Genomic DNA, 72089 nt, shown 5'->3' with positions numbered 1-72089 from the left:
TTTTTTATGAAATATAAGAGGATTTGAGAAGTCAAAATGTGCCCTAATTTTTCTTTCTGCAGCACTAATCATAATTTCTATGGCAAAATGAACCCCCTCATTTTGTTCCTTTGCAAATTAAATGTTTTAGGTGTTACTACTTTATTCCAATCAAGATGGCTTCAGGTGTGCCATACTTTTGTCATAAGTAAGACTGTTAGCGCTCTAGTTGTTCTTTAGAACACTCTGGGACATTCTGTCATTGGGCTATACTTGGGCTACATCTGACTGATATTTGTGCTACATTTGGGCTCTTTTGTCTCTGGTGGCCATCTTGGGAGACTTATTTGTTATTAAGTTTCCTAATTTCCTCATTTACTACAGTCTCCTCCGTAGGAAATACTTTCAGGTTTTTTACTTTGGTTCCATCTAGAAGGCATTCAGATGTGTCACACATTTGCCATAAATTCGGAATGTTAGCACCCTAGTTGCTTAAGAGATCAATGTAGTAAAACTACTGCTCACCAGGGAAGTCTGCTGCTGGTATTGAAAGTGCATTTTTCAATCTGCATGTCAGAATTTTTTAATGAAATAGAAGAGGATTTGAGAAGTCACTCAAAATGTGCCCTCATTTTTTTTCAGCACCACTCATAATTTCTATGGCAAAATTAACCCCCTCATTGTGTTCCTTTTAAAGTAAACTACACACTCTCTACTACTCACTGGCTACTACTCTCTACTACTCACTCTCTACTACTCTCTACTACTGCGCTCTACTACTACTCTCTACTACTCACTCTCTACCACTCTCTACCACTCTCTACTACTCACTCTACTACTCTCTACAACTCTCTACCACTCACTCTCTACTAATCTCTCTCTCTACTACTCCTCTCTACTACTCACTCTACTACTCTCTACTACTCACTCTTTACTACTCTCTCTCTACTACTCTCTCTCTACTACTCACTCTCTACTTCATGCTCTCTACTACTCGCTCTCTACTACTCTGTACTACTCACTCTCCACTACTCACTCTCTACTACTCGCTATATACTACTCTCTACTAATCACTCTCTACTACTCACTCTCTACTACTCTACTACTCTCTCCTACTCTCTCTACTACTCACTCTCTACTACCCTACTACTCTGTACTACTCTCTCTTCTACTCACCCTCTAACTCTCTCTACTACTCACTCTACTACCCTCTACTACTCTCTACCACTCCCTCTCTACTACTCTACTACTCACTCTCTACTACTCTCTCTCTACTACTCACTCTCTACTACTCACTCTACTACTCTCTAGTACTCACTCTCTACTACTCACTCTCTACTACTCTCTACTACTAATTCTCTACTACTCACTCTCTAGTACTCACTCTCTACTACTCTCTACTTCTCACTCTCCACTAATCACAATCTACTACTAGCTCTCTACTACTCTCTTCTACTCACTCTAAAACTCACTCTCTACTACTCTACTACTCTCTACTACTCTCTCTGCTACTCACGTTCTACTACTCTCTCTACTACTCACTCTCTACTACTCTCTACTACTCACTCTCTACTACACACTCTCTACTACTTGCTCTCTACTACTTGCTCTCTACTACTCTCTACTATTCACTCTCTACTACTCTACTACTCCCTACTACTCTCTCTCTACTACTCACTCTCTACTACACACTCTCTACTACTCTCTACTACTCACTCCCTACTACTCTCTCTCTACTACTCACTCTCTACTACTTACTCTCTACTACTATCTACTACTCACTCTCTACTACTGACTCTCTACTACTCTCTACTACTCTCTCTCTACTACTTTCTACTACTCACTCTCTACTACTCACTCTCTACTACTCAATTTCTACTGTACTCTCTCTACTACTCTCTACTACTCACTCTACTACTCACTCTCTACTACTCTCTAGTACTCACTCTCTACTACTCACTCTCTACTACTCACTCTCTAGTACTCACTCTCTACTACTCTTTACTACTCACTCTCTACTACTCTCTACTACTCACTCTCTACTACTCTCTACTACTCACTCTCTACTACTCACTCTCTACTGCCCACTCTCTACTACTCTCAACTACTCACTCTCTACTACTCACTCTACTACTCTCTACTACTCACTCTCTGCTACTCTCTCTACTACTCTCTACTACTCACTCTCTACTCTCTATTACTCATCATCTACTCTCTACCTCTCTACCTCTCTCTACCTATCTCTATACTACTCTCTAGCTCTCTACCCCTACCTCTCTACTTCTACCTCTCTACCTCTACACCTCTACCTCTCTACCTCTCTCTACACACACACATATATATGCATATATATGCATATGCATTTATATATATGTATGTGTATATATATATATACATACATTTATAAACATATACATTATCTGCATATCTATATAAATACAAATATAAATGCATGCATACATATACATATACATATATACATGCATATGCATGTCATGTACATGAAAGTTTGAAAAACACTAATAAAAGCAAAGCTAAAAAGCCACCTAATCACAAACAGAATTGCTTTAACTTAAACGAGGGAAAGACCTATTGCATTTTCAATGATTGTTTACTTTGGTTCCATCAAGAAGGCATTCAGATGTGTCACACATTTGCCATACATGCTGAATGGTAGCACTCTAGTTGCTCATTAGATCACTGTAGTAAAGCTACTGCTCACCAGGGAAGTCTGTTGCTGGACTGGTATTCAAAGTGCATGTTTTAGTCTGCATGTCAGAATTTTTTTATGAAATAGAAGAGGATTTGAGAAGTCAAAATGTGCCCTAATTTTTCTTTCTGCAGCACTAATCATAATTTTCATGGCAAAATGAACCCCCTCATTGTGTTCCTTTGCAAATTAAATGTTTTAAGTGTTACCACTTTATTCCAATAAGATGGCTTTAGGTGTGCCATACTTTTGTCATAAGTAAGACTGTTAGCGCTCTAGTTGTTCTTTAGAACACTCTGGGACATTCTGTCATTGGGCTATACTTGGGCTATTTCTGGGTGATATTTGTGCTACATTTGGGCTCTTTTGTCTCTGGTGGCCATCTTGGGAGACTTATCTGTTATGTAGTTTCCCAATTTCCTCATTTACTACAGTCTCCTCAGTAGGAATACTTTCAGTTTTTTAATTTGATTCCATCAAGAAGGCATTCAGATGTGTCAAACATTTGCCATAAATTCAGAATGTTAGCACTCTATTTGCTCATTAGATCACTGTAGTAAAGGTACTGCTCACCAGGGAAGTCTGCTGCTGGTATTGAAAGTGCATGTTCAGTCTGCATGTCAGAATTTTTTAATGAAATAGAAGAGGATTTGAGAAGTCACTCAAAATGTGCCCTCATTTTTCTTTCTGCAGCACTAATCATACTTTCTATGGCAAAATGAACCCCCTCATTTTGTTCTTTTTTAAATTAAATGTTTTAAGAGTTACCACTTTATTCCAATCAAGATGGCTTCAGGTGTGCCATACGTTTATCATAAGTAGGACTGTTAGCGCTCTAGTTGTTCTTTGGAACACGCTGGGAAGCTGCAGTAGAACGCAAAGGAATCAACTGACAGTCTCTGTCCTTGTTGGATGTACATGTTTCACTGAGAATGTCAGACTTCATTCTCACATGACCGAGAAAGATAATGTGAATTTACAGAAAATATGCTCTCAGTTTAGCTTATAGATCACCTTCCAAACCTCTGTGGCAAAAGCATGACAAAATAGTTTTCTCTCAAACATGATTCATGATATCCCAGCAGAAGGCTTTTTCACATGGTAAAATCACCTTAGAACATACCACAATTCCTAAAATGAGTATGGTACCATCAACAAATGATTTATAATGTAACTACAGTCTTAAAGCCTTCTATTAACTGCAATGCTTTTTAATGAGGTGGTATCATGTATATTGGTCCCAAGATGGCTGCCAACACTTCTTGGATGAAGTGCTAACAGCCAATCAGAGATGTGTGGTTAGGATCCGCCCAGATATATATGTGATTTTACTTTTGATTTTCTCAGGAACTACTGAACAGATTTACACCGTTTAAGCAAAAGGCACGAGTCTGAACTGAGGACTACCTTTCTGCCAAATTTGGTGTAATTCCGTTCAGCAGTTCGGGCTGTAGCTGCGGCTAAAAGTCCTATGGGAAATTGCATGGGGAAAACGATTTTTGGAACCCCCCTTTTTGCTCGGCCCCTGCTACACGAATCATTCAAAGACTTCCAGGATAGGAGCGGACCAGAGCAGGCCAAAAGTTTTGAAAAACTTTGCGAAGATTCGTCAATCGGCGCCAAAGTTATTGGGAATAGAAGGTTGCGGATTTCCTATGGAAAATAGGTCCTAACTATAACTACCTACTGGCGACCGCCAGTAGGTAAGATATATATATATATATATTCACTGAATAAACCATAGGTTTCAGGCCTGGTATAGTTAGGAATTAGCATTTAAAAAACCTTTGAAATTCACTGAAAAAACCATAGGTTTCAGGCCTGATTTAGTTAAAAAACCTTAGAAATTCACTGAAAAAACAAAAGGTTTTAGGGGTGTTATAGTTAGCTGGACATTTCACTCGAACAAAACCATTGAAATTCCTCCGATATAGTTAGTTGTGCTAATTACATCTTGCGCGCCCGCAATCCACTGCTGATGATGTCAAATATTACATCATTCATGGCATGGTTAGTGACATAACTGATGACATCTCAAATGACATCACTGATGACATTACTGATTACATCATCCAGTGAATGTGGTTTGGTTCGTTATTTAAATATGTATTATATATATCAATTTGCATTGAAGAATGAGTAGATATATAAATATAAATATCTGGATGGAGGATTTAGTAGCAGTGTGATTGACTGTTTACTTGACTAATTTATAATGTCTCACTAAATAAATTGGATAGTGACTAAACTGTGTGAATATCTGTATCACTTTGTCAGTTGTTGTGTAAACTGCTGCGCTAGTTGGTTACTAGCTACTTGAAAGTCTATATTATTTATTGATTAGTTAACTGAGTATTTGTATGGGAGAGTGAGTGTGTTTGTGGTTTGGTGGGGGGGGTGTGACTGCCCAAAGATGTGTGAATAGTTGATTCAGTAGGTATATGAAGTTAAAACTACATGTTATAACAGTTGTTATGGGTGTAGTGATGAGCAAATATATGTCTCAATGGTACATGTCCAACAAACTAGAAAAATAAAAGCCAGTGTATATGTCAGTTGTTGTATATAAATAAGTATACATAAGACTCAGTGATTGTATGAGTGACTGTATGGATAACTGTATTGTTGTATAAATGATTTTATAACACACTAAGTATGAGCTATTATCTATATGAATAGATGAAGTGGTGTTTTTATAAGTGTATAGCTAAGTAAAAGTAAGTATGATCCATTGTTTGCATAAGTGTGTAGGATGACTTCATAAATGATTAGGATGTGTGCTGGTGTGTAATGTCGATATAGGTGTATAAGTATATTTGATAGTGTTCTATTGATCATTGACAGCATGTATGAGTGAATCTATAGGTAAGTGATTAGATGTGTGTATAGATCTAGCAATCACTGAGTGGGTGTTTAGAAACTTGTATTGGTGTGTCAATGGTTTTAACTCTGGCACGCTGTATTTTACAGTGAGTGATGAAAGGTTATACTAGTGTATGAGGAGGTGTATCTGATTGTCACATGGATGATGTCATCAGTGATGTCACTGACCATGTCATGAATGATGTAATATGTGACATCATCAGCAGTGGATGGCAGGCGCGCAGGATGTAGTTAGTACAACTAACTATATTGGAAGAATTTCAATGGTTTCGTTCGAGTGAAATGTCCAGCTAACTATAACACCCCTAAAACCTATTGTTTTTTTCAGTGAATTTCTAAGGTTTTTTAAATGCTAATTCCTAACTAAATCAGGCCTGAAACCTATGGTTTTTTCAGTGAATTTCAAAGGTTTTTTAAATGCTAATTCCTAACTATATCAGGCCTGAAACCTATGGATTTTTCAGTGAATTTCAAAGGTTTTTTTAAATGCTAATGCCTAACTATATCAGGCCTGACACCTATGGTTTTTTCAGTGAATTTCAAAGGTTTTGTAAATGACAATTTTTAATGTATTAATTGTTATACTGATTTTTTTATACTGATTTACTACATTGTTTAAACTGTTTATTTTTAGATATTTTATTTTTTTAATTACATTATACACTACAATACAAAATACACTTTCTCAGAATGAATTACTTTAGTTTAAATACTTTGCAAATAGGCAATAGACTTTTAAGTACAGTAGTCACAGTTGTTGCAATGGGCAACACAATTTCAAACACAAAGCAACATTGAGCTCAATGTGAATTTCTAGTCAAATGCAATTAGTTACTTTATGGATTACTTTTCTAACGACAGGACTGGATCCTAGATTCAGTCCTTGGACATCTCCTGTAAACAGTTGAGTAAAAGCGTTTTGGTTACAGTAGTGATTTTTAAGGATTATTATTGTATTTTAAAAGTTGACACTTCAAACATTTTTCACATAGAATCACCAATGTTATCCTATGGCAGAAAATTCACATAGCAGGTAAGTAGTGTTATTGTTACTTTATCTTACTCAGTGGTGGATCCTGGATCCAGCACTGGCCCATCTCCTGTAAACAGTTGAAAGAATGTGTTTAAGTCATACAGACGATTTTTAAGGAATATTTTTAGTTTGTGAAAATAGACAGAAGCTTTTCAGCTCAAAACCACACAATGGATTCCTATGGAAGGAAATACAAGTTACTGATAAGTACGCTTAGAATTAAATTTCAGGGTCAGTGCTGGGCTAACAGATGCAGCCCTCGGTTCTCTCCTGATAACAGGTGAGTAAATCGGAATTAGTAGTTTGGCTGATTTTAGAGGAATATTTGTACGTTTCAAAAATTGACACTTAGAAACTTTTCTGGTGAAAACCACACAATGGATTCCTATGGAAGGAAATACAAGTTACTGGTAAGTACGCTTAGAACTACTTTTCAGGGTCAGTGCTGCTCTAAAAGATGCAGCACTGGGTTCTCTCCTGATAACAGGTGAGTAAATCGGAATTTGTAGTTTGGCTGATTTTAGAGGAATATTTGTACAATGGTGAAGGAAGGGGGCGGGGCCTGAGGTGACGTGTGCAAACACGCCGTGTTGCACTTTTTAAGTTGGGGAATTAATTCCCCTTGAATCCTGAGGTCCCCTGGCAGCCAACGAGCCCACCAGGTACCTCCAGTATGCGCCAGGGAGCTGCATTGCAGAGAGGTGTACAGAGGCCATGCCCCTTTTTACAACACTCTGCAACACAGCTCCGTTGCGCTTACTGGAGGTACCTGGTGGGCTAGTTGGCCCCTAGGGGACCACTGGATTGAAGAGGGATGAATTCCCCAACTTAAAACGTGCCACAGGGCGTGTTTGCACAGTATCATCTCAGGCCCCGCCCCCTACCTTCACCACTGTGCAAACGTGCCCCGTGGTGCGTTTTAAGTTGGGGGATTAAGTCCCCTTGAATCCTGAGGTCCCCTGGCGGCCAACTAGGCCACCAAGTACCTCCAGTAAGCGCCACGGAGCTGCGTTGCAGAGAGGTGTAAGAAGGGGCATGGCCTCATTACACCTCTCTGCAACACAGCCCCCTGGCACATACAGGAGGTTCCTGGTGGGTTACTTGGCCCCCAGGGACCCCCAGTATTCAAGGGGAATAAGTTCCCCCTTTGCAAACTCGCCAGGGGGAGCGTTTGCAGAGGGGTGTAAGGAGGGGGCGTGGCCTCCGGCCCGATCCCGTTTTTTTTCTTCTCTTTTTTAGAAGGGGAGCTGTGTAGCCCCCCTTCTTTTTCTATATTTTTGGCCCTGGGGACCCCATCCCCCAGGACCTGCCCCCAATTTTTATTTATAAAAAAAAAAATTGGGAAGGTGGCTGCGTGGCCCCTCTCCCGAGGCCATAATTTGCCCCGGGGCATGGGCCTTTTTAAATAAAAATGTACATTTTTTATGGAGTGGGGATGCGTAGCCCCCCTCCTCTGGCCACTTTAAGGCCCCGGGGACCCCATCCCCCGGGGCCGGCCATTGTTTATTTTTTTATTTTTTAATGATGGAGTGGGGCCATGTGGCCCCCCTCCCAGGCTACTTATGGCGCCAGGGACCCCATCCCCCGGGGCCTGGCCTCTGTTGGAGGCCGTGGGGGGGTCCCCAATCCCCCCACGGTCCCAGCCGGCTCCCCGCGTACTGCGGGGGCCGGCATTGCTTTTCCACATGGGGAGCAGCTAACATGCTGCTCCCCATGTGGAAAAGCAATCAGCTTTGCTTCATTGAAGCGAGAGCAGGTTTCCCTGCTCTCGCTTCAATGAAGCATAGCAGTTTGCAATGACAGGGCGGGAGCCACGAGGCTCCCGCCCTGTCATTGCAAACTACAGTGTCCCGGGGGTGGGCACCCCGGGACACTGCAGGAGCCGGCCCTGGGGGGTGGCTGTCCCCAGGGCCTATACAAGGCTCCAGGAGGGAGGGTGTGGCCCCCCTCCCACATTGACAAGTTGGCCCGGGGGGTGGCGGTCCCCGGGGCTGGGGGGCCTGAAAGCCCCCCACCCCAAATTATTTCAAGCCCCGGGGGTGGCGGTCCCCAGGGCTGGGGGGGCTGAGAGCCCCCGCCCCAAATTATTTCAAGCCCCGGGGAGTGGCAGTTCCCCCCCCACCCATGTTGACGAAGCCCTGGGGGGTGGCGGTCCCCGGGCTGCGGGGGGGCCGTGAGCCCCCGCATATAATATATTGAGCCCCGGGGGGTGGCGGTACCCGGGGCAGTGTGGGGGGGGATTGCGTTTTTCGCGTTTGTTTTTTAGGTTTCTTGTGCCTCGGTTCTACCGAAGCAATTAACAACAACAATACCAATACTTCTATTTCTCTTTAGACTCGCATTTAATTGAGAGGGAACATATTGAAGTTAAACAACATAAACCTTAGACCTCTTTTTCGTCGAGTTAATCAATACATTCTTTTATTCATTTTTTACACCTTCAATTTAGTGATTTGTTGAAACTTCAGAAATACAACACAAAATTATGATTACAAAATTTTTTCAATTCCACCTACATTTTCTACACACTCCATTCATTCTTTTCATACACTTCAATCTCACCTTTTTCAACACCCACGTTCAACTTACACACTCAAAACATACATCCTCTCATCTCTCATTACCAACATTTGGCAAATTCAAAACTTCTTCCGTATAAGCCATAGAATAATACTAGACAAAGTCGTGACTATATTCCACAGTTTCTAATTAATTTGTGATTCCTATGGCAAGAATAAAGGTCTACGCGTTTCATGCCCCCTCCAATCACGGGACTCTCATCAGGACCTGTAAACTAAAAACCAAAAGAACTTTTTCAATAATGCTCGGTGCCCGATTCCTCTTAATGCATATCAAGCCCTTATTTACAAGTTGGTTTACCTCAATCAACCGGTGGATATATCAGCCGATCTATAACACGGGGAAAATCTAAATTTGAAAGACAAAACGACAACAGAGGGGGATCAGAGTCAGGTGGTGATTTCAAGTCAACATATACCCTCACATTCACTCCAATTTAATCATTGTTGGCTTACATTGTAAGTTTCTTTTCTTTCTCTATCTGAGAACGTGTCTTTAATTATTTCAATGCCTGAAACAGAAAGAGAAAGGAATATTCAGTTTTTTAGTTTTAGCCAAAAGCTTAGTTGAAACGAGTCATTTAAAGTTGTTATTATGACTTACTTGAGAAAGCATTGGTGCGAGCTCAATCGTTTCACTTTATTTATTCAAAGAACCTTGTTCTAGATGGAAGGTGCGGTCTTTTCGCCAGCTGTAACAATATAGACACGGATGCGAAGGCTTAAATCTATTTCTTTATCCTAAAGGAATGATGATATCGAATATAACATGTATCTAATTTCTCGTACCTTAATTCTTTTGCCGGCGGATATATACGGCGGTCACACTTTTCTTCTGCTGTGTTCGCGTTTTCTTATCGCCAACTGTAATAGTATAGATACGGGTAACGCTTGTGCTAGTTGTTGTGTTTTAAAACACATGGCTGTCACTGGTGTAAGTTATATTTGATTCTCATACCTGAATTCTGACAGCATCGAATACTGATCTTTCTCGCTGTATGTGGCAGTATAACTCACGCCAGCTGCGGTCACGCCTCTCGATGTCAGGTTCTGATGTTACGTATTTTCTAATTAAACCTCCTCACGGAAGTTGTATTTTTTTGAAAACTAGAAGAAAGGTAAGAAAGAGGAGCTCCTTCATGTGTTTTCCATCCATGTTCGAGAAATTAATTTGGTTCCATATAATATGTTCGAAATATTTAAAATGATGAAAATTAATTTTGATGGCTAAAACAAGTTGGCAAAATCATAGTTTGAATGTAAGAAACTTTATTGACAAATCTTCGTGGATGGATTGTATTTTATCCTAAGTTGTAGAGCTCTGAAAGCTCATTCAATCCATTGATGGCTGTATTGAATTTTACTATCAGCATCGCTTCTCTTCTTGACAATTTTGACTCTATATCTCCTCCTCTCGCATCTTGTTCTACTTTAGAGATCACTGTCCATTTTAGATCTTTAATCTGATGGTTATTAGCTCTCCAATGATTGACCAATAGCGCTGTGTTGATTCGCGATTTATGTTGTGAAACTCTTATTCTGATCTCTTGATTCGTTTTTCCTATGTTCAATAGGTTACAGGGACAACGAATCCCATAAATGACATATTTACTTTTGAAATTAGTGAAGGAGTCGTGTTTCCAATAGATGGAATTATGTGTAAACAAAGCACCTTCTTCCGTGGACTCACAACAAATGCAAGTACCACATTTGTGATGGCCAAGTACTAGCGGGAGGCCTACGTATTCTCGTAGGGTGTTTTGTTTTTTTGTTGGCATTGCTGCTCGCACTATTTGATTTGCAATACTACGATCTTTTTTTAATGCAAAAAGGGGTTTGAGATTTAAAGAATGGTCTAAATTCTTTATCAAATGCCAATTTTGATCGATAACTTTTTTCAAAACATTTGAGTTGGGACAAAATGTAGAGACACAAACTAGCCTTTCCAGTGGTGGTTTTCTATTTTTTTCAAGTAGAAATTCTCGTGGGGTCCACCATGCTCTTTTCATGGCCCTTTTTAGCAATTTTATGGGATAACCTCTTATTTTCAAATTTTCAAGCAGTTTTGTTGCATGTAGCATGTATTCATCTTTAAAAAAACAATTGCGTCTCACTCGTAGGAATTGCCCGTAGGGCAAGTTATCCTTTAAATTCCTAGGGTGCTTACTTGTAAAGTGTAACGCTTTATTGCGGTCAGTTGGCTTTTTGAATAAAGTAGTGACTAGTCCATTTTCAGCTGGATATATCTCGACATCTAGGAAAGGAATCTTTATTTTTGAATGATTCAGACTGAATTTTATATCTTCAGTGAATATATCGTCTATATAACGAGTCCATTTTCCAATGAATTATTAAAAAGGATTCTCGTTATAGATACATTTCTCCTCATATTTGGCCATAAAGAGTACTGCTAGCTCTGGGGCGAAGGGGCATCCCATTGCTACTGCTTTAACGTGATAATAAAAATCAACATTGAAGTTAAAATAATTTTTCTTTAAAGCAAAACTTGCTAATTCCATGATAAACTCTGTTGGAACTCTTGTAGGTCTTGGTCTGTTTTCCAGATATGAACAGATCACTGCCAAACCGTCATCTTGGGGTATCTGTGTATATAACGATACTATATCCAGTGTTACCAAATGATGTGTATCTTGTTCAAAACTTACTGAGACTAGTTTGTTGATAAAATCTGTCGTGTCACGTAAGAAAGATGGAACTTCATAAATGAATGGTTTTAAGAAGTAGTCAACAAATTTGGAAATTGGTTCCATCAAAGACTCACAACCTGATATGATAGGTCTACCAGGCGGTACTGTTTCATTTTTATGTGTCTTTGGCAGAACATAGAACAAAGGTGTTCTCGGATTTTTATTTTGCAAAAACTCATACTCTTTTTTAGTAAGAAATCCTTGTTGAAATCCTTTTTCAAGTATTGGAAACAATAGATTTTGCAGCTCAAATGTAGGATCCTTATTGACCTTTCTGTAGCATTCTCTGTCTCCTAACTGTCTCATTACTTCAGATGTATAATCAGATATATCCCATACAACAATCGAACCGCCTTTATCGGCTTGCTTGATTATAATAGAATTATCTTTTTGAAGATTTGATAATGCTTTCATTTGGGATCTATATGTATTAAATTTGACCCATCTTTTTTTATTTTCCATTTCTGCAATCGCTGATAGAATAGTTTTTTCAAAGATTATCACTTCCTTTGGAATTTTGTTAGTCGGTGGAAAAAACAATATTTTTTCTTTAGGCCAGTATTCTCCACAACTTCAGTATATGGGTTTGCAGCAAAAAACGTTTTTAACCTAATTTTTCTGCAAAATTCTATGGTTTTTGAAGGAACAAATGATAAACCTTTTTCAAGTATACTTTGTTCGTCTTTGGTAAGGGATTTTTTTGATAAATTATGAACTAGCGATACCTTTAGTTTTTGTAGTTCTGCCGGCGGGTGGACATCTCCCATGGTTGGGTGTTGAAACTTACTATCCCCCGTGATTTTTGTTGACCTCTCCCTAAAAAAGGAATTTGTTGTTGATGTTGTTGAAAATTTCCTCTTCTGTTGTTATTTTTATAACCTTCATTTGTTTCTCCTTCACTGCCACTTGAGGAGGATGATGTTTCTGAGAAAGTAATAAAATTCTTTGAAGATCTTCCTTGGTATTCAGGGAGGTATCTACGCGAATCTGCTCATCAATAAAAATCCGACTGTAGATAAGGATACACTTTTTCTAAAGAGAAGTTTCTTTTATCCTTTTCAAATTTGTTACTTTTTTGATTTACGGTGTAATCCTTAAACTCAGAAATGTCTTTTTCCATTTTCTCCAATAATGCTTTTGAGTCCGTGATGATCTGATTTCTTTTTATCTCTGATTCCAATATCTCTAGTTCCTCAAGTTGTTGTTTGGAAATTCGTTGTGCAGTTTCCACTGTTAGAATCATTAGGTCCCTACTACATTTTGTCTCAACTAAGCTATATCCTTTTTCATATAGCGGATCTTCTGTGAAGATTACTGGGATGTTTTCTACCGAGGCACAAGATGGCTGCCAACACTTTCTGATCTGGAGTGTTGAGAGCCAATTAGAATACAGCTCGTGCACGGCAGGGTGCACGCTGGGTGCGCATAGGCTGTGCGGATCCTCCGAGGCCATAGACCCATGTGACCATAGACCCTCGGGTAGGTCGCTTCCCCACTGCTGCAGCTCCGCCTAGCCTGTCTTCTCTGCCGCCTGATTGATGCCTTCTCCCCCCTCCAATCGGCGCTCTCTTGCCCTGCACGAGCGCCGCCTGGATTGCCTGTGACCTGCTTTGTGCCCCGTGTGCCTGCCCGCCCCCCCTTCTCTTTTCTGTATCCCTGGTGTGAGAGGATTGAGTAGGTGTTTTCTCCTGTTTTTAGTTTGGTTTCTTGGTTCTTCGCCGACTTTCCCGCCGCTGCCTCCCGTGCGGCCCCGACCCCCCTGCACCCATTGGACCCTCCCTCCCGCCTCCCAGCTGACCCCTCCTCCCCTCCCTCCCTCTTATGGCGAGCGCTGTGCGGCCACGCAGCGGACGCGCACAGCGGGCGTGCCGCTGGCGCGCCAAAGGCAAGCCCTTCTGCGCCCGTCCACGCCTGGACAGCGCCCAGCGCCAGGACCCCTGGTCCTCGCCAGAGCCAGCCTAGCCGACAGAGATACGATGCCACCACCCTCCACACACTCAAAACAGGCCAACAGCCAGCCTGCTACCAAGCCACCCCGAAACGCAGCCACGGAGCATTCACCTGCCACGCCTGCAACTTCACATGCACCCACTCCTGCACCCCACCCGCCAAGCCAGACTCCAGCACCGATCACCTCATATATATATATAATATATATATATATATATATATATATATATATATATCCACAAACAGAAAAGCTCCTTCCGGATCTGCTGGGACCCTAGAGAGGTGGCGCACACGCCAGCGGAGCACGCCGGCAAAGTTAATGTCCACACACAACGAAATGAATGTTCGTGCGCTCTCAGTAATAAACAGGTAAATCAACGAGGTAAATAATCCAAGAGTTTAATTCACACTACGCGTTTCGGCGACAAGCCTTGATCACGTGTGAAAATGTGTTACCCAACAGTCCTAATAAAGCATAGAAATTGCACTGTCATCACATTGGAAAGAATTAGAGCCAAGGCAGCGGCCATCTTAGAGTGGTACAAACCGTATTGGTACAAATGGAAACATTGCATACTCTGAATAAATCCGAAATACAAAGTTAAAAAGGTTAATCAATGATGCAATATGGCGTGTCTACACAAGTGCGGAACGTCCTTGTGGCTGCACTGCTGGACCAAAGAAATATTACGGGTAGTTTTAAACGAAAAAGGGTGGTTGCCATGGCAATGATACCCCCAATTACTAACACGAAAAATGCGTGAGCTAAAAACGGGGGTCATGTGAATAACAATCTCCGGGCAAATGCCCAGGCAACTACCTAGTAATGTTTATGTCAAGCGCTAATAAACGAGAACCGAAACATAATACTGCAATAGTATAGCTCTACAAACATAAAATGTGTACGTGATGACTAGATCAATAGGACTTATCTTTAGCCAATGAGCGTGCACATGTGCTTTAACGAGGAACCGTCAGTGGAAAGGATTGAGGTGATGAGCAAGTGAAGAGTGAAGTCATGGAGTAAAAGGGTAGGATGCCCGTGCCGGTGAGTCAAAGTGAAGGGCTCCTTCCTTCTCTCCTGTAAATAATACAAAAAATGAACATGTCAGTGCAACGAATAACATAGCTCATAAGATTAACACAATAAAGAAGTATTGCATAGCATAGCATACACATCGAAAAAGAGACTATTAAAAGACAAAACAACTAAAATTAGCTGTACAAGGGTGAGCATAAGAACACGGTATGCTGGAAGGGTAAAGGAGCAGTTAAGACATATCAATGTTAGCTAGATGTGATTACAGAGATAAGGTTCCTCATTGTTTTAGGTGGATTGACATTTCCTCATCCATGTTCAATCCACCTGGGCTCTTTGTTTGAAAATCAATAATATACCTAGATTCACGTTGTCTGAGGTGAAGAGTTCTGTCCCCACCTCTGGGATTCCTAGGTATATGCTCCAAAATACAGTAACTCATGTCGTTAATGTTGGAACCATGTTTGGAGAAAAAGTGACGAGCAACGGGGTATTTGGGGTCATTATTGGTAATGGCCCTCAGATGCTCCATCACCCTCTTTTTGGCAGGACATGTGGTACTCCCTATGTACCAGAGTCCGCACGTACACTCAATTGCATAAATCACGAAACAGGTACTACATGTGAGAAATTGCGTGATTTTCTTGGACACCCCACCATATGTCAGTTTGTCTTTGAATGTGCTGTTTCTGCAGGCTTTACAGTGGCCACATGGGAAAAATCCCATGAGGCCATGGCCAGTATTAGTGGTGCGGTCAGTGATATCATTTCTGACTACTATGTCCCTGATGTTCTTATCCCTCCTGTAGGTGATACTGGGCCTGTCAGGAACCAGATTGCCAACCACCCCATCTGACTTTAGGATATCCCAATGTTTTGCGAAGATGCGTTTGATTTTATGTGCATCACAATTGTATGTGAGGATCACCCGGACCACATCTGAAGTATCGTCGGTGGTACTCTCTACTCTATCTTTGAGGGTGTCTACCCTATCAATCCCTTCAGCGCGTTCTTTTGCTTTTTTGAGAACCCAATTGGGATAGCCTCAAGCTTGGAACCGGCTGACAATGTTATCCCTCTCTGCTAAGTATGCATCGGGATTGTTGCAATTTCTCTTTGCCCTCAGCAGTGCAGCCACAAGGACGTTCCGCACTCGTGTAGACACGCCATATTGCATCATTGATTAACCTTTTTAACTTTGTATTTCGGATTTATTCAGAGTATGCAATGTTTCCATTTGTACCAATACGGTTTGTACCACTCTAAGATGGCCGCTGCCTTGGCTCTAATTCTTTCCAATGTGATGACAGTGCAATTTCTATGCTTTATTAGGACTGTTGGGTAACACATTTTCACACGTGATCAAGGCTTGTCGCCGAAACGCGTAGTGTGAATTAAACTCTTGGATTATTTACCTCGTTGATTTACCTGTTTATTACTGAGAGCGCACGAACATTCATTTCGTTGTGTGTGGACATTAACTTTGCCGGCGTGCTCCGCTGGCGTGTGCGCCACCTCTCTAGGGTCCCAGCAGATCCGGAAGGAGCTTTTCTGTTTGTGGATTTTACGTGAGGACTGCAACCTTGGACCGGCTGTGTTGCGACAACTGGAGAAAGAGACAGTGACTCTGTGGATGGAACCTGGCATTTGCTGCATCACTCATACGATGGTAAGCCTGCCTGCTGGGTTTGTTCGTCCCTAGGGGGGGGGTTATTTTCTCGCATCGGAGGGTGCGGGCAACATTTCGCCTCTCGGGGCATGGGATTTTTCCCATGTGGCCACTGTAAAGCCTGCAGAAACAGCACATTCAAAGACAAACTGACATATGGTGGGGTGTCCAAGAAAATCACGCAATTTCTCACATGTAGTACCTGTTTCGTGATTTATGCAATTGAGTGTACGTGCGGACTCTGGTACATAGGGAGTACCACATGTCCTGCCAAAAAGAGGGTGATGGAGCATCTGAGGGCCATTACCAATAATGACCCCAAATACCCCGTTGCTCGTCACTTTTTCTCCAAACATGGTTCCAACATTAACGACATGAGTTACTGTATTTTGGAGCATATACCTAGGAATCCCAGAGGTGGGGACAGAACTCTTCACCTCAGACAACGTGAATCTAGGTATATTATTGATTTTCAAACAAAGAGCCCAGGTGGATTGAACATGGATGAGGAAATGTCAATCCACCTAAAACAATGAGGAACCTTATCTCTGTAATCACATCTAGCTAACATTGATATGTCTTAACTGCTCCTTTACCCTTCCAGCATACCGTGTTCTTATGCTCACCCTTGTACAGCTAATTTTAGTTGTTTTGTCTTTTAAAAGTCTCTTTTTCGATGTGTATGCTATGCTATGCAATACTTCTTTATTGTGTTAATCTTATGAGCTATGTTATTCGTTGCACTGACATGTTCATTTTTTGTATTATTTACAGGAGAGAAGGAAGGAGCCCTTCACTTTGACTCACCGGCACGGGCATCCTACCCTTTTACTCCATGACTTCACTCTTCACTTGCTCATCACCTCAATCCTTTCCACTGACGGTTCCTCGTTAAAGCACATGTGCACGCTCATTGGCTAAAGATAAGTCCTATTGATCTAGTCATCACGTACACATTTTATGTTTGTAGAGCTATACTATTGCAGTATTATGTTTCGGTTCTCGTTTATTAGCGCTTGACATAAACATTACTAGGTAGTTGCCTGGGCATTTGCCCGGAGATTGTTATTCACATGACCCCCGTTTTTAGGTCACGCATTTTTCGTGTTAGTAATTGGGGGTATCATTGCCATGGCAACCACCCTTTTTCGTTTAAAACTACCCGTAATATTTCTTTGGTCCAGCAGTGCAGCCACAAGGACGTTCCGCACTTGTGTAGACACGCCATATTGCATCATTGATTAACCTTTTTAACTTTGTATTTCGGATTTATTCAGAGTATGCAATGTTTCCATTTGTACCAATACGGTTTGTACCACTCTAAGATGGCCGCTGCCTTGGCTCTAATTCTTTCCAATGTGATGACAGTGCAATTTCTATGCTTTATTAGGACTGTTGGGTAACACATTTTCACACGTGATCAAGGCTTGTCGCCGAAACGCGTAGTGTGAATTAAACTCTTGGATTATTTACCTCGTTGATTTACCTGTTTATTACTGAGAGCGCACGAACATTCATTTCGTTGTGTGTGGACATATATATATATTTATATATATATATATATTATCTACTGGCAGTCGCCAGTAGGTAGTTATAGTTAGGACTGAGTTTCCATAGGAAATCTCAAAATTCTATTTTGAATAACTTTGGCGCCGGTTGACTAATCCTCGCGAAATTTTCAAAACAAATGGGGCGCTCCGTTCAGCTCCTACCCTGAAAGTCTCGGGGTGATTCGTCAAGCGGGGGCCGAGAAAGAGGGGGGGTCCCAAAACGCGTTTTCCCCATGTATTTTTCCATAGGACCTTTAGTCGCAGCTACAGCCCGAACGGCTGAACAGAATTACTTGAAATTTGGCAGAGAGGTAGCCATAAGGTCAAGGAAGTGCCTTTTGCAGGTCTGGTGTAAATCTGTTCAGTATTTCCTGAGAAAATAGCATTTAAAACCATATAAATATCTATACGCGCGCACCGTGTGCGCAATGTGCGCGCACCCTGCCGTGCGCGAGCGCAATTCTGATTGGTTGTTAGATGTCGGTAAACATTCGAATCGGTCGAAACCAGGAAGTGTCGCCCGCCATTTTGTCTCTCGCAGTCTGAGGGGGTGAAAAACAAAGGTGGAGAACGTGAAAAGGGGGCAGGGTGGACAGTTCATGACCCCCTAGCCTTTGTCAGGGTGTCACTGAAGGACCCCCCAGGGTGAAAAAACTTTTTTTAATTTTTTCGAAAAAGCCCGAGGTGTGCGCAACGTATGTGCACGGCACGCACAACGCTTCGTAGGCGTTCGGTGAGCGAACGCACAGAACGCCCACAGCGTGCGCACGGTGCGCGCACGGTAAAAAGCCTGAAAAAAAAAAATATTAATAAATACATAACTTAGCATTTAAAAAAACGTACAAATTCACTTAAAAAACCATAGGTTTCACACACGTTATAGTTAGGAATTAGCATTTAAAAAACCTTGCAAATTTCCTTAAAAAACCATAGGTTTCACACATGTTATAGTTAGCTGGACATTTCACTCGTAAAAAACCAATGAAATTCCCCCGTTATAGTTAGTGCAGACAATGCACTGCTGATGATGTCACATATTGCATCATTCATGACATGGTCAGTGACATCACTGATGACATCACTGATGACATCTCAAATGACATCACTGATGACATCATCCACTGAATGTGGTTTAGTTTGAAATTTAAATATCTATTATATATATACCAATCTGTATTGAAGATTGAGTGGATATATAACTGTCTGGATGAAGGATTTAGTAGCTGTCTGACTGTCTTTTTAAGTGAGTAATTAAAAGTGTCTCACTTAATACATGGATTAGTAACTAAACTATGTGAATGTGTGCAGCACGTTCTCTGTTGTTGTATAACATGCTGCATCAGTTGGTCACTAACTACATGAGTGTGTATATTAGTTATTGATTAGTTGGGTGAGTATTTGTATGGGACACTGAGTTTGTGTGTGGTTGGATGGGGTGTGTGTAACTCTATGCATAGATGTGTGAATGGTTGATTGACTAGGTGTATGGGTTTAAGAGTGCATGTGGAAACAGTTGTTTGGGTGACTGAGTGTATTTATTTGTGTGTTGGTGACCGAATATATGTTTTAGTTGTATATCTTCAACAAAGTAAAAAAATAAAAGGCATTGTATGTGAGAGTTGGTGTACATAAATAAGTATGTGTAAGAGTCAGTGATTGTGAGAGTAACTATATGAATGAGTGTATAATTGTGCTTTTTAACATATTAACAATGAGTTACTATGTGTTTGAATAAATGAGGTGTTGTTGGATAATTGTGTAAGTGAGTAAATTTAAGTGCAATACATTTTTTTCATGAGTGAGTAGGATGACTGCATAACCGACTAAGATGACTTCTGATGTGTCAATGTCTATATATGTGTATAAGTGCATTTGATAGTGTTCTATTAATTAATGACTGCATGAATAGATGATTCTGTTGTTGAATGGGTAGTTGTGTGTGTAGACTTAGGAATCAGTGAGTGGGTATGTAGTAACTGGTATTGGTGTGTCAATGGTTTCAAATATGGCACTCTGTATTTTACAGTGAGTGATGAAAGGTTATACTAGTGTATGATGAGGTGTATCAGATTGTCAAGTGGATGATGTCATCAGTGATGTCATTTGAGATGTCATAAGTGATGTCATCAGTGATGTCACTGACCATGTCATGAATTATGCAATATGTAACATCATCAGCAGTGCATTGCGGGCGCGTGAGTTATAGTTAGCAGAACTAACTATAACAGAGGCATTTCTATGATTTTGTATGAGTGAAATGGGCAGCTAACTATAAAACCCCTGAAACCGGTGTTTTTTTCTGTGAATTTCTAAGGTTTTTTAAATGCTAATTTCTAACTATAACGTCTCTGAAACCTATGTTTTTTTTCAGTGAATTTCAAAGGTTTTTTTAAATGCTAACTTTTAAGTGTGATAGTCGTTATATCTATTTTTTTGTACTGATTTTCTACAGTTTTTTAACTGTTTATTTATAAATATTTAATTCATTAAATAACATATATTTTTGTGAAAATTGCAAAAAATCATTTTTTTAATTAAAACTGAAATATTGATTAATTTTCTTGTTTTCATTTTTTATTTTAATATATTTAGATTATAAATTCCAATTTTTTTCGGAGTCGCGCACTCAAAGTGTACAAGTCACGGTGGGTGCACTCATTCTAGCCGCCATTTTAGAAAAGTCATGAAGGATCCGCGTATGGTGTGCGACGGTTGCGTGTTTTTCAGTTACATCATATACATTTAATATCACATGATATGCGCGATTGGTATGCGACCAGTCTGCGACTCCTGCTCCCGCGCATTCGCGACACATACGCATTACGGTATGAGATGTTTGCGCGGTTGCGGGTCCCGCGTGACATCATATACGTGCTGGGGCGCGCTGGGTGCGCGACTGCCGCAAAAAGAAATTATGTTCCAAAATGATATGTATGTGTCTTTAATATACATATTAAGGCAAGAGATTATGTAAGATATTCATCAAAATAATATATTTGTACTTATAATAAAATTATATTATTTTTAGATATATTTTAGCGAAGTCGAGTGCGTGCATCGTGAGTGCAGAAAACCAGGTCAGCAAAGCTGCTGTAGAGCCAGAGAACCAGGTCAGCAGAGCTGCTCTAGAGCCTAAGAACTAGGTCAGCAGAGCTGCTCTAGAGCCAGAGAACCAGGTCAGCAGATCTGCTGTAGAGCCAGAGAAACCAGGTAAGCAGAGCTGCTTTAGAGGGAGAGAACCAGGTCAGCAGAGCTGCTTTAGAGCCAGAGAACCAGGTCAGCAGAGCCACTCTAGAGCCAGAGAACCAAATCAGCAGAACTGCTTCAGAGCCATAGAACTGGGTCAGCGGAGCTGCTTTAGAGCCAGAGAACCAGGTCAGCAGAGCTGTTGTAGAGCCAGAGAACTAGATCAGCAGAGCTGCTCTGTAGCATAAGAACTAGGTCAGCAGAGCTGCTCTAGAGCCAGAGAACCAGGTCAGCAGACCTGCTGTAGAGCCAGAGAAACCAGGTCAGCAGAGCTGCTTTAGAGAGAGAGAACCAGGTCAGCAGAGCTGCTTTAGAGCCAGAGAACCAGGTCAGCAGAGCTGTTCTAGCTGACACTGACTGACTGACACTGACTGACTGACACTGACTGATTGACACTGACTGACACAGATTGACTGACACTGACTGACACTGATTGACTGACACTGACTGACTGACACTGACTGACTGATTGACACTGACTGACACTGATTGACTGACACTGACTGACTGACACTGACTGACTGACACTGACTGACTACTCTCTACTACTCTACTACTGACTCTCTACTACTCTCTACTACTCTCTCTCTACTACTCACTCTCTACTACTCACTCTCTACTTCTCTACTACTCTCTACTACTCACTCTCTACAACTCACTCTCTACTACTCACTCTCTACTACTCACGCTCTACTACTCTCTACTACTCACTGTCTACTACTACTCTCTCTACTACTCACTCTCTACTAATCTTCTACTCTCTACTACTCACTCTCTACTACTCGCTCTCAACTACTCTACTACTCTCTACTACTCACTCTCTACTACTCACTCTCAACTACTCACTCTCTACTACTCACTCTCTACTACTCTACTACTCACTCTCTACTACTCACTCGCTACTACTCTCTACTACTCACTCTCTACTACTGTCTCTCTACTACTCACACTCTACTACTCTCTACTACTCACTCTCAACTACTCTACTACTCTCTACTACTCACTCTCTACTACTCACTCTCAACTACTCACTCTCTACTACTCACTCTCTACTACTCTACTACTCACTCTCTACTACTCACTCACTACTACTCTCTACTACTCACTCTCTACTACTCACTCTCTACTACTCACTCTCTACTACTCACGCTCTACTTCTCTCTACTACTCACTGTCTACTACTCTACTACTCACTCTCTACTACTCACTCGCTACTACTCTCTACTACTCACTCTCTACTACTCACTCTCTACTACTCACTCTACTACTTTCTACTACTTTCTACCACTCACTCTCAACTACTCTACTACTCTCTACTACTCACTCTCTACTACTCACTCTCAACTACTCACTCTCTACTACTCACTCTCTACTACTCTACTACTCACTCTCTACTACTCACTCACTACTACTCTCTACTACTCACTCTCTACTACTCACTCTCTACTACTCACGCTCTACTTCTCTCTACTACTCACTGTCTACTACTACTCTCTCTACTACTCACTCTCTACTACTCTACTACTCTCTACTACTCACTCTCTACTACTCACTCTCAACTACTCTACTACAATCTACTACTCAATATCTACTACTCACTCTCAACTACTCACTCTCTACTACTCACTCTCTACTACTCTACTACTCACTCTCTACTACTCACTCGCTACTACTCTCTACTACTCACTCTCTACTACTCTCTCTCTACTACTCACGCTCTACTACTCTCTACTACTCACTGTCTACTACTACTCTCTCTACTACTCACTCTCTACTACTCTCTACTATTCACTCTCTACTACTCACTCTCTACTACTCACTCTACTACTTTCTACTTCTTACTACCACTCACTCTTTACTACTCTACTACTCACTCTCTTCTACTATCTACTACTCGCTCGCTACTACTCTCTACTACTACTCTCTACTATTCACTCTCTATTACTCACACTCTACTACTCTCTACTACTCACTCTCTACTGCTCACTCTACTACTCTCTACTACTCACTGTCTACTACTCTCTCTCTACTACTCACTCTCTACTATTCACTCTCTACTACTCACTCTCTACTACTCGCTCTCTACTACTCATTCTCCACTACTCACTCTCTACTACTCGCTCTCTACTACTCTCTACTACTCACTCTCTACTACTCTCTACTACTCTCTCTGCTACTCACTCTCTACTACTCACTCTCTACTACTCTACTACTCTCTACTACTCACTACTATTCTCTACTACTCACTCTACTACTCTCTCCTACTCTCTACCACTCACTCTCTACTACTCTACTACTCACTCTTTACTACTCTCTCTCTACTACTCACTCTCTACCACTCACTCTACTACTCTCTACTACTCACTCTCTACTACTCACTCTGTACTACTCACTCTCTACTACTCACTCTCTACTACTCTCTACTGCTCACTCTCCACTATTCATTCTCCACTACTCGCTCTCAACTACTCTCTACTACTCACTCTACTACTCACTCTCTACTACTCTCTCTACTTCTCACTCTCTACTACTCTCTCTCTACTACTCTCTACTACTCACTCTCTACTACACACTCTCTAGTACTTGCTCTCTGCTATGCGCTCTCTACTACTCTCTAGTACTCACTCTACTACTCGCTCTCTACTACTCTCTCTACTTCTCACTCTCTACTACTCTCTCTCTACTACTCTCTACTACTCACTCTCTACTACACACTCTCTAGTACTTGCTCTCTGCTACGCGCTCTCTACTACTCTCTAGTACTCACTCTACTACTCACTCTCTACTACTCTGTACTACTCACTCTCTACTACTCCACTACTCTCTACTACTCACTCTCTACTACTCTACTACTCTCTACTACTCTCTCTCTACTACTCTCTACTACTCACTCTCTACTACACTCTCTCTACTACTCTCTACTACTCACTCTCTACTACTCTCTACTACTCTCTCTCTACTACTCTCTACTACTCACTCTGCTACTCACTCTCTACTACTCTCTAATACTCTCTCTCTGCGACTCACTCTCTACTACTCTCTACTACTCACTCTCTACTACTCACTACTACTCACTCTCTACTACTCTCTACTACTCACTCTCTAATACTCACTCTCTACTACTCACTCTCTACTACTCACTCTACTACTCTCTACTACTCCCTCTCTGATACGTTCTCTACTACTCTCTACTACTCTCTACTACTTACTCTCTACTCTCTATTACTCGCTCTCTACCTCTCTCTACCTCTCTATACTACTCTCTACCTCTACCTCTCAACCTCTACACCTCTACCTATACACCTCTACCTCTCTGTACATGCACACATATGCACATATATATATGCATATGCATTTATATATATGTATGTGTATATATATATACATATATAAACATATCAATATAATCTGCATATCTATATAAATATAAAGGCATGCAAACATATACATATACATATATGCATACATATGCATGGTATGTACATGAAAGTTTGAAAAACTCTAATACAAGCAAAGCTAAAAAGCCACCTAATTACAAACAGAATTGCTTTAACTTAAACGAGTGCGAGACCTATTGCATTTTCAATGCTTGTTTACTTTGATTCCATCAAGAAGGCATTCAGATGTGTCACACATAAATTCTGAATGGTAGCACTCTAGTTGCTCATTAGATCACTGTAGTAAAGCTACTGCTCACCAGGGAAGTCTGCTGCTGGTATTCAAAGTGCATGTTTCAGTCTGCATGTCAGAATTTTTTTAAGAAATGGAAGAGGATTTGAGAAGTCAAAATGTGCCCTAATCTTTCTTTCTGCAGCACTAATCATAATTTCTATGGCAAAATGAACCCCCTCATTTTGTTCCTTTTTAAATTAAATGTTTTAAGAGTTACCACTTTATTCCAATCAAGATGGCTTCTGGTGTGCCATACGTTTATCATAAGTAGGAGTATTAGCTCTCTAGTTGTTCTATGGAACACTCTGGGAAGCTGCAGTAGAACACAAAGGAATCAACTGACAGTCTCTGCCCTTGTTGGATGTACATGTTTTACTGAGAATGTCAGACTTCATTCTCACATGACTAAGAAAGATAATGTGAATTTACAGAAAATATGCTCTCAGTTTAGCTTATAGATCACCTTCCAAACCTCTGTGGGAAAAGCATGTGAAAATATTTTTCTCTCAAACATGATTCCTGATATCCCAGCAGAAGGCTTTTTCACGTGGTAAAATCACCTTAGAACATACCACAATTCCTAAAATGAGTATGGTACCATCAACAAATGATTTATAATGTAACTAAAGTCTTAAAACCTTCTATTAACTGCAATGCTTTTTAATGAGGTGCTATCATGTATATTGGTCCCAAGATGGCTGCCAACACTTCTTGGATGAAGTGCTGACAGACAATCAGATCTCACGATGAGATGTGTGTTTAGGCTCCGGCCAGATATATATGTGATTTTACTTTTGATTTTCTCAGGAACTACTGAACGGATTTACACCATTCAGGCAAAAGGCATGACTCTGAAACAAGGTCTACCTTTCTGCCAAATTTGGTGTAATTCCATTCAGCAGTTCGAGCTGTAGCTGCGTCAACAGGTCCTATGGGAAATTGCATAGGGAAAACAAGTTTTGGGACCCCCCTTTTTTCTCAGCCCCCGCTTGACGAATCACCACGAAACTTTCACGATAGGCGCGGACCGGAGCTGGCCAAAAGTTTGGAAAATTTTGCGAAGATTCGTCAACCGGCGCCAGACTTATTGGGAATAGAATGTTGTGGATTTCCTATGGAAAATAGGTCCTAACTATAACTACCTACTGGCGACCGCCAGTAGGTAATATATATATATATATATATATATATATATATAATCTACTGGCAGTCACCAGTAGATAGTTATAGTTAGGACCGTGTTTCCATAGGAAATCTCAAAATTTTGTTTTGAATAACTTTGGCGCCGGTTGACGAATCCTCGTGAAATTTTCAAAACTATTGGGGCGCTCCGTTCAGCACCTACCCTGAAAGTCTCTGGGTGATTCGTCAAGCGGGGGCCGAGAAAAAAGGGGGGTCCCAAAACGCGTTTTCCCCATGCATTTTTCCATAGGACCTTTAGACATAGCTACAGCCCGAACGGCTTAACAGAATTACTTGAAATTTGGCAGAGAGGTAGCCATAAGGTCAAGGAAGTGCCTTTTGCAGGTCTGGTGTAAATCTGTTCAGTATTTCCTGAGAAAATAGCATTTAAAAGCATATCAATATCTATGCGCGCACCGTGCGAGCACCCTAGTGTGCGCGAGCGTAATTCTGATTGGTGGTTACATGTTAGTCAACTTCCGAATCCGTCGAAATCAGGAAGTGTCGGCCGCCATTTTGTTTATTTTCAGTGCGAGAGTGAAAAAGGAAGGTGGCGAACGTGAAAAGGGGGCAGGGTAGAGAGTTCCTGACCCCCTAGCCTTTGTCAGGGGGTCCCTGAAGGACCCCGAAGGCAGAATTTTTTTTTTTTTTTTTAAATCGCGGGGGTGCGCGCACGGTGAAACCCCCCCCCCCCCAAAAAAAATTATGTTTTTTTTTTTTTTAAATCGCGGGGTTGTGCGCACCGTGCGCACACGGTGAAAAAAAAAAAAACATTTTATACGTAGTTTATGGTCAAATAAATATATTAAAAAATAATAATACATAAATAAATTAGCATTTAAAAAACCGTACAAATTCACTGAAAAAACCATAGGTTTCACACACGTTATAGTTAGGAATTAGCATTTAAAAAACCTTGCAAATTCACTTAAAAAACCATAGGTTTCACACATGTTATAGTTAGGTGGATATTTCACCCGTAAAAAACCAATGAAATTCCCCCGTTATAGTTAGTTCAGATAACTATAACTCGCGCGACCGCCACTCTATCACAAGGATGATGTCATGAGTGATGTCATGAGTGATGCCACTGACCATGTCATGAGTGATGTAATATGTGAAGTCATGAGCAGTGGATTGCGGGCGCGCCAGTTATAGTTATCTGAACTAACTATAACGGGGGAATTTCATTGGTTTTTTACGGGTGAAATATCCACCTAACTATAACATGTGTGAAACTTATGGTTTTTTAAGTGAATATATATATATATATATATATATATCACAAACCGCAATGGTAGCAAACCGCTACCGTTAGCCCTCCCCCTACTCACTTGTGATGGTGGTCCGCAGCGAGGTGGCAAACCTCTACGTATTCCGACAACGCTGTAATTCCTCCTTTCCTGAATCCCCAGCAACCACGGACACCAATTGAGCTTCAATCCGGTCTTTTTAATGAGAGCAAATAGGCAAACAATACTCTACGCGTTTCGGGATCACACTCCCTTGATCACGAGTAAGGCAAAGTAAACCAGGAAGTGCAATAAATAGTCATGTGATTCTTTTGATAAACAAAGAAAACAGACTCTTAGGCTACTTGTTACTTCACGAGGCCATTTTTTTCTTGAAAGCAACTTTAACAAAATTCCGACAAAATTGCATTTCGTGGGACTGAGTAAAACGTTTGATGTGATCTGAACATTCATTGCATTATATACTAATAAGTGACTATTCCCGTTCATTTAAATCATGAATATATGCATTTCATCAAATTCCGATTCACTCGTAATTATTTCAAAACCATTGTCCACTCCAGCCCAAGTGGGCATTGTATACAGTGTCCAAATTAATTATTTGAACGAAAATTATTTTTACTTGACATTTAAATCGCATATATGCATCTTCAGTCAACACTTCTTGCCCCAGTGGGCTTATCAGAGATACTCAATCTTCCATATGTCACCAGAATAGATCAAATTTTGCATCTACAAGAAAAAACAAATAAATCAATCAACAATTAATCAAAACAAATGAAGTAAGACTATACTTCCTGAAACTTTGCAATTTAAAATTCATAAAAACATTTTTTGCAATAGCATTTATACACGAGTTGCTGACTCTCGTTTCAAGAATGCTGGCCTGTGAAGATTCAACATAACCATGTTCAAATTCATCCTAAGTGCACCGCTAACTCTTCGTCACAGTTATGACCTATCGGGGCCAAAGTACCATACTGGATTATTAGTTTTGACTCCAATCGTCTGAGGTCCTGTACTCTATTTCCTCCTCTCTCATTCATCTTTATTGTGTCAAGGACACAAAAACTCAGTAAATCACTGTTTTGATTATGATGACTCAGGAAGTGTCGTGCAACAGGGTATTGTTTATCGCCATGCTTGATGGCGCGAAGGTGTTCTAAAATTCTAATTTTAGCCTTATGTATGGTGCTGCCGATATAGGCTTTTTTACAAGGACAAAACAGGGCATAGACGGCATAATCTGTGTTGCATGATGTATGTTTTAAAATCTTGTGGGGCTTGTTGTTTGGAGAAAGGATGCATTCCTTGCAGTTTTTGCTATGTTTGCACGCCTTACACTTTCTGCATGTGTAAAAGCCTTGTACTCCTAGGATGTTGGTCTGTGTAGGTTCAATAGTTCTGCACAGTGTGTCCTTTAATGATTTCGCCTTTCTATATGTGACTTGTGGAAACAATTCCACACTTTTTGAAAGGTCACTGTCAGTGTGTAACACTGGCCAAAAAGTGTTGAGGCTCTTGCGCAAATCACTGGCTTGATCATTTTCTCTGTCTCATCATCTTTTATTTCTTTTTCAGTTAGTAATGATTCCCTTGATCTTTTAGCTACTTCTATCTTTGCTCTGTTCACAACAGTCTTTGAGTAACCTCTTTCCAGAAATCTCAGAGTCATCACTCCTTCTTCCTTTTCGTAATCCTCCGGGGAGCTACAATTGCGCTTGGCTCGCAAGAGTTCTCCCAAAGGGATACTGTCTAGCAGAGGTTTTGGGTGACAGCTGCGTGCGTGCAAAAGGCTGTTTCCAGCAGTTTTCTTCCTGAAAAGGCAGCTTTTTAATTTGTCATTTTGGATAGTAAGGGAAAGATCAAGAAACTCAATGGTACTCTGTGACCATTGGCTTGTGAACTGAAGATTGTAGATGTTGTCATTAAGGCTTTCTACAAACAGATTTGCTTCGGTCTCACTGCCGTTCCAGATACACAGGATGTCATCGATGTACCTCACCCACTTAACTATCTTATTTTTGGAAACATCATGTTCTTTAACAACCTTTTCCTCCCAGTACCCCAAATAGAGACAAGCAAAGCAAGGTGCAAAGCAAGTCCCCATTGAAGTACCGAGAGATTGTTTGTAAATTTTGCCATCAAAAGTGAAGAAGTTTTGTGTTAGACAGGAAGTCATCATTTCAATGAGCATCTGAGTGTGCCTGAGGTATGAGATGGATCTCTCACTAAGATAATGTTTACATGCTGCAAGTCCCAACTCATGTGGTATACAAGTGTAGAGACTTGCAACATCCAAAGATAGGAGCGAAAATTCTCTCTTCCACTCCAAATTCTCTATTACTTTCACTATAAATCACGCGACCGCAATCCTCTGCTGATGACGTCAGATATTACATCACTGTATTTAGACACTTATTTACCCATGTCTTCTTCCATTAATTTTTAGCTATACATATATTACAAATATTTTTTTTTCAGAAAGACACATATGTCATCAGTGATGTAATATCTGACGTCATCAGCAGAGGATTGCGGTCGCGTGAGTTATAGTTGCCTGCACTAACTATAACGGGGGAATTTCAATGGTTTTTCACGAGTGAAATGTCCAGCTAACTATAACATGTGTGAAACCTATGGTTTTTTAAGTGAATTTGCAAGGTTTTTTAAATGCTAATTCCTAACTATAACGTGTGTGAAACCTATTGTTTTTTCAGTGAATTTGTACGGTTTTTTAAATGCTAAGTTATGTATTTTTAAAAAAATTTTTGTAAGGTTTTTCACTGTGCGCGTACCGTACGCGCACGGTGCGCTTCGCGCACCGCGTGCCCACATTACGCAGTTCGCGGAATTTTTCCGTTTCTACCGTACGCGCACGCAACGCGTACTCCACGATTTTTCGCAAAAAAATTCAAGGAAATTTTGGCCCTTGGGGGTCCTTCTGGGACCCCCTGACAAAGGTTAGGGGGTCAGGAACTGTCCACCATGCCCCCTTTTCACGTTCTCCACCTTTGTTTTTCACCCCCTCAGACTGCGAGAGACAAAATGGCGGCCAACACTTCCTGGTTTCGACCGATTCGAATGTTTACTAAGATCTAACAACCAATCAGAATCGCGCTCGTGCACGGCAGCGTGCGCGTACGGTAAGTTTTACCGTACGCGCACGGAGCGCGCCTATAGATATATATATTGATTTAAATGCAATTTTCTCAGCAACTACTGAACAGATTTACACCAGACCTCCAAAAGGCACATCCCTGACCTGAGGACTACCTCTCTGCCAAATTTCAAGTAATTCTGTCCAGCCGTTCGGGCTGTAGCTTGGACTAAAGGTCCTATGGAAAAATGCATGGGGAAAACGCGTTTTGGGACCCCCCCTTTTTCTCGGCCCCTGCTTGACGAATCCCCCCGAGACTTTCAGGGAAGGAGCGGAGCGGAGCGCCCCACCTATTTTGATAATTTGGCGAGGATTCGTCAATCGGCGCCAAAGTTATTCAAAATAGAATGTTGCGGATTTCCTATGGAAACATCAATAACCCAAATAGACAGAGTCATGTAGCTACTCACCAAACCATGCAGCCTCTTATACACCAACTGACAGACTGATACAGACATTTACACATTTTACTCAATAACCCATGCATTCACTAAGATACGCTTAATTAGTCACTTATACAATCAGTCACGCATCTACTAAATCATCCATTCAGACACTTATACACCCAATCATTCTTCAAAACACCTTGGTGTATATATATATATATATTACCTACTGGCGGTCGCCAGTAGGTAGTTATAGTTAGGACCCCTTTTCCATAGGAAATCCGCAACATTCTATTTTGAATCACTTTGGCGCCGGTTGACGAATCCTCGCAAATTTTTCAAAATAGGTGGGGCGCTACGCTCCGCTCCTACTCTGAAAGTCTCGGGGGGATTCGTCAAGCGGGGGCTGAGATAAAAGGGGGGTCCCAAAACACGTTTTTCCCATGCATTTTTCCATAGGAGCTTTAGACACAGCTACAGCCCGAACGGTTGAACAGAATTACTTGAAATTTGACAGAGAGGTAGTCCTCAGGTCAAGGAAGTGCCTTTTGTAGGTTTGGTGTAAATCTGTTCAGTAGATTCTGAGAAAATAGCCTTTAAATCAATATATATATCTGAGCCAGCTTACGGTGCGCTTACGGTGCGCTTACCGTACGCGTACGGTGGCGTGCGCGAGCGCGATTCTGATTGGCCCTTAGATCTTAGTAAACATTCGAATCGGTCGAAACCAGGAAGCGGCGGCCACCATTTTCTCTCTCGCACTCTGACAGGGGGTTGAAAAACAAAGTGCAAAAACATGTAAAGGGGCTGTTTACACAGCTCCCAAGCACCTAGCCATGTCGAGGGAGTCCCCAACGATCCCCCAAGTGAAAAAAGGCAATTTTAATTTTTTCGAAAATTTCGCCGATTACGCTTACCGTACGCGTACGGTAAGAAATAATAATAAAAAAAAAAATATCCACATTCTCCCCACCCCGTGTGCAAAAGGTGCCAGAAGGGCACCTTTTGTGCATGGCTGATCAGAGCTAAACAAAACATATATTTTACCTGTCACAACGATGCTCATCATATGTCCTCCATGTGCGCACGGTGCGCGAAGCGCACCGCGTGCTCACTGTGCGCGCACGGTGCGCACAGTGTTATAGTTATAGTTAGCGGAAATTTTACTGATAAAAAACCAGTGAAATTGCCCCGTTATAGTTAGTGCTGGCAACTATAACTCACGCGACCGCAATCCTCTGCTGATGCTAATACTGTATTTAGACACTTATTTGCCCATGTCTTCTTCCATACATTTTTAGCTATACATATATTACAAATATTTTTTTTTCATAAAGACACATATGTCATCAGCAGAAGATTGCGGTCGCGTGAGTTATAGTTGCCAGCACTAACTATAACGGGGCAATTTCACTGGTTTTTTATCAGTAAAATTTCCGCTAACTATAACATGTGTGAAACCTATGGTTTTTTCAGTGAATTTGCAAGGTTTTTTAAATGCTAATTCCTAACTATAACGTGTGTGAAACCTATGGTTTTTTCAGTGAATTTGTACGTTTTTTTAAATGCTAAGTTACTTTACGCCATTCGAGGCGTGCGCGCCCACTTAACGCAGTTCGTTCCGTGCACGGTTTTTATCAACTTTAATAAGCCCTGTACATTTGGTGGCCTTCGCCCACCAAAAGCACAGTGGGTGGGGTCAATGTGGATAGTGTTTTTTTTATTTCGATTTTATAATTTCATGTTGCCAAAATTTAGTTTTTTTTACCTATTAATAAGCCCTGTACATTTGGTGGCCTACGGCCACCAAAAGCACAGGGGGTGGGGTAAGTGTGGATAGTGTTTTTTTAATTTTATTTTTTTTACCGTACGCTTACGGTAAGCGTACGGTAAGCGTACTCGGCGAAATTGCCGAAAAAAAAATAAAACCGTTTTTGCTCTTGGGGGATGTTTGGGGACTCCCTCAACATGACTATGTGGGAGGGAGTTGTCAAAACAGCCCCGTAACATGTTTTTGGCCATCTTGTTTGATAAACAACACTCAGTGCGAGAGACAAAATGGCGGCCGCCGCTTCCTGGTTTCGGCCGATTCTAATGTTTACTAAGATCTAAGAGCCAATCAGAATCGCGCTCGCGCACGCCACCGTACGCTTACGGTAAGCGTACGGTAAGCGTACCGTAAGCGGGCTCAGATATATATATTGATTTAAAGGCTATTTTCTCAGAATCTACTGAACAGATTTACACCAAACCTACAAAAGGCACTTCCTTGACCTAGGGACTACCTCTCTGCCAAATTTCTAGTAATTCTGTTCAGCCGTTCGGGCTGTAGCTCGTTCTAAAGGTCCTATGGAAAAATGCATGGGAAAAACGCGTTTTGGGACCCCCCTTTTATCTCAGCCCCCGCTTGACGAATCCCCCCGAGACTTTCAGGGTAGGAGCGGAGCGTAGCGCCCCACCTATTTTGAGAAATTCGCGAGGATTCATCGACCGGCGCCAAAGTTATTCAAAATAGAATGTTGAGGTTTTCCTATGGAAAAGGGGTCCTAACTATAACTACCTACTGGCGACCGCCAGTAGGTAATATATATATATATATACACCAAGGTGTTTTGAAGAATGATTGGGTGTATAAGTGTCTGAATGGATGATTTAGTAGATGCGTGACTGATTGTATAAGTGACTAATTAAGCGTATCTTAGTGAATGCATGGGTTATTGAGTAAAATGTGTAAATGTCTGTATCAGTCTGTCAGTTGGTGTATAAGAGGCTGCATGGTTTGGTGAGTAGCTACATGACTCTGTCTATTTGGGTTATTGATTGGTTGTCTGAGTATCTGTATGGGTGCCTGAGTGTCTATGTGAGTGGGTGGGGGGTGGGTGACTCTGTGCATTGATGTGTGCGTGAATGATTGGGAGAGGTGGTGTACAGTGAGGACACCAGGAAGTGGGGGAGACACTGGGGGGAGAGATTAATTCGATGTCTGTGATGTCCCCAGCTTTTCCTGGGTAAATTGACATCTCCATTTTCAAAACGGGTAACATCCTCTTACAAGTTTCCGAATCCTACCTCACCATATTTGAGCACCACTTCAGCACCTTGTCTCTCCACCTAGGCAAAACTATTCCTAACCCTCCGTCCACCACACAGCTCAATGCCCACTCGTTCTCTCCCCTACTGCCAACCCCATTCTCCCCCTCCTCTGTCATCCCGTCAACCAATACCATCCTCCAATCACCTTCATCCCTCTCCCCCTCCCCGGTCTTCTCTACAGTGAATGCTGTCACCCAATCACCGACATCCAATTATTCTCTCCCCCCAGCATCACCCCCACTTCCTGGAGTTCCCACTGCACACCAACTCTCCCAATCATTCACCCACTCTAATGACATGTCCCCCCCAACCCCTAACAATATTCTTAACCCCTTTCCTCCCTCCCTGCCCCCACAACCCGCATCCTTACCCCTCCTCCCTGGCTCCCCCTCCGTGCCCCTCCCAGCCCCACCATCTCCCTCTCCTATTCCCTCATCTCACCCGCCGAATTACACATCACCGTTAATCTTCGATGCAATCCTTCTCCATACGCTTCATGCCCTTATTACAGCTCTATCCTCATCCCCTGAGGTCCTAAATCTCCTGTCCCCCATCACGCCACCCCTCTTGCCAAAGAGCCTTAATACTCCTTCTCCCTCCCCTATTGACCTCTCACACCCTACACACAACATACCTCCCTCTGCAGCAAACTCAGAGCATTCCCTATCACCCTCCCACTCACCAACAGAGTTCCTCCTCACTCCTATAACCCAGACCCTACGCAACATCAAACTCGAGCTCCCTAAGTTGACAATCAAACGTTCTCGATTTAGAGAAGATTTTAAATCCCTCAGCTCCAAATCCCTACTCAACCATGTTAATTCCCCCCACTCAAACCAAAAAAACCCTCCTAACTACAATCATTATCGGAGTACCACCCCTTTACGCTACCGTATGCACAGCCCTCACCGCTCCTCTAACCATCTCTCCCAGTCCAACCTTGCCAAGCTCTGCAACTCTTACCATCCCAGTACTTCAATTAACAATCCTCTTCCCCACTACTCCAACATCCCAGTTATTCTAGGGACCAGCAGAATCCTTTCCTCACCCGTCTCCCCCAGACCCCCTCCTCAACTCAGCACTATCCTCTCATGCCCTCCCGCCAAAAGCAACCCCAAACCTCTCGACTGCATGCTGGTGAACTATCGTTCTGTCGTTCGACACGCCATTGATATTTCTGAATCCATCCTAAGTGAATCCATTGACATTATGTTCATCACTCAAACCTGGCTCACTGCCCACTCAATGAGCATGCTTGACCTACTCTCCCCCCGGATACTCTATCCTCAGGAAAGACAGACCCGACGGAATAGGAGGTGGCTTAGCCATAATCTTTAAAAATGAACTTCAGCTGTCCCTTGTGGATAATTCTGGACACTCCACCTTTGAATACCTTGAAGCTGAACTAGAAGTTCAAGGTTCCCACCCAATTCGTCTGCACAATATCTACCACCCTCCTGGTGATCCTCATCCTTTCATTGATGAACTATCCTATCTTACACAATCCTCTATATCCAACTCCAAAAATCTCTTCCTTGGAAACCTCAACCTCCACTTGAACGACTCCAAGGATCCCTCAACCACCCTCCTCACCAATCTTCTGGATGTCTATGACCTCAAACAACTATGCCAGTCCCCAACCCATACCAAAGGAGCCATCCTAGATGCCATTATTACCACCAAGGACTTGGCCTGCCTGACTAATATCATCCCCATTAACTGGTCAGACCACGACCTCATACTGTTCTCCATTGCTACCACATCTCCTACTCCCGCTGCTAAAACCATTAAACATAGGAAATGGACCAGAAATCTTAAACTTATCCCCCCTGGTTATCTTGAGTCCAAACTCCAAGCTCAATTGCTCCTCACTCCTCTCTCACAAAATGCTAATGAGCTTACCAAATACTTTAATAAAGCTGTCACTGATGTCCTAGACCAAATTGCCCCTCCTAAACTTAAAAAACAAAGGAAAATCCCTTCCAAATCTTGGTATAACTTAGAGCTCAACATCGAAAGACGTTCACTAAGACTGATGGCAAGAACATGGAGACAACATCCCTCCCCCTCAAATCTGACACTCCTCAGAGTAGCTAGATCCACATACAAGAAACACATTTTTAAAGAAAAGGCATTCTTCTTCCGTACACAACTCGATCGGGCCAAAAATAGACCAAGAGAACTGTTCAACATTATTCATAACCAAACATCCTCCGCACCTCCTAACCTGATGGCCTTGTCCGCTAGATGTGAAGAAATTGCCCACTTATTTGAGGATAACATCGCCAAAATAGATCAATCCTTCCTTTCAACTCTGATCCCAACCAGCCCCCTGCTCACACCTGACATCAACTCACCATAGTCCCCACACCCCCTGATTCCCTAGCACACTTGCCTGCATCTTCTCCTCTCCTTAACCTGCCCTCACACACTTCTACTACTACACCCCCTAAACTACTCCCCACTCCTTCCCACAACTACTCCTCTTGTACCCAACAACCCAAACTCACAACTTTAAAATAATGCCTCCTGGCATAATTTTCTCCCTGTAACAGAGCACGAAGTTCTCAACATCATTGCTAAACTTAAACCGTCCTCCCAAACCAATGCCCCCTTCCCCTCAAACCTTTTCCAAGACCTAAAACACATCATTGCCCCATCTTGGACCGCTATCATCAACACCTCCCTTGCAACAGGATGTGTCCCTATCTCCCTTCAACTTGGTAAAACCTCCCCCATTATCAAAAACCCTAATACCCCCCCAATTACCTAAATAATCTCCGCCCCATATGTAACCTCCCCCTTCTTTCTAAAGCCCTCGAAAAATGTGTCTTGCTCCAATTACACAAACACATCCAAAATTTCAACTTACCGTACCCCCTACAATCAGGCTTCAGGAAAGGTTGCAGCACTGAAACTGCCATGCTAAACATTGTTGATGACATCCACCACTCCCTCGATAATGGCGAGACGTGTCTATTTATCCTCCTGGATCTCTCCGCAGCGTTTGATACTGTTAACCACTCTGCCCTACTTAATGTGCTCAGAGATCGCTTCGGCCTCAATGGTGCTACCCACAAATAGTTTGTCTCCTACCTACAACACCGAACTCAGCAAATCAGAATTCAGGATTGTCTTTCTAACCCCATTCCGGTCTCCCTTGCAGTCCCCCAGGGATCTATCCTCTCTCCATCTCTCTTTAACCTCTTTATGGAACCCCTCACCCTTATTCAAAAACAAGCTGGAATCAACGACCACCTCTATCCTGATGATACCCAACTTTACTATAAGATCAACTTTACTATAAGATCAAATCCCACACTGACATCCTACACCTTAACAACACCCTCACTAAGATCCAGTCTTAGTTCCACTTAAATCATCTCAAACTCAACCCTAAAAAAACTGAAATCATTCTCTTCTCCCCTAAAACTAACCCCATCCCCATTCAACCCTGGATCCCCGACCTTAATACCCTCAACTGCTCACTCTCCTTGTCCAACTCAGTCAAATCTCTTGGTATCTCCATTGACAACAACCTCAATCTCAATGATCACTCGGCTAAAGAAGTCCTCTTCACTCATCGTCATCTCAAGAAAATCAAGCCCTTTATTCCTTCCGAAGACTTTAAATTAGTAGTTCAATCTTGCGAGTGACCTTGTGTGAGTGCTGGAGAGCAGCGGCAGTCAGCAAGCAGCAGCGGAATAGAACCGTGCTCCGCGAACTAGGAGCCGAACCGGAGCCGCATCAAGAGCCGCAGGAGGCTGCAGGAAGCCCTGGTGAGCCTCGGTGAGCCGCGCAGCGCCGCGGGGGGGCCAGGCCACCGCGAGTCACGAGCTTCAGGTGCCGCGGGAGAACGCTGAGAGCTGAGAGCTTTGGAGCTTTGGAGAGAGCTTAGACCTGACAGACCCGATATGCCTGGAAACTGCCAGAGCAACATCAGCCCTGCATAACAGCTCAGCGTTTGAGGTACTGTCCCTTTATTGCTCGACAGGCAGTTGGACACCCCCCACCACCCGGTTTCCTGAGTGTTCGTGCCGCATCCAGCTGTACTCACGACCGCTGCTGCCGAGTACAAGCCGAGTACATGCGGCGAGAGCAAGACTGCTAAAAACCAAAATCGAAGTTAAAATTACAAGCCCGCGTCGGCCCTGTTGGTGGGCCATCGGTGTCCCGTCGGACTGCTGCTACCGCCCTCCCGGATTCGGAGTACGCAGGAATCGAGCCCCGGCGCCACTCACTGGCTGGCTCCCCACTCCCTCCCCCTACACACCTAGCGGCCGGTGGCGGGTCGCAGGTCACCTCGTTCACCGCTACTACCATCCTTTGGAAACGGAGGCCGTCTCAAAATGCCCGAGGTAAGCCCCCCGACGTGTGGATCTGTGCCTTGACTTCCAGTCATGTAAGGGAGTTCGGGGGCTAGGGAGGAAGTTAAGTTAAGAATAAAGAATCCTCTGGAGCCACAGACCTCACTACACTATACTCCCTCCCGACCATTGAACATTTAACATTCAATATTTAATATGAGGACTAGAAACTCGACCCTGGTCCAGCGTACTGAGAAGCCTCGCCCCCATAAATCAGCAAGGAGGCAAAAAAGAAAGCTACTCTACCCCACTAGCAGAATGAACTCCGACCATGGCTCGAGCCATGGGGAAGCTGCTCAAGACGGCGCCTTCACATTTGGTTTGGCGACACCAATTAAGCTATGTCAAGCAAGGGCTTCCATCCTAGACAATCACTTGGCCAGCGAGCTCAGCCCAAAGCTCCAAAAGACTACATTTGAGCCCTCAGGATACAGAGATACAAGAGTCAATTACCTGGCCAGTGGGCTCAGCCCAAAGCCCCAAAAGACCACGTTTGAGCCCACAGGATACAGAGACATAAGAGACTTTATCTACCTTACGGCTCCAACAGTGCTCTCAGCCAATCACCCTAGAGCGGACCCGACCTTGACGGAAGCATCTAGCAATACCGCTAAAGCTACAGTTTCAGAAACATCTCTGTGCTTAGCTCCATCCAGTTGGCCGATCACCCCACTGTCCCCCACAATAACCATTCTCCAAGGGCCAACTTCAACGGAGCCCACCGCAATGAGTTTCCAAACAGGCATCGATACACGCCCAAGCAGTTCTTTCACGCAACAGTTGGCCGATTTAACCCCGAGTCAGGTTACAGACGGGGGTAACGGGCTCAATGCTGCCATGAGAGTTACAACCAGTCCATCTTCTGATTTTACACATCCTCAGGATACTACTTTTTCAGCATCCGGAAGCCCGGCCCAAGCCATCGACTCCCAGCCTCCTTGTTTTGGGAGTAGAGACACATGCAAGGAGGAGCAGCCTCCGACAATCACTAATCACTTAACACTAATCAACGAGGCCCTAATTTCTATGTCAAATGTAGCCATAATGCACGCCGACAAACTTGATACTCAAATAACCATACTACAGGCAGTGGCTGGCCTGATCTCTGGGATAGACACTAAACTGGACAACTTGAACTCTTTAATACACAGAGCACAGACAAACACTTCCTATTCGATCAAACCAGTGAGCTGCGGCTGCAGCCCCATACTGCTCAAGTTAGAAAAACTCCCAGACATAATGAGCACGCTAATTGTCGACCTCAAAGATGAAGCCCGAAGATCACGGAATAACGATCTCGCCCTCCAAAAAACAGATGGGCCATTTTACATCACAGACGCTCACCCCGGCAAACCTGACTCAGCTAATCTAGCTGAAGCAGTCAACAGACTCGGCTTGGAGCCTAGCGCCAAATCTGATGAGACCACCCGCCTCCCAAATCTCTCACGAGACAAAAACAACGACGAACACAATATTGAAAAATTGGCAAGTCCAGCCACTCGACATCTCTCCCGAAAAAATAAAAAAAGATAAAAAAAACTCAATAAACAGTGCAAACATAAGTCTGTCTCGAACAGTTCAATCAGACAATGGCTACTGCCCGCCCGCACAGAGCCGCATGAATACTCTATCGAGCACCAGGGGGCTACGCCGCAAATCCCAACCAATATAACTGTAACAAACTCAGCATGCTATGACGCTTTCGGCAAGACTACCTTTGACCCCATTCCGGGCCCAGCGACCCCTGTTGCCACCTGCTGGGCAACCCCCTCGGGTCCGGGTGTTCAACAGACTTCGACAGTGTCACACACTATCCAGGCGTCACAGGACTCCTTTAGAGATCATATAGCAGAGCCGAAAAACCCTTCGCTCAGAAATCAATTAATCACAGGTAAGAACAGACAAACACATGAGTTGCAAATTAATACCAACTTGGCTACTTCGATGGACATAAACTCAGTGTCATCTAGGACAATGCCAGGGCTTGCCGCAGTGACAACAACAGCCACGCCCCATTGGGGACGAGCCTCCGAGGATAGGGTAGTCCGCCTAACTACCACTTCTACACAGGCCACTGTCCATACCCCGGTAACTGGGACCCAGACCCAGACTCATATAAAACTCCAGGAACGGAAAATCTTGCTATACCCAGAGTACGTCTCACAAGGCAAATGGGACACCCTTAACCGCAGCAACCTGCTGAAACTGTGCAAATATCCCCGGCCTGGAAAAGATTAAAACAACAGACATTAAGAGCGTCTCCTTTCTATCTCGAGGCCCTAACGAGACCAACGAAACCACCGAGCTAACCTTTACCAGCCCAATTTCGGCAGAGATTATGAAAAAACACCATACGCTACTGGACAACTGGGGCATAAAAATAAAGACTCAACCTGTAGAAAAATACCCACTGATATTGAAAACCGGCAGTTTGGAGACTCGTCTGGCTTCCCCAGAGGGGAACTCAGGGCGGCAGGAGGGCATGAGTGCTGCGCGGGAACCAGCATCGCATGTAGTCTCTGTCCTTCTTGGATCCAAAGGGGGGCGACCTCCAATCCCGCCAATGAAACCCCAATTAAAATTACAACTAACTTGGGACAGGGCAAACGTTCCTGCTGCGTCATGGGAAACATTAGCACAGATTGGTCCTGGTTGCCGCATGCTCTAAACCCCAGTACCTAATGGCCGCCCACACAAAAAGCACTCCACACGACCACCGACCATTAGTACCTTAAACATCATGTCTTGGAACGTTGCAGGGATCACTAAATTAGTTCAAGATCAAGCGGCAGTGGACTTCCTAGAAGGTGCCGACATAATCTGTACTCAAGAAACTTGGACAGTTAAACCCATATCCTTAAGGGAGTATGCCGAATTTTGTAAACCAGCCATAAAAGCTAACATATTCGGAAGACCCTCAGGAGGGATTATGATTTATATCAAGCACTCGCTGTGTATTGAATTCACCGAAATACCTTTTACTTCACACTTGTTCCTGGCGGGCATCCTGAAAAGGCTTCATTCGATCAGTGGCCCACTTCCCATCCTGTTAATCAGTGTTTACCACAACCCCAATAGACAGGGGGTCACAGACTCTAGGTCATTGCTGACAAGCCAGCTAGAAGCCTTACTTTTGCAATACCCCCTACTGGACTCCATCATCCTTGGGGACTTTAACACTCATAACATAGGGGCCTCTCAAAGCCACGCTTCTGGAGCAACAAACGCTTTCAATGCTTTAATTAAATCATATAACTTGGCTACTGCCCACGTGGTCTACTTAAAAACTCATCCAATGGCCGTCGTAGCGCCCACTTTCAATAATCAAACAACGATTGATTACATCATACTAAGTGAAAACCTACAACCCTTACTGTCAAACTATATAGTCCACCCACGCAATAAAAGCGACCATGCTGCCCTAATAATCACCTTAAACCTTACAATGGAAATCTGCCCTAGGACGAATTGCCTCGGGACTTCTACTGGCGAAGAACTGTTCAACCTCCCGAGACGAATTAAATGGGGGCCAGTGCCGGCCACTAAGTTCGAGGTCTGGAAACAAGCCTGGAAAGGTTGGCCATTAAGTCTCAATCCTGGGGGTGCCATAAAAGAATGGGACATACTAGCTCCGGATTTAGCGCTTGCGCTCCGCGACGACTCAGCAGGTTGTGCCCGAATCTATGCACCCCACAAACCAGGAACCAACACAATAATTAAAGAAAGCGCTCGAAAATTAAACGCCCTACGTAGAACATTCAGAAAAACTGGCTCTTCTCAAGACAAAATGCGATTAAAAACAGCCGCAAAAAGTCACACAAAAACGGTGTGGGCTGCAAAGCGCGATCATTTAGATGCCCAATGGCTGCGGATTTTTTAACTGTTAAGACCTTGCAAAACCCAAGAGTTCTGGAGCTATTTAAACACCCTCGCTCTAGGTCATAACCACAGAGAAAACTCACTTGATGCACGGTCCTGGGTTAGTCACGTAGAGACATTATATCAAGAAGATCAACATAGTCTCCATCCAAATAACGACCCCGCTGGAATTGGCGAACTAGACTCTTCCGCCAAATTTAACGCGGACCTCGAGACAGCCTTAGTCGCCCTAATTTTTTTAAAAATCAGGCATAATGGAGCCCCAGCCCCTAATGGCCTGCCCGGCTCTCTGTTCAGGGCAAACATAGAATTCTGGTCGGAGACTCTGTCGCCCCTCTACGCAGAATGTCGGCTTCTGGGGGACGTGCCAGACTCCTGGAGAGGGTCGCTTCTACACCCGATTCACAAGAAAGGTCCAAAATCCAACCCGAACAATTACCGTATGATTGCTCTCCTGGACATCGAGGGCAAGGCCTACGCCAGTTCCATCTTGGCAGAGTTAACCCACTGGGTAAGTTCTGAAGGTCTTTTACCATTCTTCCAAACAGGGTTCAGATCTGGGGCTTCGACGACTGATAATATAATAGCCCTTTCTTATTTGGCCCACCAAGCAGTTAGCCGCAAAAGTCTCCCTCTCTTCGCTTGCTTCATCGACTATTCCGCAGCGTTCGATGGTGTAGACCGAACAATCCTTTGGAAGAAGCTAGCACTTTGGAACATTAACCCCGCACTGTTGAAAGCAATACAATCGCTATATCATAAAACGTGGGTCAGAATTAAACTCTCCAACACCTCAGCAACAGAGAAAATAAAAACAGATCGGGGTTTAAAGCAAGGGTGCGTTTTAGCACCGCTCCTGTTCAATTTGTATACCGCTGACATGGGCCAAGCCTTGACAGGTGCAGCACTGGCCACACCGAGGATCGGGGACATCAAGATACAGCTTATTCAATACGCTGACGACCTGGTACTTTTAGACCACACCAAAATAGGTCTACAAAAAGCACTGTCGGCCTTGGCAACCAATAACGTGGCCCACAAGCTGGTGGCCAACCAATCAAAATCTAAAGTTGTCATCTTCGGCCATTACCCGAGCAAGAAACTAGCAAGATGGAGCCTTGGCCAGCTGACACTGGAAAGCGCACAAAAATACAACTACCTGGGCGCCTGGCTAACTGAATCGGGGCGTCCGTGCGCTCAACTGCACAAAATTCAAACAAAAGGGAAATGCATCACTTATGCTCTCTGCAAATTACAAGCTACTTTGCACAGCCCAACTACGACGGCCATCTGTAGAGTTTTACGTGCAAAATTAATGCCCGCCCTCACTTACGCTCAACTAGCTTTCCCCGGAAAACTAACAAAAGAACTAGAAAAAATTAATTGCAGTGCCCACAAAAGGCTGTTTCATTTACCTGCGTGCACCCGAAACACTTTAGTGCGCTTAGAATTCTCTTTGAACCATCAAACGCTGGAAGAGACGGCCTTTCTGTGTAAATATTATTTCCTTACTACAGCGGCCCAAGAGAAATCGTTGAAGGCGGTCTTAAAACATATTTTCTGCGAACCTGGGAATCCATGGTCAACCGCTCTCGCAATTGGAGCAGACCAGCTCAAACTAGCCTTGGAGAACTGGAACCCTAAGACTATTAGGTACTCTGCCATCAAATGCATACTTAAAAAACAAGTTCGCATTCATTCTCGCGCACTTGACCTGGAACAGTTGGACAATAAAGGCCTGCACGAAAGCCAAACCCTGCCACAAAAAGGGTTCAGTCCTAAACACCATCTCACGCAGGCAGTGGGCAGAGCAGCCTTACTTAGGATCTTGGCCTTCAGGTTACATCCCCTGCCACTTCAAGAAATATATAACACCAAACTGAGAACATCGGCGATCAAGGGCTGCCGGCTCTGCGGCTACAAACACGAGTCTCTGGCCCACCTTCTATTTTGCTGCCCGGCCCTGCGCACTGCCCGCAGTCTTCACCTACGGCCAATTCTATTACAACTGGGCACCCGCACAGCCAATGAGGCGATTCATCAATTGTACACACTAAACACAGTAAAACATATGGCCTCGTTTGGCAAATTCATCAAACAGACTCGATTACTGCTGACGGCTTCACCTCCTAGAGACCCAGTTAACTGCAAGTCTGCTTGACGTCCACGGATTTTAACTATTGTTTTCTTTTAAATGCTGATATTTTTATAAACTCTGTTCTATATCAAAGTTTTATGTTATGGTTTTAAGTAACCAGCAATAAAATGTATTCATTCATTCATTCATTCATTCATAGTTCAATCTCTGGTCCTTTCTCGAATCGATTACGGCAATGCCATCCTCACCGTAATCCCCAAAGTCCACCTAGCTCCACTCAAATCTGTTCTCAACCTTACTACTAGGCTCATCACCGACTGCAAATGTTTCAACTACATCTCCCCAGTCCCCAAAACTCTTAAATGGCTGCCCAGTGAAGGCAGATCCACCCCCAAAAATGCTTGCTTTTTTCACAAAGCCCGCCCTCAAAATACACTGTCATACCTTGCTAATAAACTCTGCATAGCGGGCAGCACACGACCTCTGAGAAGCGCTAACACTCTCTCCTTGTCCCACCCATGCTAAAAAAGAAATCCACACAATCTCGCCCCTTCTCCGGATGTACCCCAAACACCTGGGATGACCTCCCCAAAAAACTGTGGTGCAACCCTTCCTATTCCAGCTTTAACAGAGACCTCAAATTGCACCTCCTTAATAAATATTGGGGGTCTTAACCTGCGCCCTAGTTTTGACCCTTCTTTTCATATATGTATATAGCTCTTGCCTTAACTTTATGTTTTTATGTGTTATGTATATTTACAAGCCGTTTCTCTTTTGTTAACTTGTTGAAATCCCTTACATTTGAAAAAAAAATTCTTACCATAACTATCATGTAAAGCGCTCTGATACCTCCGTTGCAGCCAGCACTATATAAAACCTCAAAAATAAATAAATGTGTGAGAAGGTGATTCACTGGTTGTATGGGATCAAGAGTACATCTGTGAAGAGTTGTATGGGTGGGGGAGTGTGTGTATAGGTGTGTTGGGGAGTGAATGGATATCTCAGTGATATATATGTGAGTAACTACATATGTGAATGGCAGTATATGTGAGTGTTGGAGTATATAAATGACCATACATGAGAGTGAGTGATTGTGAGAGTGGCTGTATGGATGAGTGTGTGCTTGTATCAGTGATTGTATAAGAGAGTAAGTATGTGTTAGTATTTGTACAAATAAGTGATCTGGTCTGTGTATAACTGTATAGGTGAGTAAATGGGTGTGATTGATTCTTTGCATGATTGAGTAGGTGTGTGAGTAAGTCTATGGATGAATGGCGGTGTGTGAGTGTATGTATAGGTACATGAGTGCATATGATAGTCCTGTATTGATGAGTGACTGCATGTGAGTTACTGTATGGGTGAATGAGAGGATGTGTGTGTGTAGACCTATGAATCACTGAGTGGGTCTGTACTAACTGCTATTGGTCTGTCTATGCTTTCAATATTGGTAGTCTGTATTTTAGAGTGGGTGTATAAAAGGTTTTATTAGGCTGTGAGAAGGTGCATCAGATTATCACATGAATGATGTCATCAGTGCTGTCATCAGTGATGTCTTTTAAGATGTCATGAGTGATGTCATCAGTGATGTTACTGACCATGTCATGAGTGTTGTAATATGTGACGTCATCAGCAGTGCATTGCCGGGGCGCGAGTTATAGTTAGCTCTATAATGGCCGAATTTCTCTGGTTTTGTGTGAGTGAAATGTCCAACTAACTATGATTTTTTCAGTGAATTTCTAAGATTTTTTAAATGCTAATTTCTACCTTTAACGTCCCTCAAACCTATGGTTTTTTCAGTGAATTTCATAGGGTTTTTAAATGCTAATTTCTAACTATAACGTCCCTGAAACCTATGGTTTTTTCAGTGAATTTCAATGTTTTTTTAAACGAGAATTTCTAATTATAATGTGCCTCAATCCTATGTTTTTTTCAGTGAATTTCTAAGGTTTTTTTAAATGCTAATTTCTAACTATAACATCCCTATTAAGTATCCTTGAATCCTGAAGGTCCCTGGTGGCCAAGTAGCCCACCAGGTACCTCCAGTTAGCACCACAGAGCTGCGTTGCAGAGAGTTGTTCCTAGGCCATGCCCCTTTTTACACCACACTGCAAATGCGGCTTCTGGCACACTGCTGCTCAGAGGATGACGTCCACTTGTTTCCTGAGGTACTCAGGACACAAGAGGACCTCATCGCCCCACCAGCAGTGCACCAGAAGCCACGTTTGCAGAGTGGTGTAAAAAGGGGCGTGGCCTCGGGCCACCTTTCTGCAACACATCTCCGTGGCGCTTACTGAAGGTACTTGGTGGTCTAGTTGGCCCCCAGGCACCCTCAGGATTGAAGGGGACTAAATCCCCTAAAACTCGCCAGTGAACGGTTAGCACACTTGTTATATCAGGCACCGCACCCTTCCTGCACCACTGTGCAAACGCGCCCCCCTGGTGTGTTGTAACTTGGGGGATTAAGTACCCTTGACTCCTGAGGGCCCCTGGGGGCCAACTAGCCCACCAGGTACCTCCAGTAAGTGCCACATAGCTGCGTTGCAGAGAGGAGTTCTGTGGCCACGCCCTTTCCTACCCCACGCTGCAAACACGGCATTTGGGGCACTGCTGCTCAGAGGATGAAGTCAACTGGTGTCCTGAGGTCCTCAGGACACAAGAGTACCTCATTGCCCCACCAGCAGTGCAACAGAAGATGAGTTTGCAGAGTGGTGTAAAAAGTGGCATGGCCTCAGACCAATTCTCTGCAACGCAGTTCTGTGTTGCTTACTGGAGGTACCTGGTGGGCTAGTTGGCCCCCAGGGACCCTCAGGATTCAAGGGAACTTAAACCCCCAATTTACAACGCGCCAGGGGTTGTGTTTGCACACTTGTTATATCAGGCCCCGCCCCCTCCCTGCAACACTTCCAGTTTGCCGTGCTGCTCCGCCATTTTGGGTGAGGAGACAGTCTAGTCCACTAAAAACTTGGCACCAGCCTCAGTGAACAGGGGCCGATGGCGCGGAAGCACAGTTGATTCATGATCACAGCATACAACTGACATGCTAGAGGACAGCTTGGTTGTTGAAAGCTGTATTTGTTTTACCTGTGTGTGTGCCCTCGAGTGTTTTAGAAATTCTGTTTTAGAGTATGTGACCTGACTCTCAAATTTTACTATGCTCTAAATATGTTTTTAAACTTTGAGCAATTGCACTAAATCTCGCTGCCCACTTACCGATACCCGAATTTGGGTCCGGATTCCGCCAGTCCCTCCCTGGTCGACCACCAGCCATTAGCGGGCTGTTTGTGTGGAGGGAGTTGTGAGTGGCGGATACTCACTTCCGGTGTGCAGTGCTTCTCCGCCATTTTGGCTGAGGAGACGGTCTAGTCCACTAAAAACTTGGCACCAGCCCCAGTGAAAAGGGTCCGATGGCGCAGAAGCGCAATGGACGTGCGCAGCGGACGTGCCAAAGGCAAGCCCGGCAGCACCCGTCTGCGCCTGTCGGTGCCAGTTCGTCGCCAGACATGCTGCCCCTTTCACTAGAGGTAGGCTAACCTATGCCCGGAACGATCTTTTAAAAATCAGAAATTTGGTGAGCAGCTGCAGACAGTCCTGTGGGGACGCTATTGAGGGTCCTTTCTATTGTCTACAGTGTGGCTACAATGCTGCCCCTACCCTGTCACCACGCTGCCACCTACCCCGGTCCAGGAAGCATATTAGCATTTTTAATCTTAACTGTCGCTCCTTAGCCAAACACTACGCTGATGTCTATGACCTATTAGAGGACACCTCTCCGGACGTCCTCTTCCTTACCGAGACGTGGCTCTCTGATGCCACGATAGCCGAGCGAGGCCTAGCGCTCCCTGTAGGCTACAGTATTCTCACCCTTAACAGGGTGTCTAGAGGCCGGGGCATCGCGGTCATTTTCAAATCCTGCTACTCTTGTACTTTCGTAAAACAGGCCGTAACCGGATGAGAATGCGCACACTTTAAGATTATATTGAGCCCAAACTATACGATGTCAGGGCTCCTAGTATACCGGCCCTTAGGGCCATCCACAGACTTTGGGGCAGCCCTCGCGGAGACGGTCAGAGCGTTGGCGGTTAACGCTGCTAACTTTACCGTCACTGGGGATCTGAATCTACATCTGGACAATGATGATGACACTGACATGGCTAATTTTGTAGCTGACCTTGCAGCATGCCAGCTAGTGCAACTGGTTTCGGGTCTAACGCATATTGCCGGCCATCTGCTAGACCCAGTTTTCACGAACATACCGTCGCTTTCAGTGCACGCGCCCATCCCCATGGGATGGTCAGACCACTATCTGGTCCCTATGTCACTCCAAGGTACAATCTCTGCATGGAGTGAGGATCGGACGACCTCCCTCAAATGCCCATGGCACAAATTGAACTGGGATCAATTTGATGCCTGCCTCTCAGTTACTTGCCCGAGTTTGCCGGACAAACCTAATGAGGCATACAGGGTGTTCTCTGACTGGATCAGTCAGCCGTTAGACAGCCTTATTCCTGAGAAATGGTCTATCAACTGCAAATCTAAAACTAGACCATGGTATAAAGGCGAACTGGCAGAGTGGCGGAAGGGCTGTAAGAGGCTAGAGCGTATATGGAGAAGGGAATTCAATCCCACCGCGAAGGATATCTACCGCGCGGCGATTAAGAGGTACCATAAGGCCATTCAATTGCCACAAGCGGCATTTTACGCCAATCAAATCAGCGAGAGTGACAATCCAGCGAAGAGCATTTTCACAATACTCTCTAGCCTTCAATCTGAGCAGACCGCCGTTGGGCCGACTATCAAGTCCAATGAACAGTGTGAGGACCTTGCCACCATCTGTGTTAGAAAGGTCGACAACATCTACAGGTCTTTTCCGACTGCACATAGTAACGTACAGGTGGCACGGTATTGCCAAAAGGCTAATACCTTAGAAACCTTTCTGCCAATCCCTGCCGACCAGCTGCTAGCATTGTGCAGTAAAAGTAAGTCAGGATCGTTTTGTACAGTAGGTTCTTGTGCCTTGTATTTCGCTCACTGTTCCCCTTGTGTGATCCCCCCCTCCACTCCCTGCTTCCCGCCACTGCCCCCTCGCGGCCCGCCCCTTTTCTTTTCTGTTAACCCCATTGGCCCCCCGCTCCCGCCTCCCAGCTGCTCCTCCCTCCCACTTCGCCTTAAATTGACCCGGCGTGTACGCGCAGCGTTCACGCACAGCGGGCGCGCCGATTGTGCGCCAAAGGCAAGCCCATCTACGACCGTCCGCACCTAGACCACGCCCAGCACCAGAACCCCTGGTCCTCGCCGATGCCAGCCCACACGACGGACCTACGACGCCTCCACCCTCAACGCACTGAAACCCGACCGGAACCCTGCCTGCTACCGAGCCACCCCGAAACGCACCCACGGACCCCTCACCTGCCAAGCCTGCAAATTCACCTGCCTCTGGACCTGCGCCGCACCCGCCAAGCCAAGCACCAGCAGCAACCACCTGAAGTGCATCCTGCTCAACATCCGCTCCGTCCACAGACACGCCGTCGAACTCTGGAACCTGCTCGACACAACATCACCAGACGTCGCCTTCCTCACGGAAACCTGGATGAACGTCTCCTCAGCGCCCGACATCGCCATCGCCATCCCGGACGGATACAAGATCACCCGGTGGGACCGCGTCAACCAGACTGGAGGAGGCATCGCCATCGTACACAAGAACACCATCCGCATCATGACCAACTCCGACGACACCCTCACCGCCGCCAAACACCTCCACTTCCAGATTCACACCGACCCCAAGACCACACTCAGAGGCACCCTCATCTACAGACCCCCGGGACCATGCACACAATTCAGCGAAGACATCGCAGACTTCATCAGCCCGCACGCCCTCCCCTCCGCTGACTACATCCTCCTAGGGGACCTCAACTTCCACCTGGAGAACAATGACAGCAACACCACCACTCTGCTGGACAACCTCACCAACCTCGGACTCAAGCAACTGGTGAACACCCCCACCCACTATGCCGGCCACACGCTTGACCCAGTCTTCTCCTCCAGCAAGTACATCTCCTTCAGGCACTCCACCGGACTTCATTGGACTGACCACAGCTGCGTCCACTTCAGCTTCAGAAGAACCACGACCCACCACCACCCGCAACAGGTTCCTCGCAGGAGCTGGAGCAAGATCACTGCCGACCAGCTCACCACCTCCCTCAGCCAGAACCCTCCCCCGCCAGCACAACGGACCCCTACGAAGCAGCCCGCAACCTCACACAGTGGATCACCAACTGCGCAGACGACCTCGCACCACTGAAGACCCCTCCCAGCGGACTCGGCAGCAAGAAAGCCTCCTGGTTCACCGACGAACTTAAGAACTCCAAGAAGAACTGCTGCACCCTCGAGAAAGCCTGGCGCATTGACCAGACCACAGACAACATGACTGCCCTCAAGCACGCCACCCGCAAACACCACCAGCTGATCCGCACCACCAAGAAGACAGCTTTCAAAGAACGACTGGACAACAACGCCCACAACAGCAAGGAACTCTTCAGCATCATCAAAGAGCTCACTAACCCCAGCGCCAGAAACAATGACATCACTCCCTCGCAAGACCTCTGCAACTCACTCGCCTCGTTCTTCCACCACAAGATCGCAGACATACACAACAGCTTCGACGCACAGACCACGCACCCAACCACTGAACCAACGCCCCCCACGACCACCCTCTGCACCTGGACCCCGGTCAGCACCGAAGACACCACCCGCACGATGAGCACCATCCACTCCGGATCCCCAACCGACCCCTGCCCCCACCACGTCTTCAACAAGGCCGACTCCATCATCGCACCCCAACTCCGGGACATCATCAACACCTCCTTCAACACTGCCGCCTTCCCAGAGAGCTGGAAGCACGCCGAGCTCAGCGCCCTCCTGAAGAAACCAACAGCGGACCCCGCCGACCTCAAAAACTTCCGCCCCATCTCGCTCCTTCCTTTTCCTGCCAAAGTCATCGAGAAGACCGTCAACAGACAGCTTGCCGCCTTCCTCGAGACGAACGGATCCCTCGACCACTCGCAGTCCGGTTTCCGAGCCAACCACAGCACCGAAACCGCCCTCATCGCAGCCACTGACGACATCAGATACCTGCTCGACATTGGGGAAACAGCGGCCCTCATCCTCCTGGACCTCTCCGCAGCATTCGACACTGTCTGCCACCGCACCCTAGTGCAGCGCCTCAGCAACATCGGAATCCAAGAGAAAGCACTGGAGTGGATCATCTCATTCCTCGACGGAAGAACCCAGAGAGTCCGCCTCCCCCCATTCAGATCCGAGGCCACCAAAGTCATCTGCGGCGTACCACAAGGATCATCCCCCTCTTCAACGTCTACATGAGCCCCCTCGCAGCCATCGCACGCCAACACAACCTCAACATCATCTCCTACGCCGACGACACCCAGCTGATCCTCTTCCTCACCAACGACCCCGCCACCGCCAGAACCAGCCTACACGAAGGGATGAAAGACGTCGCCGAGTGGATGAAGAACAGCCGCCTGAAACTGAACTCAGAAAAGACGGAAGTCCTCTTCCTGGGATCTTCGCCCTCAGCCTGGGACGACTCCTGGTAGCCCCCTGCCCTGGGCACCACTCCCAAGCCAACGGACCACGCACGCAACCTGGGCTTCATCCTGGACTCCTCCCTCTCGATAACCAGACAAGTCAACGCCGTCTCATCATCGTGCTTCAACACCCTGCGCATGCTCCGAAAGATCTTCCGATGGATCCCCACCGAAACCAGGAAGACGGTCACACAGGCCCTCGTCACCAGCCGACTGGACTATTGAAATACCCTCTATGCTGGAACCACAGCCAAACTTCAGAAAAGACTCCAACGCATCCAGAAGGCCATCGCACGACTCGTCCTGGACATCCCCCGACACAGCCACATCTCCGGCCCCCTCAGAAACCTGCACTGGCTCCCCGTCAGCAAGAGGATCACGTTCAGACTCCTCACCCACGCACACAAGGCTCTCCATGACCTGGGCCCCAAGTACCTCAACAACTGCCTGACCTTCTACACGCCCACCCGCCAGCTACGATCGACCAGCCACGCCCTCGCCGCCGTTCCACGCATCCACAGAGCCACCGCCGGAGGAAGTTCCTTGTCCTACCTGGCTGCCAAAACATGGAACTCCCTCCCCATCCACCTTCGGCTAACCCAGGACCATCTCTCCTTCAGGAAGCAACTCAAGACCTGGCTTTTCGAGCAGTAACGGACCCCTCTCCCCCAGCGCCTTGAGACCCTTCCGGGTGAGTGGCGCGCTATACAAATGTTATGATTGATTGATTGATTGATTGATTGATTGATTGACCCGCTTAAACCAGGCAAATTTAGGAAAGTACTTCCTGCAATCATCTCCTCCTTGGGCCAGGTGATAAACGGGTCCCTAGCCATGGCAGCCGTCCCCAGGGCATGAAAATAGGCCAAGGTGATAACCCTGCTCAAAAAACCTTCACTAGACCCGGCTAAACCAGAGAACTACCGCCCTATTTCCTTGCTCCCTTGGGCGGCAAAAATCACGGAGGCATATGTCAACTCCCACCTGTCTGTTACTTTCTGACCATGAACAACATGCTGAACCTCTCCCAGAATGGCTTTCGACCAGGTCACAGCACGGAGTCCACTCTCCTGGCTGTGACAGAACATCTCTGGTCAGCACTGGATGCTGGGCGAACATCGGCACTGATTCTATTGGATCTAAGAGCCGCGTTTGATACAGTGTCCCATGCCATACTGCTGAGACGCCTGGAGGAGGCAGGAATTATTGGTCCGGCCCTGGAGTGGCTTACCTCATCCCTTCATGAGAGTTTGGTTATGGTAACAGTCCCCCTGTATGCCTCTGGCGACCACCCCATCAAACAAGGGGTGCCACAGGGTTCCTACCTCAGTCCCCTGTTATTTAATCTTTACGTCCAACCCCTGACTGCAGTAGCCAAGAGCAGAGGACTGACCATGGTTTCCTACGCCAGCGATACACAGTTGGTGGTGGTGCTCTCGACCAACGCCAAGCGGGATGCCCTTAAGTTTCAGGGCGACCTAGCGGCAGTCACCGAGTGGATGACCAACAACTGTCTCCAGCTGAATGCCAGCAAGTCGGAGGTATTGCTGGCGGGGAAGGACCATGGTCAGTGGAGTGTACTCTGGTGGCCCTTGGTAGTGCCCTTCCCCCCCCCAAGCAGGTTGTGAAAAATCTGGGGGTGTGGCTGGACTCGTACCTCAACTTCTGAGTTCAAAATAAAAAGGTGAAAAAGGTGGCAGGGACCTGCTTCGGACTACAGCGGGGTCTTAGACCACTATTGCACTATTTGGTTTCTTTGATGCACCCACACGACCGGTCATCATTCAGGCGTCTGTGATGTCAAGACTGGACTATGCCTGTTCTCCGTATCTAGGGTCCAATAAGGCTGAAATTCTGAGGCTACAAAGGGCACAGTATGCAGCAGCAAGAATCTTTCTTGGTTTGCGCAGGTCCTGCCCGGTGTCTGACGCCATTCTTTGTCTTCACTGGCTGCCCGTGGTCAGGCAAATTGAATTCAAGGCTCTATGCATCTCTTTCAAAGCCTTGAAACTTACGACCCCTAGTGTCCTGGCCAACCTCCTCTCGCCATATGTTCCCTCATGACATCTCCGCTCACAGGGTCAACACCTGGTGGTGGTCCGCTGGACACAGAGAGTCTGTGCTGGAGGCCTTTCGTAGTAGAGCGCCCTTCCTTTGGAACGCACTTCCTGCTCACATCCGTGGCTTTAACAACTACCTAGAATTCAGGAAGGCCATTAAAACTCACCTTTTTCCTGCACCGTAGTCCTATTATCTGTTCCACCTGCACATGTCAGTTGCTCTACTGTCAGCGCCAGGATGCCCCTCTGCTGGGGCAGCTGTTGCGCTTTACAAGTTGTGGTAACATAACATAACATAACATAACACTGTGGCGCATTGTAAGTTGGGGGATTAAGTCCCCTTGAATCCTGAGGGTCCCTGGGGGCCAACTAGCCCATCAGGTACCTACAGTAAGCACCACAGAGCTGCGTTGCAGAAAGGGGCGTGGCCTCGGATCACCTCTCTGCAATGCAGCTCTGTGGGGCATACTCGAGGTACCTGGTGAGCTAGTTGGCCCCCAGGGACCCCCAGTATTCAAGGGGAATTAATTTCCCAACTTACAATGCGCCACGGGGCGTGTTTGCAGTGTGGTGCAGAGAGGGGGTGGGGCCTCCGGTGAGATGCCGTTTTTTAAATTTTTTAGTATTTTTTAGAAGGGGGGCTGTGTGGCCCCCCTCCTTTTACTATTTTTTGGGCCCTGGGTACCCCATCCCCCAGTGCTTCACCCCTTTTTTTCAAAATATTTTTTTTTAAACGGGAAGAGGGCTGCATGGCCCCCCTCCCGAGGCCAATTTTGACCCTGCGGTCCCCATCCCCAGGGGCATTGCCAGACATTAGTCTTTTTTTAAATGTATTTATTTATATGTAGGGGACCGCATGGCCCCCTTCCTTAGGCCAATTATGGGCCCGGGGACCCCATCCCCTGGGGCCGGCGTTTTTGTTGTTTTTTTATTAGAGGGGAGGGGGCTGGGTGGCCCCCCTCCCGGGCCACTTTTGGTCCTGGGGACCCCATCCCCTGGGGCCTGGTCTCAGTGATTGGGACAGTGGGGGGAGCCCCAATGCCCCCACGGTCCCGCCGGCTCCCCACCTCCTGCGGGAGCCCGCATTGATTTTGAGCAACGGGAGCTGCTGACATGCAGCTCCCCTTGCTCAAAAGCAATCTGCTTTGCTTCATTGAAGCGAATGCAGGGTTTGCTATGGCAGGACGGGAGCTGTGCACCGGCCCTGCCATAGCAAACAGCAATGTCCCAGGGGTGGGCACCCCGGGACATTGCAAGAGCCAGCCCTGGAGAGTAGCGGTCCCCAGGGCCATCGAGGGCTCCAATCATTTGCACAGCCCTGGGGAGGTGGTGGTCCCCAGGGTTTGGCCCCCCCCCCATATAATTGAACAAAGCCCTGGGGAGGTGGCAGTCCCTGGGGTTTGAGGGGGGTCCATGAGGCCCCCCACCCTCAAACTTTTGCCTGTGAGCCCCAGGGAGGTGGCGGTCCCCAAGGCTTGGGGGATCCTGGGAGGCCCACCAACGATTATTAAACAAGCCCCAGGGAGGAGGCAGTCCCCAGGACTGTGGGGGGCCACGTGCCCACCCGCATACAATTTGCTTAGCCCCGAGGAGGTGGTGGTCCCCAGGGCAGTGGGGGCCTCTGTGGGCCCCGGTGATATAATTTTGGCATCCTCCTGGGACCTGGCCCACCCGGGGGCTCATTTAAATGAAGTGCGGGAGCCCGCGCTTCATTTTTATTAATTTCTGTGCCACATTTGCGACCCCAGCGCAAATTCGGCTGATAATTTGCTTTTTAAAAAAATGCTTTTTTGGGCTCTGGGGGTCCTTGTGGGCCCCTGAGCAGGCCTAGGGGTTCAGGGTGTTTCTACCCTTTCCCCTTTTCTTGTTTTGTAACCTCCTTTTCACTGTTTTCTTGTGATTGGGTTCTCACCAGATGGCTGCCAACACTTCCTAGTTTGGAGTGTTCCAGCCAATCAGAGTGAAGCTTATGCCCGGGAGGGTTCGCAAACCCTCCTCGGTGTTCAGATATCGATATTTTTCTTTTTTCAGTTTCTCAGGAACTACTGAACGGATTTACACCATTTAACAACAAGCATTTGGAATGCAATAGGTCTCGCAGTTGTTAGAGTTTGAGCTATTGGCATTGTAAATTGCAATGCCTTTTATTTATGTGTTGGTTTTTAAAACATAAATAAAAGGCATTGTCATTTATAATGGCAATAGGTTAAACTCTCGCAACTGCGAGACCTATTGCATTGCTAATGCTTGTTTTTTTCCCTTTGTGAAGCATTATTGCAATGGTGTAATGCAAAATGGCAATAGCTCAACATCCTGCAATACTGGAAAAATCACTTAATCTTCCCATGCCTATAAACAATGCATATAATGTAGCTGTTGCTCATGTAAAGCGCTGGCCCTTCGGGTAGACTCTGCACTATATTTAAAAACTGCAGAAAAATGCACTAAGCAGTAAAAACAAAGCCTTAACATAAGGTAAGATGAATAGAGACCCATGTTCTGGCGGATCTGCACAAAGTGAAACCACAAAACCTGGCTAAATATCTGGCTTCCCCACTTAAATTGTATGATCTTAGGCAAATATTTTACTTCAGAAAAACTTTTTTTTTTCAGTATCGCACATGAAAGCACTTTCAAAAATGTGAGCTGACTACTAGTAATACAAAACGATAACTTTTACTAAGTATTTCTCTGTGCCATACTAAAAGAAATACTCTTTTTTAAATTTAGAAGAGACTTTATAATACTTAACCTGGTTTGTTGCATGGTTTACATGGCAAATATTTTCGTGGCTCGGCTCATGCACGGGCTCTAAGATCCGAGCCAGACCAGGCTCGGCTCTGGCCGGCTCTCCCTGTTAACTTGTGACCGCACCCACCTCTATATTTTCTTCTACCGTCACACACAGGACTTCTAGCGATGCGCCTCTATGCTTCTCTGCTTCAAGCACTACTAACTACTGAGATCGCCATAAAGCTCTCACAGTGTCTCTCTGTCTATTTTAAAACTTCCGCCATTCACTACGTCATTTTCATGCTCTTGTAATACACACATACTCGGGCCTGCAGGCTGCATTGTGGTGGTTTAGGTAAAACAAACCTGTAAAAACTTCACATTACATGATAATCACCCCGGAGGCAGTGTACAAGACTCCTGCAGTACCGTCCAAACTCCCGCTCCTACTGTCAATCAGACACAGCCCTCCCCCCTGCCCCCATCAACCCACCTTTGGAACACAGAGCATCCTCTAAAGCCAACACGAGGGGAGGGGCGGGACAAAAACAAATCGTATGCAAATGAATTGGAGATCAGCTTGAGATAGGTTTAATTACTGCGTGCTTCATTGCGCACTGACAACCCTCTCCTCTGTCACCTCTCATGCAGTGGTAAAGATGCATGCACACTCGAGCTGCAAGAATGGCAGAGCTGTGCACCAGGCACGCAAAAACGCGTGATCCTGGGCAAACGGTTTCAAGTGTGTGATCCTTGACAGAAGAGTTTATGTTGCCGTACCTCAACACCCCAAGTGCAAATTTGGAAACAGGTAAATTAGCCCAGAGTATGCCACAAAAACCGCTTCCCTCACACATAGCTAAATCGAGTGCAACGTTGAGCCGTACATTATTTTATTGACTAGTACCTAACTCATACAAAAGATGGAACCTTTTCATGTATTTTGAAAATTTAAAATATGGGAGAAATAAGTTATTTCAGCCTAATCTGTCAATGCCAGTATGTAAACTTTTGACTGGCACACACATTAAATTGAATGTCTAGTGCGTCTGAACTCTTTAAAACATCTATAAAGTCTGGTCTAATTAGGTGTGTAATCGTTAAATAAATGTTTGAAGGAAGCCAAGTAGGCTAAATAGGGATTGACTTATTAACTAAAATCACCCCTTTGGCTGTTTTTTTATTTTAACTCTAGGAGTCTACTTCTGACCAAATTGAAAAAAGGCAGTAGTATCTTCAAAGGCAGGACATCGTACCGGGTTTGAACTAAAAAGGCTATGATTTAGAAAATATTTTGAAAACATTGGCCTCTCACAGGTGAGTGAATTTATATAAATCTTGCATTAAGAAATAGGTCTAAATGCAAATTGATTGCATCTATTCAAATGTATATATTCATTGATTCATTAGGGTGAAGGAAATCTGCACCCCTCATCATTCTTCAATACCGGCTTTTAACTACAAAAAGGCTACGATTTAGTAAACTTAGTGAAAACATTGGCCTCTCACGGGTGAGTGAACTAATGTAAATCTTGCACTAAGAAATAGGTCTAGATGCAAATTGATTATATTCATTGAAATTGTATATATCCTTTGATTAAATAGGGTGAAGGAAATCTATACCCCCATCATTCTTCTAAAAGTATAAGAATATGAAGTCATACATTTTATGTACATAGATGTAAAATAATTTATGAGGTTAATGTACACTCTTTGCACGGGAGCCTGATTGCTAATTTCATTATTAAAATCATAACTTTCCCTAGATTCTATGGTCTGACGAAGATATATAAAAATAGTACTACAGTTCTACAACGTACTCCACACCATATCCCCAATGAGGGTAAGCGATTGGGGTCAAAATATGAGTTAGAAACCACTTCAGAATACTATACCCTTGTTGACAGAGTTAATGTATTTGTCATAGAGGGTTGAGCAATATGTGCAATGTGATGTATACTATAGAATCATGTTTTAGACCTGTATTGACGTAATTGCACTTTAGCATTGAGCATGGAGGTTTTTGTGTAGCTGTACGCTATAGTATTACGATGAAGAATTACATTGAACCAATGAAAATTCAATTCTGAGTACACGTTCGGCATCTAATTGTATGTATCTTTTATTTTTAGATTTATTGATTTGATATAAAGAGCACTTTGTGATTTTATGTTGTGGGTCCTGAAGAAGGTGTTTTTAACTACAAGATACACCAAAACGCGTCGACAAGAGGACACAGTTAATCTGTTTTAATAAAAATCATGTTTTTAATATTATGATATGTACTGAGAAGTATATAAAATTCATTTGATTATTGCTAACAACTGTTGAAAGAATTCCTGTAAAAGATACCATTCTTTAAATGTTTGTTTTTACGAAAATGTATACAATGATATGTAATGAAAAGTGTTTTTAAATGGATACAATATTGCTTAAATTTTGATAAAGATGCATATAATAAAATAATAAGAATATAAATCTAGATTATGTGTTGCTACATTTGACATTTATGTACTTTTTCTTTGATTCACTTTACTATGCATATAATCTCATTGTAGGAGTAGTAAACAACACAAAAGGGAAACTTTTATTTTAAGTGAACTTTTCATGTCTCACACACAGCAAAGTTGACCAGACATTTTTCTTTAAAATTCCTTAATATATGTTTAAAAACGATGATAAGTGTCACTTCTGGAATTAATTCAACATAAATTATTAAATAAATTATTGTCTAGTATTTCCATGTGGAGTAATTCGCCATAGTTTTGCTGTCATCTGACATATGATTTATATACTGTGACATTCGCATTATTTCCCTTTGTGTAATTATGTAAAATGTCAAGAAAAGTATAGAGAATTGCGACAGGACTCTCCCCTGAAGGGATGGAAAGTAACATTACGTAAACATTAACCGTAAAAAACGTCACATGAAATGTCGGAAATTATGTGACATAACACCAGGTAATTGAAGTTTTGTAGGGGTTTAATTTATATAATGGGCTTTTGATGTTCATGTGGTCATGGTTGGGTTGTGAGGGCTGAACCAGAGTCCTGGCTCAGCGCTTCATGAGAACTTACAACTCGCCCACCCTCAGATGCCAGTTGACTCTGCACTAAATGTAGCAAGTTCTGCAGCCTCGGCTTGTTAGTCAATTAAATTGCGCAGGCTGGGATTTTTAAGCCCGTAATTACAAAAAAGGAAAACTACAAGTCCCAGAATGCACTGTTGTTACCTAAATATCCATAACTGGCTCAAGGGGCCTCATGTGGCTTCTTAGCAGTTAGGAGTGTTGATTTTGAATGCAATATAAGCAGGAGCCACTTTAAAATAAGGAGGAAAAAAAAACAACACTTCACTTTGTTATCATTGGACTATTTTTTTCTTGAGGGCAGAGGGAATTAACACGTTTATTTCTGCCCCATCATTGCCCCCACTCCTACATTCACCACATCTCCATCCCCTCCCAGTGCCATGATAACAGCCCTTCTGTTGCCCCATTACAGCCCACATCTCTGTTCCTACTACTGGTGCTCCTACCGCCAATCTTCACTGGCCCTACATCTTTGCACTGCCCCTACTAGATCCCACCTCATCACCCCTGTCACAGCCACCTCATTGCCCTACCTGTACCATGTCTCACGTCACTTCTTCTATGAGTGCCTCCGCTACTGCCATCACCACAGCTTACTACTACTTCATCACTGCTCCCAACCCTCCACGAATTCGACCTCATTTACTTATGGAACAATCACTGTTCCTACTGCTGCCTTTATTACTGTCGCTAATGCTTCCATTACGACTGCCTCTAATGCCCCATATGATGCCCCTAGTACTGCCTCTACAACTGCCCCTACTGCTTCCTCTACTGCTACCCCTGCAGCTACACCTACGACTGCCTCTACTGCGGCCCTTACATCTTCCGCTACTACTATCCGTATGACTGCCTCTACTGCAGCCCCTATAGCTTCTGCTACTACTACTCCTGCAGCTCCCCCTTTGGCTTCCTCTGATGCGGGCTTGCTGCCTCTACAGCTGCCCTACTGCTACCTGTACTATTGACCCTACAGTTGCCTCTAGTGCTGTCCCTACAGCTACCCTACACCTACCCCTACAGATGCTGCCCCTGTCACGGATTCAGTGATATGAAATCTGCGATCAAGTGGTCGCGACCCTTGTTCTTTCTAAACGTGGCACCGACAGTGACAGCCATGCACAATGACTGAATGAAGATCAAAAGGATGACGAGAGAACGGATACATAAAGAACGACTCTGCTAACATATGTGCGAATGGGCACGTGACGACTGGAGTAAATGAACGAGTCAATGAATGCACGAATGAAGGGAAAACGTTAGACTTCAGTGAAAGAAGAAACAAAAAAAAATAAACACACTGCGCAGGATGTCTTTACACCGCCACAGACAGTGAGGGACAGGCATGGGCAGTGGTGGAGCCCAGATCAGCAGCGTGTATTTCAATGTCCACGGACACTAAGGGACAAGAACGGATTGTAAAGGAGTGGAGGCCACCGATCAGCAGCATGTCCGCCCCACGGATAGTGTAGGAGCCCAGATCAGCGGCATGTCTTTACGCCGCACGGAGAGTAAGGTACATGCACGAGCTATGTAGGAGCAGAGTGCACACACCATCAGCATGTCTTTAAACGCCCTCGGACAGTAAAGACACCCACGAGCGGAACTCCCACCCACACCTAGACAGTGAGGTGCCCCACTGAACACACAGGTGCAGAGAATCACAGCGCATCCTCAAAGCACCGCGGACCTGGCTTCTCCCCAGCTCTGCTGTAGATTTCTGCTCCAGCGCACACGTCTGCACACCGAGCGTAAGGGAGGCACAAGGCATTTTAATGCACCGTCGGTTCAGCACTACCCCAGCACCGCAGCACTGCACCTCTCCCTGCAGCCCTGGGCGCGCTGCCTGGCCAAGGGCCTGGTGTGCATGTTTTACCGCAACACAACCGAGGCTATGTGACAGCGGAGTCCTAGTCCCGCTGGCACCGCTCCTCTCGATGCGCAGGAGCGGGAGCACCCAGACCCAAGTGACGGGGATGCCAGCACCTCTCACCCTCTGGAGCCCCCGCTGTCCTTTGCAACCACCTCCTTCGGCAAAGCGCCAGACCTGCCGCATTCACCAATCTCTGCAGGAGACAAGGGCCCTCCCGCCATGGCGGCAACAGACGAGCGAGCATCGGTAGTGCTTGGACGGAGCAGACTTTGCTGTAGGCACACGGTGGCCTTGTGGCCTGGTGCTCTCATGGGTCCACAAAAACAGTTAACAAGCCTAGGAAGCAGTGTCAACTCTGAGATGCGGCGTCTCCTACAAATCCTTGTACTGCTTTGACAGTTATAGGCTCAAACAAGAAGTAGTTACATAACAAGAAATACAAGCCTGCGAGTGGTGCGCGCGTGCTCGCCACAGCGAGCGATCTGTTTTCAATTATTGCGCCCGTGTCTGGGCACGAAAATTGAAAACACATGTCAGCAATGCACGTAATAGACACCAATAGGCCATGGGCAGAGCAATGCACCCGCCTTTGGCCAATTGCGTGCTGACTTTCATAAAAAGACGCACACAAAGGCCACTAGCATGGGCCAAAAGGAAAAGCACACGCACGAGCGTGTGCGATTCCTAGGTTCATTTCCAAACCCCCTACAAAAAGTCTCTCGCTTCGCGAGCAGTGCTGCACACTGCACCGCTAGGCGCGAGACCTAAAAAGGGCGCAGTCTAAACCAAGACCTACCTTTTGGCCAAATTTGGTGTAATTCCATTCAGCTGTTTGGGCTGTAGCCTGTAATAAATTTCCTATGGAAATGAACATAGAGAAAACGCGCTTCGGAACCGCCCTTTTTTCTAGGCCCCCGCTTGTTGAATCACCCCGAAACTTTAAACACACAAACTGAGCGGTCCAACCCTGTTTTTTGGAAAATTTCATGAAGATTCGTCAAATAATCCTGTTCGTATTCCTTCTGTCAAAGCCAAGACATTAACAGAAGGTATACAAATAAACAATGACTGTCTTACAAATAACTGAAAGGAGAATTGGACACTCAACACCATAACGGATGCAACTTATGTGACAAGTTTGTGGAAAATGTAGTAAATCCACAATTGTGCGGTAAATGCGACAGCCACAGAATCACATAAATTGTCTGGTCTTCACCATTGTCCATTGTTTTGTCAGAAATGTATTCAGGAAATGTTCTAATTGCAATCAGTGCACATTGTTAGGTGCAATTTTAAGAACACTGCTTTTTCCCCTCCAAGATCATTAACACAAAATATACATGTGATATAAATACAGAAGCAGATGACGTGGCACTTTACGGGACTGCAGCTGTAATGCCAGGGAAGTGTGCGTGCACACAAGAAGTCACACTGACACACACAATCAGTGGACAAGGTGGGTTATTTAATTTGCTTTAAAAACACAGTTTGCCATTAGTTTAGCAGATAATTTGTTGAGTGTATGATTCTCACAACCCCTGTAAAGAAGCCTTCTAAGCCTAGCCAGTTTCACACAACATTACCGGCTCAATGTACTTTAAAAAGCACCAGTTGACCAGAGACGTTTTAAGGCATGGGCAATTTGGGCTCAGGCCCAGGGCCCCAGCCTTTCAGGTGGGCCCCTGATAGAGCCAGGTATGTTCTGCAGAGAGGCTTGACCTGATGACCTTGAATAATTCGTAGACAGATTGTTTTAAATACCGTTTTCCTTTAATTTATGTTTAATTTGGGTGATGTGTGAGAGTCTATTACAGACATTTTGCAGAGAAATGTTGTGTTTGTTTCATGCCACATTCATAAAAAAGGTTCTTTTTTGGCAGTAATATTAGTAAGCTACTGCTGTATTACAACATTGAAAGCACACCTCACTGTCCCTGAATATTAGATATACACACATTTAGAATTGGGACTAGTGTGGCTGGGAACTGTGATCTGGCCAAAGGGGGCATGAAAGAGCTGAAACTGGATCGTAAATTCAAAGCTGTTCCAAACGGGGGACCCCAAAATACGTTTGGCCCAGGGCCCCCAAAATCCTTAGGATGTCCCTGCAGTTGCCACCAGTTTTCCCGAATGTGGCCACTCTCTTTTTTGGTGCCGTTGCTTGTTTGTGTAATTTTTGGACCTAATTGTTCGAGCATGTGGATACGTTTGAAAACAACATTTCCGGGCTAGGTTGTGCTGGCAGTCAGGGTGTGCAGGCACAGGCCACATTGTCTAGCCCTTGATGCTGCAAGGTCAGCCTGAGGCCTGTGACCTCTCTGACACTGCACCCACAGTGCGTGCTGCGTGGCGATTAAAGAAACCAGAAAATGCACATTAGATGTAAAAATGGCCAACTCTCAAAGTTAAACGTATTATTTGTTAAATAAAACTTAGTATACTAGTGACGTTTTCAAACATTCTGGCAGCGCGCCTACGAAAACACAAGCACATAGATTGGCTTTATCGTTTTGTTTATCTAACCCATGGCTTCTCTTTGGTATACGACGCCTAAATGCTTCATTCGGCATTAGATAAATGATGGGACTAAACACTGTCTTTTGGCAGCGGCATCAGTTGAATTCCCTGTACCACAGGGGGCGCAGTTTCAGTTTGTATTTACACACATGGGTGTGGAAGAAGAAAGAATGCATTGCCCAGTGCTTTACCGACTGTATCTGAGGGACGGTGTGGTAGCTCTTCGGTTCTCCAGGAAACAGTGCTCTGCTGCAGCCGAACCCGGTGTTGTGTAATATCTGGTATCCTCCTGTATCCCCTGCTCTTCGGCTCTGTTCGGAGAATAAACTCAGCCCGGGCAGGATCAGACAGAAGCAGTCGATCTCTGCTCGGACTGAATGCAGGGAAACACGAATTCACGGGATACTTAATGGAGCTCAGGCAATTACCCAACGTGTCTTTAATATTGGAGTCAATGCTTCTCAAAAAGAGACAGGAAGGAAAAGCCAGTAGCACAAAGAAAGAAACGTGAAATAAATGAAAAACTAAAAACATGCACGGAGTGAAAGAATGTAATACAGCGAGTGGCACAAAGAAACGTGAAATAAATGAAAAATTAAACTCACGGATGGAGTGAAAGAATGCAATACAGCGAATAGCACAAAGAAAGAATCGTGAAATAAATGAAAAATTAAAATACAGCTGTAGTGTGCGTTCTAGTCTCGCACGCTGCGTGACGACGCGGCGCACGAGAGGAGAACGCCGGCGGAAGCACTGCGCATGCGCGAGACACGAGGCGCGGAGTTAGAGCCCGCCGCAGCGCGAGTAGGTTGTGTGGCCCGGCGCTCTTATGTGTAATTGTATTTACCTAATAAATAGTGTTGTCCTACGAAGCCTGCATCCCTGTGCTAATTGAGGGTACGCACAAGCATCATTACAGTGGCGACGAGGATGGGATTGGTGTAATCATAGCCAGCTGAAGGACCCTGAACCACCGACAAGGAGCACAGGCCAAGGAAACAAGGACAAGCACAAGGGGAGGACGAGAAGCGGAGCAGTCCCCAAAGAACACACACGAAGAGCGCGGCAGAGGCAGTGAACACAAGGTACAGACCACGTGCAGAGGCCTACAGACAGGGGTGCAACTGCGAGAAACACACGTGAAGCCCAGTCGCAGAGGCACAGACCGCGTGCAGAGACCCATAGACGACGCGCAACTGCGATAAGCACAAGGGAAGCACAGTCGAAGAGACCCTGGCGGAAGCGGCAGCAAGCAGCGAAGGGGGGCCAAAAGAAAAGCGACAGCAGGAGCGGGGAAGACCAGAGCGGGGAGACACACCGGGGAGTCCAAGAGGCCCAGGCGCGGCGCCAAGTAGGAGGGAAGAGATGAGCACCCAAGGGTCCTCGCTAACGGCGCTCATACCATTTCTGCCAAGACCGGGAGAACCCCAAATGAAGTGGGAAGACTGGCGGGAATATTTTAAGAACTACCTGGCGGCCCTCGAAGATGAGAATGGTGAAGAGTTCCCCAGTGCGAGAAAGAAAAGAATACTCCTGCATAACTTAGGCCCGGAAGGCATAAGAGTCTACCAGAATCTAGTGCCGCCACTCAGACAAAATGCGGACGATGACGTATTCAAGCATGCCATGGAGGACCTTGATGCCCACTACCGCCCGGCGGTGAGTGTCTCCATAGACAGGTACAACTTCCAACAGAGGAAACAGGAGCCGGGAGAAACCATCGATGAATACGTAGCGGCCTTGAAGAAGCTGGCAGTGACTTGCAAATATGGAGCCCTACACGATGAGTTTATCAAAGACCAGATCGTCATGCATACCACGAATAAAAGTGTGCAAGATAAACTGTGGGCGAATAGCGAGGCACCTCTGAAAGACGTGATAGCGATGGTTAAGAAAGCGGAGTTGACCAAACGGTGCGCGGAGGCAGCAAAAAGGGAAGTGGTCCCCAAAGTCATGGTGAACAGAGTGGAGGAAGCAGATGCGCAAGGAAGAAGCAGGCAACCGGCGCAGGAGAGCAGAGGACCCCTGAAGTGGAAAGGGAAGACGGGCCAAACGGGGAAGCAGGCAAAGGACAACAACGGAACCTGTTACAGATGCGGTAGTCCCTCACACGCAGCCCAGGACAGGAGATGCCACGCGTTCCGGGCAAAGTGTATGTTCTGCGGCATCATGGGTCACTACGAGAAAGTCTGCCGGAGGAAAACGAAGAGGCCCGTGGTGAAGTATGTGGAGCAAGAGATACCAGGAGAGGAAGATGAGCAAGAGGAAGACGTGGAGATCCTGTGCATTGAGGATCAGGTGCTCGGGATAGATGGGAAGAGAACCCGCAAACCCCAATGCGACATGACGATTGGAGGGGTGAACATCCAAATCGTAATAGACTCGGGGTCTCCATACACCATCATCCAGAGAACAGTATGGAAGGAGCAGTTCGAACCCACGCTGGGACCGACGCTGGAACCCCCAGACATTCGGCCGGTAACGTACACAGGAGATCCAATACCCATGGTGGGGTACCGGAAACTGACCTTTGAATTCCGGGGAAGACAAGCTGAGTGCAAGCTGTACATAGCGGAGAAAGGCCCCTCTGTACTGGGATGGATGGACTAAGGGGATCTAGGGATCAAACTGGATCCGGGAGGCGACACACAAGTCCTCTTGACAGCGCCAGGGAGCTGGCCAGTACTGGAAGCCATGAAGCACAAATTCCCGAAGTTGTTTGGAGGAAAGGTGGGGAAACTGGAGAAATTTACACACAGGATATTACTGAGGGAAAACTCCAGCCCGGTGTCCCACAAAGTCAGGAACATACCCTTGGCGGTGAGAGAAGCTGTGCAGATGGAGCTACACAGGTTGGAAAAAGAGGGAATAATAGAGCCGATCGACAGTGCGGAATGGCTTGCCCCCCTGGTAGTGGCGATGAAACCCAACGGGAAAGTCCGTCTCTGTGTGGACCTTAGGGAACTAAACAATTGCCTCATAGTAGAAAAATTCCCGCTACCTCGCATCGAGGAAATGCTAGCCAAGACCAAAGGAATAAAATGGTTCTCCACCATAGACCTAACGTCTGCATATCACCAAATAGACCTGCATCCATCAAGCCGGAAGTTGACATCGTTTATCACACCCTTCGGGTGCTACCAGTTTCGGAGAATGCCATTTGGACTAGCATCCGCAGCAGCGGTGTTCCAAAAGCTGATGCATCGGCTGTTTCAAGACATCGAAGGCGTCCAGTACTTTCAGGACGACATACTCGTGATGGGAACCGACAGAAGAGACCACGACGAGAGGTTGGAGAAGGTACTCAGAGTGCTAGAGGACAAAGGCCTAACGGCGGAATGGGAAAAGTGCAGGCTGGGAATGACATCAGTCACCTACATAGGGCACGAAATAGGAGGCCATGGCATCACACCCAAAAGGGCGAATGTGGAAGCGATATGCAAGGCGACCGCACCCACCAACAAAGAGGAAGTGAGGTCCTTCTTAGGGATGGCCGAGTACTACAGCAAATTCGTGCCACACTTCGCCACCAAGACCCATCACCTTCGACAACTGACAAGGGTCAAAACAACCTACCAATGGACAGAAGACACACAGAAGGAATTCGAGGCACTGAAAAAGGACATCAGTCAAGCAGTACCTTTGCAAGGGTATGACCCTCATGGTCGGTCGATTCTGACGACAGATGCCAGCGAGAAAGGCCTAGGAGCGGTGCTCATGCAAGAAAGGAGCGATGGACAGGTGGAAACGCTCAGCTTCGCGTCCAGAACCCTCTCACCCACGGAGCAGAAATATAGTGTGATTGAGAAAGAGATGCTAGCAGTGGTATGGGCGATGGGGAAATATCGCCAATTCCTATGGGGCACAAGATTCTTGCTGAAAACTGACCACAAGCCACTGGTAAAGGTCCTCACCTCAAGCGGGCATGCAGGGGCCACACCTCGCATTGCGAAAATGACACTCAAACTACTGGAGTACCGGTACGATGTGGAGTACATCCCGGGGACGAGGAACAAAGTGGCAGACTATCTCAGCTGAGCAGCAGCTATGGAAGGCGCTCCAGACATGATGCCCGAAGAAGACGAGATGGTGGCAGTAATGGATGACCCCGAGAGGGTGATAAGCAAACAAGAATGGATACAAGCGTATGAAGACGACGAGGACATCCGCAAGGTCAAGGAACACATAATAAAGGGATGGCCAGAGAAGAAACGGTTAGGAGAGGCTCTCCGGAAGTATTTCGAAGTGCGAGAAGAGCTATCGGTAGGAAACGAGGGAATATTCCTGTACAGGAGAGACAAAGTGGTTCCTCCAGAAACAGTAGTCCCCCGATTACTCGCAATGCTACATGAAGGGCACTTGGGAAAAGTAAAATCAAAGGCGAGGGCTAAACACATGTACTGGTGGCCCGGAATGGACGCCCAGGTGGAGAGGCAAGTGAGAGAGTGCGGCCAGTGCCAGGGAGCCGACAAGACGCTAGTCCCCCTACGGCCGGCGATAGGGAAATTCCCAGTACCAAGTGGGCCATGGGAAGACGTGGCGGTGGACATCCTGGGACCAGTGCTGGACATCCACGGAACGCCCCAATACATCTGTGTCCTGGTCGACAAGTATTCCAAATGGCCGGAGATTCACATACAGGAAGAGATGGAAGCAGAAACAGTGATAAAATTCCTCACTTCCGTTTTCCTACGGGAAGGCATCCCCAGAACGCTATTGAGCGACAATGGACCCCAATTTAGATCGGACAAATGGAACAAGTACGCAGAACGCAATGGGATAAAATTGCTGCACACGGCGTTGTACCACCTGGCAAGCAATGGACAGGTGGAGCGCTTTAACAGAGTACTGATGGGATCCATCCAAGCAGCCATCATGGCGGGGAAAGATTGGGAGAAGGAGGTTCAGAAAACAGTGTGGGCCTACCGCATCACCCCCACAGGGACGGGGTACAGCCCCTTCCAAATCTTAAGAGGGAGACACCCCTTCACTAAAGACAATGTCATCTGGAGGGAAAAGACATTAACGAGTAACTGGTCGCCAGCAGTAGTGCAACACAACCTGGAGAAGGCCCAGAGGCTGTACTCGGAGCATTACAACAAGAGACGGACGGTCAAGAACGCCACTCTGGAGAAAGGAGAGTGGGTGAGAGTCAAGCTAGCGGTACGAAAGAAGAAGGGTGATAGCAAGTACAGCCCCCCTCTACAGGTAGAAGAGGCCTACGAGAGAGCCGCCTTACTCAGTGATGGGAACGTGTGGTCCCATGACCGCATGGCGAAATGCAACAAGATCATGAAATGGCCAGAGGAAGAGGCTGAGCAGTCAGGCCAAGGAACACTATCAAAAGACAATGAAGGAAACCAACACCCTGAAGGGAGAAGCGGACTGGAGGAAGAGAGCAGCGAGGAACGAGCACACCAGGGGTCGATGGAAATGGAAGAGCTAGTGACGGGGGAAGGCCACAGCCCGGACAGAGTGGGGCGAAGCGAATAACTAGGCCACAGCCCGGCTGCAAGCAATGAGTCCGGTAACCATGGCAACCCGGTAAGGCGCACCCGAACGGGCAGAGCGATAGTGAGGCCCAGCCGCTTCAAAGACTTTGAACTGGAGTGAGGGTGCACACCCTAGAGACTGTAAGGACATCGAGTTATCAGGGCCATGGTAAAGGAGGGAGATATGTAGTGTGCGTTCTAGTCTCGCACGCTGCGTGACGACGCGGCGCGCGAGAGGAGAACGCATGCGCGAGAGGAGAACGCATGCGCGAGCCACGAGGCGCGGAGTTAGAGCCCGCCGCAGCGTGAGTAGGTTGTGTGGCCCGGCGCTCTTATGTGTAATTGTATTTACCTAATAAATAGTGTTGTCCTACGAAGCCTGCATCCCTGTGCTAATTGAGGGTACGCACAAGCATCATTACAACAGCTTGTAGCACAAAGAAAGAAACGTGAAATAAATGAAAAATTAAACACATGCACAGAGTGAAAGATTGTAATACATTTTCGAGGCATGCAGTATGGGAAGTGAAAGAATAGAATAGATTTTTGAGGAGTAAATGAAGAGATGCGACACTGTATGGACACCCAGTTAATGGCCAAATTATATAAATAAACTCTTATTAAATGGATTTTACGTTCAAATTTTTAACAAGTATTTTGCAAATCGTGCTTGTCTTTTACATGGACGGTTGGCAATGTAGGCCAGTGTGCATTCATTGACTTACATTCACCACTGATGTGAAGAGTGCCCAGTTTAAAGTCTTCTTGCAGTCCTGTAACTTTAGGGTTTATAATTGGTAAGATGTTTTTGAGCTTGGAGAGTGTGATTATAATGTGTGGTGGAGCTGTCATGATTAGGCTGGGAAGAGATCTACAGGTCTGATTTTGCTATGGATGGAGACACTAGAGCGTTGTGCTTGCAAGAGCATTGTGCAAGGAGTCAGTTGACTGCTGGCACGATTTAGTACCTCTGCATCCTTGTTGGCATAATGCATCCCATCCCTTGAGTAGAAAAGGGGTGAGGGTTGGTGGAATTTATTTGGCATAGTCACGTGAATCCTGTCTTGCATATGAGTCTGGAGGAGGCTTTATAGACTGGATAATCCATATTTGAATCTTGTATCAGTTGGCAATAGCCATTAATACTTGTAGTTATCGGTTGTGTATATAGTGAAAGTGCCTGCGATGGGGAGCAGTAAGCATATTGGCACTCTGCTTTCCTAGCTAATGACAAAGCAGGCCCATTTGGTTGTATGCACACCCAGTTAATAAGAACAGCATGCATCTGCACGTACTTCATGAAAACGTTCTGCAGCAGGCCAACAGATGACAATACACGTTTTTTTCATGATTCAAGTGACGCTCGGTCCCTGTTTTAACAAGCATCTGCAATGCAATAGGTTTCGCAATTACGCGAGTTTGAGCTATTGGCTTTGTAAATGACAATGCCTTTTATTTATGTTTTGGTTTTTAAAACCTAAATAACAGGCATTGTCATTTACAATGCCAATAGCTACAACTCTTGCAAATACGAGACCTATTGCATTCCAAATACTTGAAGGCATCCTTAGTTGCCCCCTTCTGTCTCCCATGGCCCCGGAAGAGCTCCCCATTTGATATGAGTTAAATAAACCAGCCGGTCTTCACGACTGCGCACGAGAGACCCTCCTGCAGTAAGAGAAACTCATTAAAGAAAATAGTGCTTACAGACTAAAGAAGACATACCCTGTAAAAACCGAAGTAAAAGGACCAGTCCTCATGGGAGGTTACATGTGAAGACAAGGCAGTACTAAGGAGGGACTGACAAGCCTATTAGCGAATCAGAAGACAACATTTACGACGGACAATGACACAAGCCAATGAAAAGTATTGGCGGAGAGTGGGCGGGACTTCAAGTAAATACTCCGATACAGCATGGCTCGCAGAGCGGCACATTTGCAGCCCATGCTCAACCTAAAAGGCACGGAATACCCAGCCGCTCAGCTGTGCTCCTGTGTAGTGCTTTTTTTTAGCTAAACTGAATGAGTTGTGTTTTGTGGTACAAGATTACCACCCTTTTCAATATATCAACTACCTTAATCAGGGTTAGATTTCTTGTCTTTGCTGCTGTTTGGATGAAATGAACAGCAAACCCTTTTGATTCCCCTCCATGAATCCTTTCTATCGGTACAATTGAATTATGAGAATGCTATCTATGAAACTGTGCCATTTTGAAATTTGCAACCAGCCAGATTCTTGGTCGATAGTGATAATGCCCTGGTGGATGGGAGGCTGTGTCGAGCCAC

This window comes from Triturus cristatus, chromosome 7, assembly GCF_964204655.1.
Source record: "Triturus cristatus chromosome 7, aTriCri1.1, whole genome shotgun sequence".
Lineage (NCBI taxonomy): Eukaryota > Metazoa > Chordata > Amphibia > Caudata > Salamandridae > Triturus > Triturus cristatus.
Note: the sequence above shows the minus strand (reverse complement) of the source record.